This window comes from Theropithecus gelada, chromosome 17 (genome assembly GCF_003255815.1).
Source record: "Theropithecus gelada isolate Dixy chromosome 17, Tgel_1.0, whole genome shotgun sequence".
In the NCBI taxonomy this organism is placed as follows: domain Eukaryota; kingdom Metazoa; phylum Chordata; class Mammalia; order Primates; family Cercopithecidae; genus Theropithecus; species Theropithecus gelada.
In genome coordinates, this window is record NC_037685.1 from 56,763,795 (window position 1) to 56,834,971 (window position 71,177).

At 47.6% G+C, this 71,177-nt stretch overlaps 1 protein-coding gene across 1 annotated transcript; it reads left to right on the forward strand.

The window, feature by feature from the left end:
• The first annotated feature begins 25,709 nt into the window (after window positions 1–25,709).
• On the forward strand, window positions 25,710–57,146 carry ATP12A (ATPase H+/K+ transporting non-gastric alpha2 subunit). Its single transcript, XM_025364409.1, has 23 exons — window positions 25,710–26,030; window positions 26,767–26,925; window positions 30,538–30,597; window positions 33,187–33,390; window positions 34,124–34,237; window positions 35,219–35,353; window positions 35,485–35,602; window positions 35,863–36,131; window positions 37,352–37,550; window positions 37,704–37,813; window positions 39,667–39,801; window positions 43,882–44,074; window positions 46,259–46,434; window positions 47,449–47,585; window positions 51,837–51,987; window positions 52,557–52,725; window positions 52,811–52,965; window positions 54,721–54,844; window positions 55,051–55,196; window positions 55,821–55,954; window positions 56,144–56,245; window positions 56,679–56,770; window positions 56,855–57,146. The coding sequence occupies exons 1-23, from the start codon at window positions 26,022–26,024 to the stop codon at window positions 56,881–56,883; spliced, it is 3,120 nt and encodes a 1,039-aa protein (XP_025220194.1). The 5' UTR covers window positions 25,710–26,021; the 3' UTR covers window positions 56,884–57,146.
• The last annotated feature ends 14,031 nt before the right edge of the window (window positions 57,147–71,177 follow it).

The following is a 71,177-nucleotide window of genomic DNA, read 5'->3' on the forward strand; positions in this document are numbered from 1 at the left end:
GGGTTTCAGTAAGAGAAAGCATTTCTTTCTGAAATCAATTCATAAACTGACATCACTTTCATAGATAAAGTAATTGCTACCCTCTTGACACACCCCTTTGAAGACGTACATATTTTCCTCAATGCCTCTCCTGCAGCATTTATTAAGGTATGTTCACAATAGAGGCGTCTATTCCATAAACGACATAAGAATACTACATTGCCTGAGTGTTCAGCATCTCCCAGCCCCGGTATTGAGAGCTTCCTTCCATGTGAATCTGTTGTCCCCCACCCTCCGGGTGAGGAAATTAAGGCTGTGAAAGGGCTAGGAACCCTCACTTCATGCTGCCTCTTCATGGAGCTCAGTCAATAGCGGTCCAGGTTCTGCATCTGAATCATTTGGGGCCAGAAATAATTTTTACAGGATAAAATATACAGAATCCAGAAGAGTACTGAAGACTCTTCCCCACCTCACCGCAGCTGGAGGATTTGATTGAGATGAGTGTCACATGCATTCGGTAAGTCAGGGTCTGGAGAGCTGAGCTGAAGGGGCACCCTGGAGCCTGGCAGGGCGCCTGCATGGCGGCCGAGGGAAGAGGATGCTGAATGGGAGGTCGATGTTGCTCCAGCAAAGCTCAAGACAAATGAGGAGGAAGTCGCTGAGGCATCGTGGGAAAGCCCACCCTGGGGTCTTTTCACCCACGGAAACTCATTACCCAGTCGCCAGCCCACTTGAAGGCCCAGGCCAGGGTTTCCACACCCTCCCCTCCCCTCCCCTGCAGGGACACTGCATGACAATCGGGGCCAACTCCGATATCCTCAGGCCGAACCACACATTAGGCTTCTATGCACTGACCTTTCATAGGGTCGAAGTTATTTTTGTAAAAAACTGAGAGTACAGCCATGCACAGGAGTATTTAATTCTATGAATTTAGCGGGTGAGAACTGGGGAGGAAAACCGGTGTCGGTAAATAGTCCTTCTTGACCACTATGCAAATATTTCATCTCCCAAGCCCAGAAGTGGGGTAGAGCTGAAAGCACCGTGTGTCCTCTGAGGTGAGGGCTGAGAGACGAGGGGGAACCCACAAAGGCCCCCTGCAGCTTAGGTTCGCGTGCGCGAGCCTGGGGCGGGCAGGTGTGCCAGACACTGGCTCTGGAGGCGCAGCTTCACGGTGTCTGTGGAGAGGACTCTCTCCAAACCAGTGAGTTCCTGCAAAAGTGGCTTTTATTAACTTCACAGGAAGATCCAGCAGGCTCCAGTCCTCTTTGCAATCATGCGCCTCTGGCCCCCAGCGGGAGGGAAGAGGAGGGTGAAAGGCGAAGCCCCCGGGCTGTCCCAGGGGAGTGCTCCCTGGCAGAGTGCGCTGGCCCCTGCGCTCCAGACGAGGAAGCGCCCCTACACTAGTGCATACTTTCCACATAGACCTTGGATAGAACCCACCGTCCAGAGAGGGGAGGGTGGCCCCCAGCGCTACCCCCAACTGACAGGAGACCCCGGCTCAGTGAGCGCTGCCCCAGCCCACCAGGCTCGCCTTTCTGTCCGCACAGTGCAGCCCTGACCACCTGGCGTGCGTCTCCTTCCCAAGTGCCATCTGCCTGCGCCCTGGAAAGCCATTGGGCCTGCGACAGCCAGGGAGCCCCTCAGCTCGCTAGTATCCCTCGGGGGACGCCGAGGCACCCAGAACGGACTTCCCTCAGCCACGCGCCCAGGGCTGCACGTACCCAGGACAGGTGCAGACACCCCGCCACCGCCGCCCTCCCCAGACCATCAGCAAGCACAAGGCGCCTGCTTTTCAAAAACTCCCAAGTGTCCTTCGGTGTTCCCCCAACTCTGCGGAGGGGACAGGGGGGGATTCGGACGCAACTTTTCGAAACAATTGTCAATGAAAAGAGACAAACCGTAAAATATTTGAAGAGATGTACTCTGAGCCAAATGTGAGTGACTATGGCCGGTGACACAGCCCTCAGGAGATCCTGAGACATGTGCCTAAGGTGGTCCGGGTGCAGCTTGGTTTTATACATTTTAGGGAGGCATGAGCCATCAATCAAATACTGTTGAGAAATACATTGGGTTGGTCCAGAAATGAGGAGAGATAAAGAACACTTATAGTTTGACAATAATAAGAGTAATTTGTGGTCGGATGCAGTGGCTCATGCCTGTAATCCCAACACTTTGGGAGGCTGAGGCGGGTGGATCACCTGAAGTCAGGAGTTCAAGACCAGCCTGGCCAACATGGTGAAACTCCATCTCTACAAAAATACAAAAATTAGGTGACTGCGATGGTGAGTGCCTGTAGTGCCAGTTACTCAGGGGGCTGAGGTAGGAGACTCCCTTGAACCCAGGAGGCAAATGTTGCAGTGAGCTGAGATCATGCCTTTGCACTTCAGCCTGGGTGACAGAGCAAGACTCTGTCTTAAAAAAAAAAAAAAAAAAAGTATTTGTATGTAAACAGAAAAAGAAACCTATTCTGTTAGGGTACCAACTAAAAATATGAAGAAAAATTATAATCTGGTACTCTCTAGAGGATTATTGTAGCCAAGAAATAATGATTTAATCTACATTCAAAAAAAGTTAGTGCTGAAATCTAGTATTAAGTGTTATGCTTTTCCCTTGAAACAACTTCTCTAGCTGCTTTTTTTTTTTTTTTAATTAAAGAGAAATTACAGCAAGACCAATTTGTATGGCAGGTAAGTTTTAGGTTTATTATACTTACCTGGTTATTTCCATAAAATGCAGCAAGAATTCATTTGCCATATAGACTCCTTTTAAGTTGGCTTTGCTGGAACTATACCTAGCAATAGGCTATTTTAGTTTAAGTCTTAGAAAAACAACTGGTGTCTCCAATTTGGTGTTTTTTTGTTTTGTTTTGTTTTTTGTTTTTTAAACTCTTATTGAACTTATGCAGACAACTATATTGTCACAAAATTACGTTCTGAATTTTGGCAAACTCAAAAAGTAAATTTGCTTACAAAAACACACTTTACTCTTCCCCCAAAAAAGACAAAAATAAAAAATAAACATACTTTACCCAAATAGCTTAAAAGAAAAAGATTTTCTTAACCCTTCTTTAACCAGAGCAGCAGCTTTAAAACCAGATGCTTGCTTACCTTGGAAATGCCAATTATAAACCAAACAGCTCATGAGAGCTGTCTGTCAGGCGCTGTAGCATTTAGCAGCTCCTCACAATGAGTCCTAGGAAAGAGGCTCTCTTCTTACTAGGTAGCAAGATTTTCTGTAGACCGTTTTTATTTTATCACAGAACTCTTTTGGGAAACATTATTTCTATTAGCATAGGGGTCGCTTCAGTTAATATTTCATAGCAAGGCAATAAATGCTCCACCAAGTGGAAATTCTCCAATTCAGTCATTGTCATTGAAAAGTACTCACAATTTTTGTCATCAGTCCTCATAAATGTTTTACACAAAGGGCTACGCAGTGGAGGGTTTGTCCCGGTTACCACTCCAGCTCCTACCCTGTACTCTGTGGGCTTAGGCGATTTTACTAGTTCCTATTTAGTGTGTTCAAATGACATTTCCTAAAAGAGGAGATTTACATGCTCTCAGTTTTATAGTACTAGAAAAAGGAAAACGTCCCCCAGTTAGACGTAGTACCAATTTTCATAAGGCATTTAGGTAAAAGGGGTTACAACTACTTTACATAAAGCTTGTTTAAACATCATAAATTGTATAATTCTGTTAAACTCTATGTTTTTATGTTCGGGTCCCAGGAACCCTTTTTCACCCCAGTCTATTTTACCTTTTCTGGTGAAAAGGGTTTGGGTTCCCAGCAGGGAGTTGCATCTGTAAGACCTATTAGGGACAGCAAATTTGATAAGGCTTCTTAAACACTCCTCTGATTCTGTGCAAGGGGCACTCATGTAAAAGGCGGTCCCTTAACCCCCAAATTTACCATGACTTTGAGTAGTAGGCATATTTGGTGGGAAGATACCTCAGTTATCATAAAGCCAGTCTAACATGGCTTGCATATGAAGCATGCCACCTTATGGTGGCATTTATCCAGTCTGCTAGGCTGATTCTTTTCTCAGGAATACCTTCTGTTCATTTGGATCACATATACTCATCAGTGATTGTTCAGTAGTGAGCTGTGGGTCTTGCATTAATCCAAACAAGCTCTTAAATTCTGTAGCATTTAAAATGAAGAATTTTGTCCTTAAAGTCGTGGTTTTTACAATCCACTGAAGATCTTTTAAAGAAGCCGAATGATACCAATCTACAAAATGGAACAATTTACGTTATACCCTCTGGTTTTTAATGATTATTTGGTTTTACCACAGGGTTCAGAGTTCACTTTTGTTGCTCTGGCTTGCTTTCTTTTTTAATCCTCTTAATTTTATCTGTAAAATTTTCTTTCATTATAAAGCCACTCTTAGTTTCTTAACCAAAAAACTTACATTTTTTGAAAATTGACATCCTTGTGTTTTATAAAATTTTGCCAAAAGCATATTTTATGCTCCAACTATTTTAAATTTTAGTAACCCAAATTTCCAGTGGGGGGAAAAAAACAGGTTTTTAACATGACTTTAAATTTTTAAATTACTGAGAAGGGTTTTAAGATTAAATTTACCCGGCCGGGCGCGGTGGCTCAAGCCTGTAATCCCAGCACTTTGGGAGGCCGAGACGGGCGGATCACAAGGTCAGGAGATCGAGACCATCCTGGCTAACACGGTGAAACCCTGTCTCTACTAAAAAATACACAAAATTAGCCAGGCGTGGTGGTGGCACCTGTAGTCCCAGCTACTGGGGAGGCTGAGGCAGGAGAATGGCAGGAACCCGGGAGGCGGAGCTTGCAGTGAGCCCAGATCGCGCCACTCACTCCAGCCTGGGCGACAGAGCGAGACTCCGCCTCAAAAAAAAAAAAAAAGATTAAATTTACCAGGTTTATTTTACCGAAGATTACCAAGGTTGCATGAATTAAAAGGCATCTGAGCTAGCTTCTACCAACCTAATAAACACTTAACATTTTGTAAGTTACTTGATTAGAACTCTTTCATGTAGTTTGGTAGCAAAACATCACTTCCACGTGACAAAATAAACATAGAGATATAAAAAGCATGCAGAATAAAAAGTCAGTTTCAAAAGATATTTTATTTGTCTGTTTTCCAAAAAATTGTCTCACTTACTTTAGACAATTAATAAAAGTAACAGGAGCCAACAAAAGCTAAAGAAGAAAGCTACCATTCAAGGCGTTGCCTTTTCACAAGAGAAAGAGTTGAACTTCTGAGCTATCAATCTGAAGAATGTTAAAGAGACAGATGATAGAATTTTAAAGTTTAAAAACTTGGCCAGGCGTGGTGGCTCATGCCTGTAATCCCAGCATTTTGGGAGGCCGAGACGGGCGGATCACGAGGTCGGGAGATCGAGACCATCCTGGCTAACACGGTGAAACCCCGTCTCTACCAAAAATACAAAAAAAAAAAAAAAAAAAAAATTAGCCGGGCGTGGTGGCGGGCACCTGTAGTCCCAGCTACTCAGGAGGCTGAGGCAGGAGAATGCCGTGAGCTGGGGAGGCAGAGCTTGCAGTGAGCTGAGATCCGGCCACTGCACTCCAGCCTGGGTGAGCGAGAGAGACTCTGTCTCAAAAAATAAATAAATAAATAAATAAAAATAAAGTTTTAAAACTTCATGCATTAAAAGTAAGTCAAATATTTGTAATAAAATATTGATTTAACTATTTATTTTGTATTACTGTACTCTTAAGTATCAAAGACCCATCTCTAGAAAGACTAGTATAATTTCATCTTCATTACAACCAGCTGAATTACACAACTGTCAGAGGCATGTGAAGCAGAGCAACTCCATCTTGAATAAGGGCTGGGCAAAATGAGGCCAAGACCTACTTGGCTGGCTTCCCAGACAGTTAAGGCATTCTAAGTCACAGAATGAAATAGGAGATCGGTACGAGATACAGGTCATAAACACCCTGCTGATAAAACAGGTTGCAGTAAAGCAGCCAGGTAAAACCCACCAAAACCAAGATGGCCATGAGAGCGACCTCTGGTTGTCCTCACCGCTGCACTCCCATTAGTGCCATGACAGTTTACAGATGCCATGGCAACGTCAGGAAGTGAACCCATATGGTCTAAAAGGGGGAAGCATGAATAATCCACCCCTTGTTTAGCATATAACCAAGAAATAACCATAAAAATGGGCAACCAGCAGCCCTCAGGGCTGCTGTGCCTTATGGAGTAGCCATTCTTTATTCCTTTACTTTTCCAATAAATTTACTTTCACTTTACTCTATGGGCTCGCTCTGAATTCTTTCTTGCATGAGATTCAAGAACCCTTTCTGGAGTACAGTGCCACAAACACAGCTCACTGTAGCCTCAACCTCCCAGGCTTAAGCAATTCTCCTGCCTCAGCCTCCCGAGTGGCTAGGACTACAAGTGCATGCCACCACGCCCAGCTAATTTTTCTTATTTTTTGTAGAGACAAGGTGTCACTATGTTGCCCAGGCTGGTCTCAAACTCCTGGGCTCAAACAGTCCTCCTGCCTTGGACTCCCAAATTGTTGGAATTTCATACATGAGCCACCACACTGAGCCAGGTGAGTTCTGACAAGCATATACACCCATATGGCCAGCACCTCAGTCACAATACAGAATGTCTCCATCACCGCACATGGTTCCCAACTCCACCTCAAACCCAAGTGCCACGGAGTCACTGATTCTGATTTTAATATGCTGTATTATTTGCTATAATCAAGCATATACATTTCAAGTACATTTTTGTGACAAATGATATGTTTTTATTTTCATTTTTATTGGTACAAAATATTTTCTAATTTCCCTTGTGATGTCTTCTTTTATCCATGGTTATATAAGAAATGTGTTACTTAATTTCAAAATATTTGGGGATTTTCCAAATATCTTTTATTGTTGAATTTATAAAGGATCTATCCAACAAACTGTTGAGCTCACTTAATAGTAGTTACAGTTCATAATGAGATTCTCTTGGATTTTCCTTATAGATATTTCATCTGACAGTATAGATTTTACATCGGCCAGAATGTCCAGTGTAATATTAAACTGTAGAGGTGATAACAGGGATGTTTGTGTCTGATTTTAATGAGCCTCTTTTAAGATTTCACTCTTCAGAGTGAAGTTTGCTACAAGTTTTGAGGCAATACCTTTTAATAAATTAAAGAGTATTTATCATAAGCAGAGTTGGGATATTTGAGTGCATTTTCTAAATCTACTGATATAACAATATGACTTTTTTCTTTTAATTTGCCAGTGTGATGGCTTACATTGAAGATTTTATGACATTGAGACATCCTTGCACTCCTCAGATAAACTCTATTGCTCTTTTTATTTTGAATAAGATTCTGGATTTCTTTTGCTTCCTATGTTGTATTTTGATAGTGATTTTAACATATCTGAAATATGTTTGGCAGAAATGAGGTAGGAATCAAAATATAGTTTATTCTACAGCTATTTTTTCTTGTACCATTTATTGAATAATTCATGTTTCTTATTAGAGTATGTTCTAAATAATTTTTTATCTTCCTTTTATTATTGTTATTTAATTTTTATTTTTTGAGACAAAGTCTCATTCTGTCACCCAGACTGTAGTACAGTGGCATGATCTCGGCTCACTGCAACCTCTGCCCCCTGTGCTCAAGTGATCCTCCCACCTCAGGCTCCTGAGTAGCTGGGACTCAGGTTCAGCTCAGTAATTGGGACAGGTATGCACCACCATGCCCAGCTAATTTTTTTTTTTTTTTTTTTGTAGGGACGGGCTTTTGCCATGTTGCTCAGGCTAGTCTCAAACTCCTGGGCTCAAGCCACCCTCCCATCTCAGCATTCCAAAGTGCTGGGATTACAGGCATGAGCCACCGCACCCAGCATGATCTGTCTTTCTTGCTTTCTTTTTTTTTCCCCCCCCAATATTTTCATTGTCCTGTTGTAGGGAGACCCCCTGAAATTATTGCTATGGAATAAAAGATGCAATGCTCCTGATTATTGTAAATGGAAAATTGCATGCAGGATTGTGTAAAGACAATGCCAGGTTGGGCTGCCAGAATGAGCCAACAGCGCGTGATGTGCTTCCCCCTGCAGAGAGCCTGTGAATGGACGTGCAGTCAGGGAGGTATCACATCACCAAGATTCCTATCCCAGAAAAGCAGGTGTTCATAGCTCTGGGAATGGAATGCAACCCTTGTGGAGAACCTATATATGGATGTGTGGGGGGCACCTGTCCATATGGATAAGATAGGGCTATAAACGCCCTCATCTTGCCATGGCTCTTCTAGGCCTCTTTAGGGTTAAGGCACACTGCCTTCTGAGAATTTCTGGTCTAACCGGTTGTCTAGCTTCACGTCACGTCCTGTTTCTATGGATTGCTTGTAACCAGCTTTTGCTGCAACTGTTACTGCTGATTAATATCTTGCTAATCATAGGTTATGGAAAGACTGTGTTTCTGTTTTAAGGCTCTGTTGGAAATTACTGATGCACACACTATATTGTAAATTCTTATCTCTGTATACTGTACTTCTGCATAACGATGTTATGTTAAAGATTACTTCATCCCCATGTGACTATCTCACCTCATAATCAAATGACCCTAAATCCCTCACTAACCTAGCCCCACCCTCGCTAAACTTAATAAATGCTGGTATATCCAGTGCATTGGCAGCACTGCGGGACCAGAAGGCGGTGACCCCCCTGGGCCCAGCTTTCACTATCTTGTGTGTATCTATTATTTTTCGACCTGCCATTCTGCCTGAGAACAAAGAAAGAGCCCCGTTGCATTGCAGGCTGCTGGCCAGATCCCACAATCTCCAGTAGTTTTAATAAATGTGTTTTAATGTTACTGGCCACTTCAGATTTTTCTTGAAAGTAACTAGGGTATAAGTGATTTGATTATTTAATCCAATGAAGCTTTTAAAGATTTTCTCATACAGGGAAATGTTAAAATATCACTCTCAAAAGGATGTCTATGTCTTGGCTGGAAATATTACTCAGTGAGAAATAATTTTGGGCAATAGGGAGATCTCTTTATCTTTGCAAGGGCATTTACTGCCTTAAATGCATTTTAACTGATAGGGAAGAGAGAAAGTCCAATGTAGGTCCATGTGCATGATAACTAAGGCTGAAATCCAGTTCAAGCTGGACCTAGGGACAGCAGCAGGCTCAGGTGACCAGGGAGGAACCTGGTTCAGCTTCATTCCCTTCAGAATTCTCCACGGACAAGGCTCAGCCTTCTGAGCAGGCAGAATTGTGGTAAAGCCTATGCCTTTGCCCACACATTAACAACTGTCATGAGTTTATGTGTTTTATTTTAGAAGGAGGATGTATTCAGAAACATCTGTGCGTGTTTCTACAGACATACATTCAGGAATATGGAGCATCGCAGCTGGGAGTGTGTGCCTGCTCCTCACAGCGATGTGACCCATCCTGATGTGTTTTCCCCTGACAACGTCTTGGAGAGTTTTCCATGTGAGTGCATGTAAGTCCAACTTGGTCTTCATAACTGCTGCGTGGTGTGTCATGGTATGCAAGCACCACGACATATTTAGCCAGTCCCTGACTGATGGGCGTCTAGGCTGTTGCCAATTACCCACTATTCCATTGACATAGGAATCTTGCAAGATAAAGTTGAAAGATAATTCAGTTGCACTTGAGGCTCTCTGCAGTGTTCTGAAGTCTTACCTTCAGGTAACATGCCTTTCTCCAAACAGTACACTCCAGTCAAACTAGTCTAACACGGTTTTCTAGCTCAAAATCTGCACAGGTCAATCCTTCCGCCCAGAAGGCCCACTTCTCTTCTTTTCCTCTTTCTAAATTTGGCCTATCTTAGGAGGCTGTCTCCTATTCCCACTCTTCTGTGAAGACCTTCCTCTTCCCTGGGCTCCCAGCCTATGGTCATCTCTCTTTCACCAAATATCTATTGTATTCTGTACAGCTCACTCAATATTTGTACGTGTTTTTGTATTATAATGTTTCATTATATCAACAATCCTCATGTCTTCAACTAGAAGCTAATTTATTGAAGTAAGATAAATGTTCTTGCCTTTTAGCTAAAGCCTCAGCTCTATTTTCTTTCCTCTCTCTAGGCATCCCTTGCCCCAGAGTCAAATAAGTCTGTCCACATTATTTCTCTGCTCACAAACCAATATGATGATGATGATGATGATGTCATCCTCAACAGCTCCCTCATGAGTGGCATCACCAGCCTTCCTCAGATCAAATATCACAACAAGGAGAGCATCTTCAAAGGTGACTCCTGCCTTAGGGCTACAAAAGCCCTCCCTTTTCCATTCTTCCACTCCAGGGAGGGCCCCTCCCCATTCCAAGAGCCTGTTAGTTGAGAGAAACAAGACTACATGGTCACAGGCAAATCCCAAAGTCTTAAAAGTGCAACCCAGGCCAGGCACAGTGGCTCACACCTGTCATCCCAGCACTTTGGGAGGCCGAGGCAGGTGGAACATTTGAGGTCACGAGTTTGAGACCAGCCTGGCCAACATGGTGAAACTCCATCTCTACTAAAAAAAAAAATACAAAAATTAGCTGGGCGTGGTGGTACATGCCTGTAATCTCAGCTACTCGGGAGGCCGAGGCAGGAGAATTGCTTGAACCCATGAGGCAGAGGTCGCAGTGAGCCGAGATCGTGCCATTGCACTGCAACCCGGGTGACAGAGCGAGACTACATCTCAAAAAAAAAAAAAAAGTGCAACCCAATGTGGGTCTTCCTCACTCACCTCACACCCAGCCGTGGGTCAGAACGGCCTCCTTGGCAGCTCCTGCTCCTCCAGCAGCCCTGCTGTCCCCAGTCTTCACTTGCAGCCGCACAGCAAAAGGAAGCTTGTGCCCAGGACTCACACTTCCTCCTGACAGCCTTCAGCCAGGTGAGCACTGTACTTCGCTCACCGCCTACAGCCTCTACTTGTCCCACCGGCCCACATAACTGGAAGAGAGACTGGGAAGCGCACAAGGAACACCTGAAGAGCACTCCTGTCTGTGCCCCGGAGCTGCTGGGATCAACTGGGGGCTCTGAGAAATGGAGGAAGCAGGAAGCTAGGAAAGTCAGGGAGTGCCTGGAGATATTGATCCAGGGATGGGGCCTCAACCAAAACCATCTGCCCCAGTACCCTCTGAGAATGCCGACTCGGTAACCCTGCCTCCAGTTCTACCAATGACACAGGCGTTTGGCTTAATGAGTTTTCTTTTTGAAAATCACAGGTCTTCTGAGAAGTCCATGTGCCCTCCTCTCTCTTTCTCTCCGAATAATTCAAAGAGGGTTTTCCCCACAACCCCTAGGTAAGGTCAATGAAAGAAGAGGCACTTTGTTTGGAGAAATTAAAGAGGAGTCTTGGAGGATGGATAACTGTGGAAAGTGGGCATGCCTGGGCAAGGTACAGCCACCCTGAGGGCACCTCAGGTGACATAAAGTGGACAGCAGCAACTTGGGAGGAGCAGGAAGCCCCTCTGCACAGGGCACCCTTGGCCAGCCCTGGAGAGGAGTAAACCCTCCTCCCCGCCTCCCCCCTCCACCTCCTCCTCTCTTCCCCCTCCTCCCCTCCACCCTTCCTCCCCCTCCCCTCCTCCCTTCTCCCTCACCTCCTCGCCCCTGCCTCATCGCCCTGCTACTGGAGCACAGGTTTTAGGTTGGCTTCATATTTACCTGTAAATCTCATGAGAAACATGGCAGAGTTAAAAATTAATTCGATTGACGCATTTCAACTACTTTGTGGATTATATAGGCTTTTCGAACCCTGCCTGGGAATTCAAATGGCAACTTCAACTCTTTCTATGGAACAAAATAATAATATTCTAAGTTCCAAAGTCGAGGATTATGGTTTTTAAAATAAAGCCTATTTTCTTGTTCTGATTATAAAAATAATACATGTAATAATGGACTTTGAAAAATACGGGGAAATACACAGAAACCATTATAAATCATCCATAGTTTCACTTTAGAAGCACAACTCATTCCTTCACTGGGACAGGGCACACTGCCAGCTACCAGGCAAAATCCATGTTTTCAGCTCCCTGGGTTCACAGCTGGAACTGATTTCCAGCATCTATTGCCATCAGATCCAGCTAAGGACCGCCTCTTAGCCAGTGAACTTGAATAGTGGTTGCACAGGCCCCTTCTAGGCCTGGCCTGAGGACAGCCTCTATACCTGCCCTTCACAGGCCCTTCTCCTCCGGCCAGCTGGGTGGAAGGTGCTCTCTGAGGCAACCTTGGAAGCCACATATTGAAGATGGAAGTGCCCTTCAGCCCGGGTCCTGTCACAGGTCTGTGGAGGATGCCCCGTGCTGAGCAGCCCATCCACCCTTAGTGCGGAGTAAGAAAATGCTCTTCTGGCTGGGCGTGGTGGTCCCAGCACTTTGGGAGGCTGAGGCAGGTGGATCACTTGACGCCAGGAGTTCAAGACCAGCCTGACCAACATGGTGAAACCCCGCCTCTACTAAAAAAATAAATAAATTAAATAACTGGCCGTGGTGGCGTGCGTCTGTAGTCCCAGCTACTCAGGAGGGTGAAGCAGGGGAATCACTTGAACCCAGGAGGCGGAGCTTGCAGTGACTGGAGAGCATGCTCCCACACTCCAGCCTCCAGCGAGGCTCCATCTCAAAACAAGAAAAGAAAAAGTGCTCTTTTCCTGCGTGACAGTTGTCCTGCATTTGGGCTCTGCTCCTTTCTACATCATCCTATCCTGCCAACATGGCTAAGAACTGCCTCGATTTCTCTCCTAAACTGCACGCTGTTTACTGCAGGCCTAGCATGCACAGCAAGCCCTCAGCAAACTCCGTTTTTCACAGTGAAATGATTCCTGTAGGACCCTTTCCCTTCGACAGCTGCAGAAGCTTCAGTGCTAGAGCAGAGGCCTTGCTGTCCAAGAGCCTTACCGCCAGCCTCACTGGGAAGCCTTTGGTGGCCCCTGGAGTTTTCCCTTTCTCCTTTCCTCCGCTGAAGAACAAGGCCATCAACTTTCCAAACACACACTGAGGTCTAACAGAAAAGGAGTTTAATACTTATTTCACAATTCCAGAGCCTCTGGGAAAATATCCCATCAGTATATCTAAATCCTAACCAGTATCTTCTAGCAGAAGTTTTGGTGCCACAAGCAGACATTGAGGGTTGATGAGACACAGCATCCCTGTCTGCAGCACACACTAGCTCCAAGCACGCGGACGGGGGGCTTGAAACACGCGCAAAAGCAAATGCTCCACGAGAAAAAGAACAACAGGAAAGTGAACCTAGAAGATTGAGAATGAAGACAATACAAGAAAGAAAATGTTTCCACCATTTGGGGAAAAAAAACCCAGAAACATTGTCTTTGATCTCCATTGTTCAAAAGAAAAAGAAAAAAATCAGAAAACAAATATATATTAAGGAAACAGTAAAAAGATGAGTGCAGGGTGCAGTGGTGTGATCTCAGCTCACTGCAGCCTCGACCTCCTGGGCTCAAGTGATCCTCCGGCTTCAGCCTACACAGCAGCTGCGACTACAGGCACGCACCATCATACCCGGACAATTTTTGTATGTTTTTGTAGAAGTGGGGTTTCACTCTGTTGCCCAGGCTGGTCTGGAACTCCTGGGCTCAAGCAATCCTTCTGCCTTGGCCTTCCAAAGTGCTGGGATTACAGGACTAAGCTACAGGCATTTCATGAGAAAATGTGTGTGATCTTGGAGATCTGAGCAGCTGCGATTGTCTAGACTGGGACCAGCGCTGGCCCTGCAGCTGAGCAGAGCAGCCCTCCCACACTTCGAGGACAACATCATACCAAACAACCTGCCACAGAGGGTAGAGAGCAATGGACAAAGCCCAGGATTCAGTGAACTGAACTGGGAAATCTTTCCTAGAGATGACAGGTGCCCAGACCCGAGATGAGGCTCTCTGGAATTGGAAACTGACGAAGTGAATGCTGGCCTTATTCTCCTGCTGATCTCATTCTCCTCTGCTAATTCGGAATCCTGATGCCTACAAGGCCACCAGCAGCCTCCAGACACCAGGAGAGGTGGCGTCTCTCTCCTTCCTCTCCTGGGATCCAGCCCTGGCCACACCCCACAGCTCACTCCACATCACCAGACACCAGGGTTTGCGGCCATTCCCTGCGGGTTCCTGCTGAACGGCTCCGTCTTCCAGGCACCACCCAGAGCCTGCAGGTGCCAAAACCTCAGCACTGACAGAGGTCTGTGACAGGCATTGGAGCTTTCCTGTCAGCATCCCCGGGCCAGAGACATGTTCGCGAGCTGGGCTGTGAGACCACACGCATCACAACACACTCTCCTGTCCTCTCAGGGACTAAGGATTTGGCCTGGACCAACCTTTGTGTGCCTGGCACCTTCTCCGCTGTGAGGGGGGCGCCTCCACCGGCTGCCTTCCTTTTGGTTCACTCTGGTAGTTAACCAGACATGCCTGGACAGCGCTTAATCCTGGTGCTGGACACAGTTAGGCTCGAGCTGGAAACCCTGCAATGCTGATAACGTGTTCCTCTGCCCTCGTGTAAAATACACACATACTAGTCACATTTAAGATAAATGGCCAGGCATCGTGGCTCACACCTGTAATCCCAGCACTCTGGGAGGCTGAGTTGGGCAGATCATGAGATCAGGAGTTTGAGACCAGCCTGGCCAATATGGTGAAATCCTGTCTCTACTAAAAATACAAAAATTAGCCGGGTGTGGTGGCACAAGCCTGCAGGTCCAGCTACTAGGGAGGCTGAGGCAGAAGAATCGCTTGAATCCGGGAGGTGAAGGTTGCAGTGAGGCAAGATCGTGTCACTGGATTCCAGCCTGGGCGACAGAGCCAGACTCTGTCTCAAAAAAAAAAAAAAAAAAAAAAAAAAAAAAGAATGTAGAAATAATTAGAACTGTGATGACTGTGGGGTCATCCTAATTCGATATATTGCTTATAGAATGAAATCCACATGTTATTTATGAAAAGTTTTCTATGGATGCCAACAATACACATGAACCAGAAGCCCATACTCACTGGGACACTTGAACTTGCCCTTGGTGAGCTGTGCACCTCATCTCGGGCTGCCGCTGCTGGTGTAACTGGCTGTGCAGGCTCACCCACACTCCCACACCCTCCTTTTTCTTTAACAAGTGAGATCCTTTCTCAGGGGGTGGGTATGAGATGTTTGCCCCTTAGTCCACAGGTAGGAACTATAAGAGCGCAGCACCACATTTTAATTAAATGCAATAAAAGTACCACATAAGTACATAAAGGCAAGGCAAAGTGACAGCGTCTAGACCAGCAAGTGCTAGAGTCAACAGAGATCTTAAAGGGCCCTCGACCTTAGAACACATCCCCAGGGAGTGGCCTCAACTCCCTCTAACCACTGCAGTTAGATTCTCCGGTCCACCTCGGCATCCGTACGGGCAGGCTGAGGACCAGTGACGTGATGTGGTCCGGGGGTTCTCAAGCCCACTGGTTCATAAGAAGCACCTGGGGAACTTTATAAAGATAAACCTCAAGGGCTTGTGTCAGAATTACTTGGACATGCGGTCTGAAAATCTGTATTTTTAAAGCTCCCCAGGAGATTCTTTCGGGTTTGGGACCCATGGATCTCCTCAGCTCCAACACTGTCTGAGGCCCCAGAAAGGTGAAATGTTCATTCCGTCCCCAGCAAACTCAGTGAGCAAACAAGAAAGCAGGACTAGAATTCAGGTCTACAGACTCGCAGTTCAGCATCATTTATGAAAAATTATTATGTCTCTCTCTCAAGCTAGGAAGAAATATGTGTTAGTGGTCACAAAAAAACTAAAACATGTTGTTTCGACTTCATCAAGGAACACCCCCTCATCTAGAAATAAACTCCAGCCCCAAAATGAGTGTTTTCAGTTGCTTATAAGGAAGACCTTCCTAATTGCAAAAGTCGATTACTGGAATCGAGGGTGACAAGGGAGGTCTTCTTGTAAAATGATATTTGTAAAACATTCTTTTACTTCTCCAAGAGAATCGAGATGTAGAGGCCACCCTGACACTCCTGTCACTGTGGCAGTGTCTTTGAAAGACCTGAGGGAAGTACAAGACGTGGCCTCCAGGAGCACACGTCCTCTCCAGGAAGACAAACAAATGAAATGGAGCCATCAGAGGGTGGCAGGGCAAACACAATGATGCCTCAGCTCTTGGGAGAGTGGGGTGAGCATTGCTCAGACAATGCTCCTTTAGCAAAACAAGCCCGAAAGGTAGAATACGGGTCCAAGCCCCATCCAACCCTAGAAGAAGGGAAACAGTCACCGTTCGATTTTTCTTTTAGATTTTCTAGTTCCTCGTTCCTTTTTGCTGTCATTGTTGGAGTGTTTTGTTGTTTCTTTTGATTTTTGTTAGTTTGCTTGGGCTTGTCTTTCACCCAAGCAATTCTGTGCTCAGTCAGAAATGAAGTATTTGGCACATGGTTGCGAAGCCTGGGGCTGTTCCATAAATTCCTGGTGCTTGAGTGAGTCCAGGTGTCCTCCATGAATGATGAGCTCATCCCTGTGTGCGGGGCCCGAGAGTTGCAGAATGTGCTCCCTCTGCTGGTTCCCTCTAAAAAAGAAAACTTGGTTTTGAGACGGACTTGAATTCCCACAGTGCTCTCCTCAGATCCAAGAATCTGACCTCTGCAGAGTGATTAGAATTTTCTGGCTAAACTTAGTTTTGAGACGGACTTGAATTCCCACAGTGCTCTCCTCAGATCCAAGAATCTGACCTCTGCAGAGTGATTAGAATTTTCTGGCTAAAGTGGTTTTTTGTTTAAAACAAACAACCTGACTCCTACACTCATTCAGGTTGACCACCTTACACAAATCCGGCTCACATGGGCTCTTGGAAGAGAATGATATGGTGAAAAGAGAAAATCAGAATGTGTTTATTTTCACAGTTGGCCTAGCAACAAGCACAGCAGTGCAGCTTGGGCAATGTCCCCAGATGTGCCCACGGACAAGCTGCAAAGGACTCACACCTAAGGTATCTAGGAGGAGGAGGGCCACCGGAGTCAGCAAATAAAAACACCAGAGGGCCAGCTAAATGTGCATTTCAATGTAGTCCTGGCTACTCACGAGGCTGAGGTGGGAGGATCGCTTAAGCCCAGGAATTTGATGATTGCACCACCGCACTCCAGCCTGGGCTGCAGAACAAGACCGTCTCAAAAAAAAAAAAAAAGTGCGTTTCACTTAAACAACAAACTGTGTGTAAAGTATAAGTATGTCCCATTTAATACTTGAGACATAGTAATAAATCTCACAGGGCTCCCTGTGTTTTATCAGGCAACCCTAAAGGTGAGGAAAGAGGAACTAGGAGGAGGAGAAAGCGCAGTCTAGAGGCTTAGAAGGCCCTTGGATGCAAACTGCTCAAACACACTGGTGCCTGGAAGCTGGTGACAGCTGAGCCACTAGACCAGAGACGATAGACTGCCCCACCGAGACCCCGGCATAAGTCTTCTGTGTGGGGTGCTATTGCAAGAGCTCAGACTGGGAAGAATCTATTCTCTGCCATCTTTGCAGGGCTGATTTAAATCTCATCATCTTGTCTTTTTTACACAAACTACTTATTATGAAACACTTTAAAGAACCTTAGTAAAATACTTTGGTCTTATCATCTTCAAAGCCTTGGTTTCAATTCCCGTAACAGGGAAGGGTTATGGAGCTCTTCCCTGCAGTTTTACCTCCTCCTGCGGCTGCAGGCAGCCAGGCCCTGCTCCATTTATCAACTCATTAATCAAATGCCACTGGTCCTGCTTGTCTGACTCTGCCTGTTACCCAGGCTATACTCATGCTGGTTGCATATTAACACATACTGTGCTTCAGCAGCCAGTCGCTTTATTTCCTAAGGGGACATTTCACAGGCACAAAAAGATCACCCATAAATTTACCTTTTTTCCCTCACATGAACCAGGAGAGGGTGTCCTGAGGTTAAGCTGGGCCTTTCCCACTTCCATCTCCCTGCACCCAAGTCCGCTTTAGGAGCTGGCCTGGCACCACCCAACCTGTGTGAGTGGTGGATGAGACCGCAGGGCCTCAGCCACCGCCACCTCTCTGGCGGACTTTCCAGGAGAACCTGCAGCCAAGCAGCTAGTAGTTTTCTCCCGGTTATCCCATGACAGCACAGTTGTGTTTTCATTCTCTTTACTTATTTTTTTCATGCCTGAAGTCTCTAGGTGTGGTTTTTTATTTTTATTTTTATTTTTATTTTTTTTTTGAGACAGAGTTTCATTGCCCAGGCTGGAGTGCAATGGTGCGATCTTGGCTCACTGCAACCTCCACCTCCCGGGTTCAAGCAATTCTCCTGCCTCAGCCTCCCAAGTAGCTGGAATTACAGGCATGCACCACCATGTCCGGCTAATTTTTTGTATTTTTAGTAGAGATGACGTTTCTCCATGTTGGTCAGGCTGATCTTGAACTCCTGACCTCAGGTGATCCGCCTACCTCAGCCTCCCAAAGTGCTGGGATTACAGGCGTGAGCCACCGCGCCCGGCCTCTAGGTATGTTTTTAAACCCTTCATTGGCGGCAGCCTGCCCACTTGGTGTGCCTTTCTGGGTTAGCAAGGACTAAGTCAGGGCTGGCGTGTGTGAGACTGGGATGTGGGCTGTGCTCCTTCTCTTTTTTTCCCACTTGTTCCAAGAGTGAATGTCTTGTCTTTGTGACGTGCTGATCCCAAGATAAATGTGTTCACAGAACGAGACCAGCTTGTTTCATGCTGACTTAAATGTTGAATTACCATAGACAATTATTTAAAGCACCTGAGAGAGAAAGAAAGGTGGCCAAGATAACGAAGTAATCATTATCTGTGCCTGCCCTGGAGGGACACTGGCCACAAAAGGACAAGGTTGTTCTAATGCACCCCAAAACCCAGCCTGGCATCTCACAAGGGACAGATCTGGCATGAAAATTTAGGGGGATGAATACAGCTCTATTAACTAGAAAAAAAACCATGCCGGGCGTGGCGGCTCACACCTGTAATCCCAGCACTTTGGGAGGCCAAGGCGGGTGGATCACCTGAAGTCACAAGTTCGAGACCAGCCTGACCAACATGGGATGAAACCCATCTCTACTAAATACAAAAAATTAGCCGGGCGTGGTGGCAGGTGCCTGTAATCCCAGCTACTTGGGTGGCTGAGGCAGGAGAATCGCTTGAACCTGGGAGGTGGAGGTTGCAGTGAGCCGAGATCATGCCACTGCACTCCAGCCTGGGCAATAAGAGTGAAAAAACTCTGTCTGAAAACAAACAAACAAACAAAAAGCCATGATCTCAAATCCTACTTTTTAAAAAATTAATTTAGATCATCGTTTAAGAACGACAGCCCCCTCATTATTAGATTGAAGCTAATCTTTGTGATCGAGGCAGCCAGGTCGTTTGTGACATTCTCTGATTCCCTAGCTCCCGCCTCCCCACACAACTCTTAGAGCAGTTCGGTCTACCCTGGAAACATGGATAAATATCCACGTATCAGGGGCATGGAGCGGGAGGAGACATAGACGTTTCTCTTGGATTGGGTGACAGTCATTTGCGCTTTTCCTGGTTTCATCGCAAAGACTCTTGATAGGGTAAATAAATAGTGTCTGAAATAGTCTTAGGGAAATTAGCAGTGTAGGGGGCTCCACTGCATCTGGCAGAGGCAGGAGTCTCCTGGTACAGATCTGCTCTTGGCAGGAGCTAGCACAGGGGAACCCAGGCCGGAGTCTCAGGCTGGAACTGTTGCAGGCCAAGCAACTTCACGAAGTCAAGAGGGCTCTTGTTTTTTTGCGACAGATCCTCTCATCTTCTCCTAAAAGTTGTTTCCGGCTGGGCGTGGTGGCTCACGCCTGTAATCCCAGCACTTTGGGAGGCCGAGGCGGGCGGATCACGAGGTCAGGAGATCGAGACCATCCTGGCTAACACGGTGAAACCCCGTCTCTACTAAAAATACAAAAAATTAGCCGGGCGTGGTGGCGGCGCCTGTGGTCCCAGCTACTCGGGAGGCTGAGGCAGGAGAATGGTGTGAACCCGGGAGGCAGAGCTTACAGTGAGCTGAGATCCGGCCACTGCACTCCAGCCTGGGCGACAGAGCAAGACTCCGTCTCAAAAAAAATAAATAAATAAAAAGTTGTTTCCATCATGCTGCTGTCATTCTCAAGGGCCTCAAAGCACAAGAATAAAGCCCAGTGTCTGCTGTGCTCTGATGGGACTGTCTGCTGGGCCGCCGTGTTCCTTCCTACACCCACCCTGGACTCTGCAGGAGCCAGTCTCCTCCCGCCTCGTTTTCTCCCGCATCACACACCACCCTCCTCCTCAGCTTGCCCAGCCTTCAGAATCCACTTGAACTTGAGCCCCTTCCAGAATTGCTCCTCTTTCCTTGCCCAGAGCTCATCCCTTCCTCACTGCTCTGAACAGCAGGTCTGACCTGTTGAGCCAGCACTGGCCTTCGGGCTGGCTTCGGACTCCTCTTATGTTAATATTCTCATCTAAGGGTAATGTCTTATCTCCCCAGACAGGCTGAAAGCTCTTTCAGGGGATGGGTCTGGTACGATGCTGCTCACATATCACAAGCCTCCAATCAATAGTTCAGGAATAAATAAATGTTAGTGTGTCTGTGTTTGTCCCCCCAGCTCTGGAGAGCGTGGGAGCCAGTGACCAAGGCAGCCTCCCACTTATCAAAGAGTCTCACATTCCTCCTGAGTTAACGAGCGTATTTGTGTGAATAACATCTTTTATGTTATACACAGTTTATATACATATATGTGTTGTGTATATGTTATATGTGTTATAACTTTCTTTTATTTATTTATTTTTTGAGATGGAGTTTCACTGTGTTGCCAGGCTGGAGTGCAGTGGCACGATCTTGGCTCACTGCAACCTCCACCTCCTGGGTTCAAGTGATTCTCCTGCCTCAGCCTCCTGAGTAGCTGGGACTACAGTTGTCCGCCACCACGCCTGGCTAATTTTTGTATTTTTAGTAGAGACGGGGTTTCACAATGTTGGCCAGGATGGTCCCCATCTCTTGCCCTTGTGATCCACCTGCCTCTGCCTCCCAAAGTGCTGGGATTACAGGCTTGAGCCAGCGCGCCTGGCCTTATAGGTGTTACAACTTTCTAAGATAAAAGTGGGGATGATTCACATGGGGGGAAACCTATTTTCATTCTAAGATTGAAAACCAAAAATCAAAAAACTCCGAATGAAGTTTGTTTTTCAATCACCTATTAAATGGAAAATGGTAATTTTCTGAAAAAGCATCTCACTATGGGGGACTTGGGGAAATAGAGAGAGGCAGGGCAAAGGACCCAAAGCCGCAGATATGTGGGGTGAGAAAGTCTAGAGGTCCGAGGCCCAGCGTGAGCCCTGTAGTGGCAACATTGTATTAGATCCAGGAAATGTGCTCATAGAGTAGATTTCCGATGCTCCCATCACACGGACACACACACACACACACACACACACACACATACAGAGGATAACTGTAGGAGGGGATGGATATGTGAATTTGCTTGATAATCATAACTATCTCACTGGCATAAGTATATCAGAACATCATGTTGTATACTTTAAATACAATAAAAAGCATCTTATTCGCCAACGTAAGTCACAGAGAATGAACACTGTGGTAACCTCAAGTACCCCAGCCATCGTGACATTTCGGAGCAGCTGTACCCAGGGGCAGAGAAGGTGTGCCTGTCTGAGCCCCTCACAGGCCCGCACCTGCCTCTGGAAATGCCACTGCTGACTCCCATCAGTCATGGTGTTTACAGCTCCAGGCAGGATCATCGCCGGAGCTGACTTGCTAATTTCTGAAAAGTCTTTCTTTTCTGAAGGATGTTCACATGCCAATCTCCGGATTTCCTGTGCATGAAGAAATGAGGACACAGTGTGGAAACGTGCTTGCCTGAAGCTTCGTTTTGTTTTTTCATCCTGGCTCCAACCCCAGGCGGCCCTCATCTCGTCAGGAGAGGAACACTGGCCGAGTCACAGCCAGGCGTGCTGAGTGGAGACAGGTGCGTAGGGAGGGCTCCAGGTGGGGACTGTCCCATGTGTAGGAGAGGAATCCAGGGACAGGGAGAGGCCGGGTGGGCAGCAGAGGCACAGGCCAGTCGGATGCAAAGCAGGAAGTGGAACTTCCTCTTCCCATTGTCATCTGGATCCTCCTCCTCTGTGTGGGGATCCTCACAGTCACACCTTGCTGAGCCAGCTGGTGGCCGGCCCTGCGCACAGGAGGGACCTCCTGGGGCCCCCAGGGGAAGCCACACACACAAGGCCCCAACTCAGTTGCTCTCCCAGACTCTCTCCCCACTTTCTTGGAGGGTGCAAAGGGATAGAAGAAAATCTGAATAACTAATCCTAAGTAGTACACGTTATGCCATTTCTCCCAGAGAAACCTCTTTCCTTTAAATTCTGAAGGCACTTAGAGCCCATACCAGTTAGTGCTAAATTATTTTCCCTCTTGGCCCCTTTACTATTGGTTCTTCACTAATTTGGTCTCTCCAACTCAAGTCCAACTTCCTAGAGGGCAGAGGATGGCATGATTTTAGTACCATATCTCCCCACCATCCCCTATATCTAGTATGGCTTAAATACATGGAGTATATAATTTAATTAAAACGAGCTGAAAAGACATATATCATGACATCCTATCCCAAATATATAATGTTTATCAATATGAGCAGGTATAATAGAGAACGTTGGCGTGGACAGGCTTGTTTTGAAAAGCAGGAAAATCTCAAGCAGAAGCTGCTACTAGCACACGTGGGCTGAGGAAGTCTCCCGGCAGCAGCCTGGCCTCTATGGCCAACCCTCGAGGAGCCATTTGCACTGGCTGGGATCAGGGTACATTGCCCAGAACATTGTGGGTCATGGCCCTGGGACCAAACATGTCTCAGGAGAAATCCCATTCCTGGTTCTACAGGCGAGTGCCTCCAGGTGCCTGCATCGCAGTTACCCAGGGCCCACTCACCTCAAGGCAGAGTTGGGTATCCAGATGACTAGAGGCAGCAAAGGACACGATTCTGGAGTTAGGGTTGGGAATGGCCCCATTTTCCCTCTTTGATAGAAGTCAACACTCCAGGACATTTGAACGGTACCAGAGGCTGCCACAAAGGCCACAGCAGCGACAGCTGAGACTGGCCCCTGGCAGGAGCCAATAACTCTGCAGGATCAGAGAGGTGCCAGAGAACCTGACCATGGAAATGTTTTTGTCCAGGCTGGTAGTAACACACACTCTTCCACCCTTGATACCAACAGAAATAAGCAGCAATCTTGGGCTCAGTGGCTCACACCTGTAATCCCAGCATTTTGGAGGCAGAGGTGAGCAGATCGCTTGAGCCCAGGAGTTGGAGGCCAGCGTGGGAAACATGGTGAAACCCCTTCTCTACCAAAAAAAATAACACAAAAATTAGCCATGCCTGTAGTCCCAGCTACTCAGGAGGCTGAGGTGGGAGAATCACTTGAGCCCAGGAGGCGGAAGTTGCAGTGAGCTATAATCACACTGCACCCCATCCTGGGCAACAGAGCAAGACCGTCTTAAGAAAAAAAATAAAGCAGCAATCTTTTCCAAGGATCAAGGGAGGGTGCCATCAGTTAGTACTTTCTAAAGCTGTGTCATTGTCTCTTTTTAGCCCACTTCCCCTCCCTCCCCATCCCTCAGTCAAGTCCCTAGGATCTGAGTTTGCTTTTGAAGCTTGAAGTGGCCTTCAGCTCAGAGACATCTCTCTGGGGACCCTGCTTCTCTTTTCTACATCTGTCCCAATAGTTGGAGCAGGAGCTGAAACAGCTTAAGGTGAGCAGCAGCCGCCTGTTCCCAAAAAGCCTTTAGCTTGGATTCTCAGCAGACAGTGGAACATCAGTTTCATACACATTTTGTATTTCTCACCCCGTCTGCAAACCTTTCATTTGAAGAGTATTCCAAGAATGGAGCACAGAGCTTCCCAGAAGCACACTGTTGCTGGGTTTGGACTAGAATTTAATGTTCCCTCCATCTCAAGAGAATCCATGATGTGTATCTCGACACCAGATGCCACTAGGAGTCTTCCTGTCCCTTATCATTTTAGTTAAGAAGTGACTCGCTGGTGTCATCCTTGCTTCACAGAGGGAGGAGCCCAGGCTTCAGATTCTGCCCTTTCGGAAAGGAAGAAGGAGGGAGAACGGGGAAAGACCTGTGTGTGCAGCACTGTGGAGACAGTTCACTATGTCGAGTACAACACATTCCCTTAGTCTCATTCGAAAGCCATGATGGACAGAGAGGTGTGGAAAATCTAAGATCACAAATATGCCATGAGAAAGTATCTTTGTTTCGACTGCTACTTTACAAAACCACATCTCTAACTACTAACACTTCAAATTCCCTCAAAATAAGCTTCTTTTCCCAATTGTCCCTCATTACCAACTATAGTCAAGATCTGGAATTACTACGGAAATTTAGCATCTGAAAGAAACAGGAGGTTATGATTAACCCCTAATTACAATTGGGCACAAACTTACTGCTTTTCTTCTACCTTTTCTAAATGTACCCAATGCTCTTCTTGTTTTCTGCCAGGTGTTCTAGTCGCTGCATGATGGGATTGTTACTTTTGCCACTTCTCTGGATTCCTCACTCTTAATCATTTTAAACGTGGTTAAAATGACAATCTTTACCATATTTGATATATAACTTTTGAAAAGAATAAAACTTAGCACCCTCCTGTTAGTCCTTATCTAAATGGAAACTTATTAGCCGAGCATCAAGGGCCCAATGAAGTGCCCCCTCTTTGGAAATTTATTTCTACTTTCTTTTATATATTTCAATCATGTCAAGTTCTTATTGTTCTTCTAAATAGGTGCTGATTACTAAACTCTATTCGTGGGTTTTATTTTTTATGTTCCTCTCCATTAATTAATATTCTTCACTGACTTTAAGACTTCACGATTCATTCTTTTAAAAGAAGGTGTTTGATTTCCTCCACTGTTAACTGTTAAATAACTCTCTGATAATACGGTTTTCAGGCTATCTTTCTCATCTGGAGTACTTACGTTTCAAGTGTCAGGGGGAAATACATTTTCTATCCTGTGCAAAAACTCATGCTGGGCACTAAGAGCATGGAGCATGTCCCAGTTATCTATTGCTGCATAACAAACCAACCCAAACTTAGCAGTATAAAACAATCACTACTTTAGCATGCACATCAGTTTTCAGGGTCAGAAATTCTTTTCTGCTTTATGTATGGAGTCTCAGCTGGGAGTGACATAAATGGCTGGAGACAGACACTCCAGCCCAGTCCAGCCAACAGCCTCCGCTCCTGCGCACCCGCAGCCTGGGGCCCCAGGTTCCTGTGGTCTCAGCGACCCTAATCCTCCCATTTCTCCTTCCCACTCCCTCTCCAAATTATTTCAGAATTCCAAATTCTTATCTGGATCCTGCAAAGTAATTCAGCTAGTCTTCAGAGTCTCTCAGTTATTACCGTATTCGCTCGGAAGCTTGAATTTACCTATCTCAATCCACTCTCAGAAACACACTGGCCTTTTCAAGCCCCGACATCTCCAACAGTAGCCGCTGTTAGAAACTGCAATTTCCCCTTCTCTGGGTATACATTTTAATAAATTGACTTATTGGTAGGCAAATTACATTAAAAAAAAAAAAAAAGGCGTGTGTGGGTCTTCGGGGAAGCTTGGACAGGACGTGGGCGCGCCGGGAGCTCCCCGGAGCAGCGGGTCTGGCTCTGGGCGCGCAGCCGGCACCGGGGCCGCACTCACCGGGACGCCGGACCCGTCCCCGGAGACCCCGCGCCCCGGCGTCCGGCTCCTAAAGAGAAGGGGATTCCCAGCGAGTCCTCGACCTCGGACTCTCCGGACCCCTCGCTACGGGTCTGGCTCCCTGCGCGCGCCGGCGGGTGTCCTGCCCTCCGAGGCGTCCGCCGGTTTGCGCCCCGGCGGGGACGTGGGCGGGGCGGGCGGCATTTAAGGCAGGTGCAGCCTCCGGAGCGCAGCGGCTGGAGATCGGCCGCGGAGGTGCGCGCAGGGCCCGCGCCGCCTCCGGTATCTCCGCCGCCAGCGCCTCAGCCACCGCCGCTGCCGGTGCCGCACGAGGCCCCACACCCTGCGCTCCGCCGCTGCGGTCCGGGATCCGCGCTCCGCGCCCGCAGCCCAGCATGTCCCAGGTGCGTGCAGCCCCCGCGCCCGCCGAGGACGCGAGACGCCAAGGCCCCCGGGGACCGGAGCAGGCTGGCGGGAAGCGAGGAAAAGGCGAAAAGAAGAAGCGCCCCGTCCGGGGGAAAGGGGAGGCCGCCTTTCCTTTGCGCGCCCCCCGGCCTGGGCACCGCTTCTCCCTGCGGCCGCTGGGGCTGGCCGGGGACAGAAGCCGGTCCAGAGGTGCGAGAGGGGCCGAGGGGTCCTGGGCCAGCTCCGTAGCACCTGCGGGCTCCGACTCGGGAAGATGGGGTGACAGGGATGCCCTCCGGTTAGGGCCCCCCGATCAGGACTGAGGGTCGTAAGCTTAGTGGGTGCCCCCTCCCCAGGAAACAGGACGCGCAGCTGGTGTGTCCTCTGGGAAGGACACCTCAGAGGAAACCTCGCCGCTCCTTGGAGGTATCAGTCAGGGGTTGGGGGGTAACTTCCCACCTGTTCCACCCAGAGAAGGGTCACCCCGAGGAGCTGCTGGCTGGCCTGTGCCCACCCCGCCTCCCCTCTACACGGGCGGAGGGGAAGCCAAGGTCAGCGGGAGGTGGGGGAGAGACTCCACTGTCCGACTCCCTCCGGCCTCCCCAGAGGAGGGAAGGAAAGGGAGAAGGGGCTCCTGACTCCTGCAGGTCCCGACCCCGCAGAGGGGCGCTCAGCGCCTCTTCGGAAACCCCATTTGGGGCCAATATTGATATTGCACCTGCGCTTCTCTTTCAGCAAACCCCAGAAATTTACTCCGTGGAGCTCAGCGGAACTAAGGACATCGTGAAGACAGACAAGGGGGATGGCAAGGAGAAGTACAGGGGTCTGAAGAACAACTGCCTGGAACGCAAAAAGAAAAATCACAAAGAGGAGTTTCAGAAAGAACTCCACCTGGTCAGTAGCCTTCAGCCACAGGGGTCCTGCCGGCTATGGCCTTTCCCCGCAAGAGCTTGGCCCTAGAACCCACCTCTTACCACATTCAGTCTGAGGGATTTGAAATCCCCTTGAGATTGGTTTCCTTGTGTATGATGTGTGTATGGGGGGTGTGTGTGTGGTGTGTGCTGTGTGTATGTGTGTGCTGTGTGTGGGGTGTGTGTGTTTGGTGTGTGTATGTGTGTGGTATATGTGGTGTGTGTGTGGTGTGTGTATGTGTGTGGTATGTATGTGTGTGGTATGTGTGGTGTATGTGCGTATGTGTGGTGTGTGTGTAGTGTGTGGTGTGTATGTGTGGTGTGTGTGTGGTGTGTGTATGTGTGTGGTGTGTCTGTGTGTGTGTTTGGTGTCTCTGTGTGTGGTATATGTGGTGTGTGTGTGGTGTGTGTATGTGTATGTGTGTGGTATGTGGTGTATGTGCGTGGTATGTGTGGTGTGTGTCTAGTGTGTGGTGTGTACGTGTGGTGTGTGTGGTGTGTGTATGTGTGTGGTGTGTGTGTGATGTGTGTATGTGTGTGGTGTATGTGTGTGGTGTGTGTGTGGTGTGTGTGTGTGGTGTGTGTGTGGTGTGTGTATGTGTGTGGTGTGTGTGTGGTGTGTGTATGTGTGTGGTGTGCGTGTGGTGTATGTGGTGTATGTGTGTTGTGTGTGTGTGTTTTGAATGGTGTGATAGTATCTGCCCAGAGGTCAGGACCTCTGCAGGATTCCTGCGTTCTGGTTGGAGGCAGTCCCTGTAGAACTCAGAAGGAGGAGCCTCTGATTCCAGGCCCCACAGGCAAGGCCAGACCTCTCTCCCCACAGCTGCTTCAGTGAGAAGTAAGTAACCACTTACCAGTTTTCAACTGATTAGTAAAACTATTTGAGCTGGAACTTCTGAGGAGGAAAACCGAAGCCCCTAGGCCATGCAGACTGCAGGTGTGAAACCGCAGGGAAAAGCAGTTGCAGTGGTAAAAATGTGGAGCTTGGATTGGGAGGACCTCAGGCCCCATCAGAGTCCCATGTCTCCACTGAGCTGAAACTGGCAACAAATGACTGACCCTCACTGAAGGTCCATTTTCTCTGTGTAAAATGGGAAATAAATAATTTGCTGGGTCTATGAGGGGAATCAATGAGATGAGGACATTGCAATTCAGGTGCTTTAGGGGTGTGCAATATTCTTATTATTAAGGAAGTGCTCTGGAGTTATTAAAACTGGCTTTTTTTTTGGGGGGGGGGGACAGAGTTTTGCTCTTGTTGCCCAGGCTGGAGTGCGATGGCGCTATCTCAGCTGCACACTCCGCCTCCTGGGTTCAAGCGATTCTCCTGCCTCAGCCTCCCGAGTCACTGGGATTACAGGCGCTATCACACCCAGCTAATTTTTGTTATTTTTAGTAGAGACAGAGTTTCGCCATGTTGGCCAGGCTGGTCTCGAACTCCTGACCTCAGATGATCCACCTGCCTGGGCCTCCCAAAGTGCTGGGATTACAGGCGTGAGTCACTGTGTCTGGCCCAAACTGGCCACTTTAGTAATAAAACTGCCTTGGGTCTGAAATGTGACAGATTTTATCGGTATCACAGAAGGGGAAACTTCTACACTGAGCTTGAGATGTGCTGGATTGTCCCCACCGTCCTTGGCAGATCTTAAAGCTCTGTGACTGCTCTTTTGTGCTAGAGAGCCATTTGTGAAGTATTCAGAAATTCAGCAGGCTGACTGACATCCTGTTAGCAGCTTGAAATTTGGTTCTAGTGAGAAATCAGCAAACTCTACAAATCCGAGCTTTGTATTTATCTTTCCTGGAGAGTTTGTTAAACATTTTACAGCACACGACTGGGCATTTGTCGGTATCTATCATGATAGACATTTAAGAACAGATCCCTGAAATTGGACTGACCTCAATTCAAATCCCAGTGTAACTGATGTTCAGTTTTCTATTTTGAAAAATACAAGAATTTTTTTTTCTACCTCTTAGGGTTACTAGGAGGATTAAATGAGATAAAACGGGGAAAAGACAGCACAGCACCAGACGATAGATAGTTCTTATTATTTCCCATTATCTCTAGCGTTTAAGATTGAAGACATACCTATTTTTCCCTTGACATTACAAGGGTCCTGTAATTTCAGCAACATATTGAATGCTTTTGCCTCCCAACCTTTCTTGGCAAATTAGTGCCTAATGACACCTGAAGTATCCTGGCCTTTGAATAAAGGGCCAGGTAATGACCCTAGAGGTGGGTGGGGTGCTGCCCTGTGCTAGTCCAGTGCTGGCCAGTAGAGGGCACCCCAGACACACACCAGCACCTTACCCCATCCCTCCCCCATGCTCTCATCCCCATGCCCAGGGTGAAGGGACAAGAAAGATCCTCTGCTATCTGCAGGGACCTTAAAGTCTGAGGTCCATGCATGGGGACAATAGCTTGGATCATCCACTACTTGTATCTGCCCAAAACTTAGCGTGTTATGCTGTGCTCTGTGCAGAACACAGCCTTAATCTTCTGAATCCCCCGCAATATCACACTCAGTCGATATTAGTGGAAGGGATGAAGGAACAAAGCAGAATCTGGCTGAGAAGAGGGCTAGAACCAAGATAATAGTGATAATAATGAATTCTGTTTTATTGGAAGGCCTAGTCTCTTACTGCAACATGGAACTATTTTTTGCATACGCGTAAGAAAAGAGATGATGTGAGTACCAGTCAACAGTATCAATCTTTGTTTCACACAATGGGGGTTTAAAGAGTCCTGAGTGCTGGGCTTTGTAGGGGGAGCCAGGAAGACTCACCCTAGGTTTTCTGCTACAGGAAGAGGCTTCTTGTCCTTTAGCCCAGTGGTTCTCAAAGGGAGAGGAGAAGAGGATTCCCCCACCCCTCTCCCAGGGGAAAAATGGAAACATTTTTGGTTATCACAACTGAGGGGAGGATGTTAGTGGGTGGAGCCCACAACAAAGAATTATTCGCCCAGAATGGCAGCAGGGTCGCGGGTGAGAAACCCCGCTGTAGTCTAATGATTCTGTAGCAGAATTCACAAGTGGCAGCCACAATGGTGTGGGTTTATTCAGCAGAACCTTTACTTGCAGGGTTGCTCTGCCCAGTGAGCTCCCTGAGCGTCACAGCTTGAGTGAGGGAAGCTGCTTTTCCCTGCCAGAGCCCACACAGCGAAGGGGGAGGAGTTGTGCCAGCCCATGAAGTGGGGTCTAGCGTGGTTTTGCCAGCAGCCCCAGCCAATCCCAGGGTTCAGGTCTGAGGGAAGCCTCCAGCTCATTGGCACCTGGAAGATGAGGGTGCCAGGACATGTATGCGCCAGAGTTCAGACTGAAGCGAGGTGCATGGCTTTGTTCAGAAAAGCTGCAGGCAGCTTCTGGATAGTAACAGCAAGTGCAGGATTGTGCCGACTCAGGGACAATCACTCCTGAGGCAGTGCCATCCTTCGCTGGACAGCTGCCTAGCACAGGAGTTCTTTTTCTCCTGTCCCCCACACTCCTTGGTCCCCTCCCATCCTCAGAGCTGCTATTCCCAGCTTCCATGGCTGGTCAAAGCTTGGGACTTGGGTCTTTTGGAATTATCTTATTCACTCTGTTCTTCCTTTCATGGACTTTAGGATGACCACAAACTCAGCAATAGGGAATTGGAAAAGAAATATGGCACAGACATCATTACGGTGAGTCGTGGGAACCAGGGATTCAGAATAGAAGCCTCCCGACTCTCCAGAGGGAAGGCTGTGTGTGGTGGGGGGTGTGTGGAAGAGTAGCGGCAACTTTAGGAGGAGGCGCCCCTGCAGCACCTTTGAGACTGCAGTTATTTGCATCTGGACACTGTTGAAGTCAACAGAAATACCTACTGTGGGGCTCACACTGGCCTGGCAGTGAGAGGGACCAAGAGGGACAGATGACTCCTGGCCTCGGGGGAGGCAAATGTGTACGGAAGTATCCTGAGATTCACTCTGTCCTGCTGGGATGGCCACAAGAAGTAGAAACGCTATGCTGGGAGAAAGGTGGATTCTGACTGAAGGGGCCAGAGCTGGCTCTTGGGCTGCTGCCGTGTTTGCGCTGGAACTCAAGACAATTTGGATTTAAGCTGGTGGAGGACTCCAGGGCCAGTAAGCACAGAGCCGGAGACAGTCTGGGCTTGCTGGTAGCTAGTATGTGTGGAGAGGGGACAGGTGCAGCAGGAATGAAGCCAGGAAGGTCATCTGGGTGAAGCTGTCAAAGTATTCACATTAAACTAACAAGCAGGGGCTGTCGTAGAGGCAGAAGGGACATGGTTTCTACACAAGGAGGTGATTTCATTGGTTTTCAAAAGGCAGCTCTCGTAGAAGATCATTTTTTTAAAGTGAGAAATGGAAAGGTCTAGAAGAATGGAACAACAGCCCAGGACTGTGAAACAAGGTTCTGAAACAATGTTGAAAGACATTGCAGGGGCTGGGCGCGGTGGCTCATGCCTGTAATCCCAGCACTTTGGGAGACTGAGGTGGGCAGATCACCTGAGGTCAGGAGTTTTGAGACCAGCCTGACCAACATAGTGAAATCCCATTTCTACTAAAAATACAAAAAATTAGCAGGGCATGGTGGCACATGCCTGTAATCTCAGCTACTCGGGAGGGTGAGGCAGGAGAATCACTTGAACCCAGGAGACGGAGGTTGTGAGGTTGTGGTGAGCGGAGATCACGCCACTGCACTCCAGCCTGGGCAACAAGAGTGAAACTCCATCTCAAAAAAAAAAAAAAAAAAAAAAGAAAAAGATATTGCAGACAAACACAAGCAGCAGGACTTGCGGGGATTTTTATTGAGCCCCTCATCTCGCTAGCCACGTCACAGCAGCAGGAGGAGGAGAGCTGGTCAGATGATGGGCTGGGGTGGGGGCCAGGAGGTGAGAGCAGGGAAGATTCAGGAGGGAGGAGCCGATGATGAGCGTATTGTGAGTTATACCCTAAGAAGTTTTTCCGGAACACCCCTGAGGAATGTTCTGCAGTTATTCAGAAAGATGAGTCTGGGGTTCCGGAAAAGGAATTGCTAGTGAAGGGAGACGGGAATCAAGCCATTCAACAGATATTTGAATCACTACCACAGAAAAAGCAAGAGACGCAAGAGAGACACAGAAATGACCAAGACCGGCCGGTCATGGTGGCTCAGGACTGTAATCATAGCACTTTGGGAGGCCAAGGTGGGTAGATCACTTGAGGTCAGGAGTTTGAAACCAGCCTGGCCAACATGGTGAAACACTGTCTCTACTAAAAATATTTTTAAAGTTATCCAAGTGTGGTGGCGGGCACCTACAATCCCAGCTATGTGGGAGGCTGAGGCAGGAGAATCGCTTGAACCCAGGAGGAAGAGGTTGCAGTGAGCCGAGATCGCACCATTGATCTCCAGCCTGGGCAACAGAGTGAGACTCCATCTCAAAAAAAAAGGAAGACAGAGTCCTGGCCTTTAAGTAGCTTACAACATAATTAGGGAGAAGAGGTATCTACAGACTTGTCCACAAAGATCGTTTGTGGGGGAAATTCCTGTGAACATGCAGGGTTTCAAAGGTGAGGGTGCCTCATGGATGGCAGGCCCCCCAGGGCAGGGGCTGCTCACATGGGCTCAGGGCTTGGGTGGGATTTATGCCTGTCAAGATGAATGAGAATTTAGGCTGGATGTGTAGAAAGGTAGAAAAGGAGGAGGCGTAAGGATGGAAACTAAAGCCACATGCTATCTATGCAGGGTTCCAGAAGTTTCCCTATTTCCTGGGGAGTTACTGCATTGCTCTTAGCCCTGGTGACCAGCTTCTTCATTCCAAGTGTCCTCCTTCATCAAATTACTCCTCTCACTGGATAAACCTCTAAGAAACTAAAACCCCTTAGCAGAGCAGAGTGCGGTAGCTCTGGACCCAGTCACCACGTTGAAACCGGTCGCTACCATTGATTGACAGGCCAGGTTCCTCGGGCAGGTTACATAATTTTTCTGTGCCTCCAATTCTACCTCTGCGAATGAGGAGACCGAGGAATAATGGCTCCTGCCTCAAGGGTCATTTTAAAGACTAAATGAGTGAATTTACAGAGCACAGTACCTGGCTATGAAGCATTACAGTCTTTCAGAAAAAGCTGGGCAGCTGGAGAGGTGAGGCACGGTCCGCTTTTCTCAAGACCTTCTTTGGGCACGTTAATGCCTCACCCCGAGCCGCACAACTACGCAGCCCAACCCCTGAGGGAGGAGGACGGTCTAATTTGTGTTTGTTTTGGTTGTGCATATGCTTTGTTTGGCTTTCCCAGGGTCTCTCCAGCACCAGAGCCGCCGAGCTCCTGGCCCGGGATGGGCCCAACTCCCTCACCCCTCCCAAGCAGACGCCTGAGATCGTCAAGTTCCTCAAGCAGATGGTGGGGGGGTTCTCTGTCCTCCTGTGGGTGGGCGCCTTTCTCTGTTGGATTGCATTTGGGATTGAGTACTCCAGCAACAAGTCTGCATCCCTGAACAACGTAAGGCTCTGGGGTGGCCCCTCCTGGTTTTGCTGGCAGAGCCATCCAGTGCAGCCTCGGAGGCACAGCTGAGGGCTGGATGCCACTGCTTAGGTGTGGGAAAGTCAGGCATTTTCCCAGCTGGAAAACAGGAATTTGATCTGGCTTTCTGATGCTTCAGAGGCAGTGTGAGAATGAAAAGGGATATACAAAACACCTTGAATTTTTAAGGGGGAGAAAATCTGCATCCATGTGAAGTAGTTTGGGGCTCTGTCTCCCCCAGGCTAACCTCTCCCTTTAACACGGAGAGAGACTGTGCCTGCCGAGACGTGGGTACCAAATCCACAAAACTGAATTGGCCAACATGATGCCAAGAGACAGAAGTCAGAGGCAACGGGCCACGTGTCATGGGGTTGGATTGACACCAAATGTACAGAACAGGCACATCCTTGCAAGCAGGAACCAGATCGGTGATGCCAGGGCGTGGGACAGGAGCAGGGAGTGACAGCAGAGGGGCCGGGGGGATCTCCAGGCAGGGTGGAGATGTCTGAGGCTGCGGTGAAGGGTGGCTGCATGGCTCTGTAAACTTAAAAAATCAGTAAGTTGTGCACTTAACATGGGCAAATTTTGTGGCCTGTAAACTACACCAGGGCATAACCGCCAGCGCTGCACCCGCCCATGGAGAGCTCTAGCCCCAGGGCCTGTCTCCTTCCCACTGCCGGTTTCTTTGACTGACGCCCTCCTCCTCACCCAGGTGTACTTGGGCTCTGTGCTTGTCCTGGTGGTCATTTTCACGGGGATCTTTGCTTATTACCAAGAGGCAAAAAGCACCAACATCATGTCCAGCTTCAAAAAGATGATCCCTCAGGTGAGTGGCAGTCACCCGTCCTCTGGCCTCTGGTGACTCCCGGGTGAGGAAGCCTCAGCTGAGAGGGGCACAGGGCGCTGAGGGCCAAGTGTGCCCACTTCCGCCCCTGTCGGAGCCATCGTGGGTGAATTAACCCATCTGTTGGAACCCCAGTTCCTCACAGGGTTCTGGTGGTCAAATGAGGTACCACCCAGGGCAGTGCTGGTCAGCGCATGGCATCTTCTGTTCCTGCTCCTCGGTGTTTGTGGACAGTGGTTCTGGGTTCCGGAAGGGACCTGCGGAAGGTCCGGGAGTGTTCCTTCACGGGCAGCCAAGGAGACCTCCAGCCTGCAGTTGTTTATCTGTGACCATGTTTGGGTCACATGTTTGCTACTGAGCCCCAGAATGCAATCGGTGGGGAAGCCCAGCGCTCCCCTCTTCCCCAAAGACCCCTGTCAGGTGTCCGCACCGTCTCTGGCCCAGAGAACTGCAGGCCGGAGGAGAGATTCTGGGTGGAAAAGATGCCTCTTGCCAAGCTTGAAGCAGGAGATCACCTCGTTCAAGTTTCCCTGACCCTGGCAAGATTATCAGCCTCCCCAGCCCCACCCTCAGTGTTCTGCCCCAATGCCCAGCCAGGATTGCTCACCCTTAACGGTCTCCTTTTCTAGGAGGCCCAGGACTCTGGCTTGGCCAGATCTGGCCAACAGTGACTCTTCTGTTCCAAGAAAATCTCCGTGAGCTCAAGGAAAAGTAGTTCTTAGAGTCTCCAGGCCTCGGGTGAAGCAGTCTTCTGTTTCATTCTGGCTATTCTGACAGCCTCAGGCTCCAGCCGAATGCTGTGTCCACAGGGCCAGGTGCAGGCTGCCTAACAGCATGGACCCAACAGTGACAGTGACCAGGAAGTTCCAAGGCCTCTGTCCTGGGGTTTGGTGCGGCACAGATGGGGAGGAGGGCCGGTGTCCCTCCAGGGTCTGAGGCGTCTGTCATGGTTTTCTTCTGTAGCAAGCTCTGGTCATCCGCGATTCCGAGAAGAAGACCATCCCTTCAGAGCAGCTGGTGGTGGGGGACATTGTGGAGGTCAAAGGAGGAGACCAGATCCCCGCAGACATCAGGGTGCTGTCTTCTCAGGGGTGCCGGGTAAGCAGCAGGGGGCACCCACCCCAAGGACCATGTTCCAAACCCGCTGGCTCTGTGGTCTTTCCCAGCATCAGTATAAGAGGCGGGGAATGAGGTACCCAGCTGTGAACCATTCTCAACATTTCTTCTAGGTGGATAACTCCTCTCTCACGGGGGAATCTGAGCCCCAGCCCCGCTCCTCTGAGTTTACCCATGAAAACCCCCTGGAAACGAAGAACATCTGCTTCTATTCCACAACGTGTCTGGAAGGTAAAAGGCCTCTGGCTCTCAGCCCACATGTCCACCTGTGTCCCTTCTCCCTCCTGGGCTCTCAGGTCTGTCCTTTGCCACACCCTGTTACAAAGCTCATCCCAGAGGAAGCATGGAACTGAAGGGCCTAGAGGATGATGCGTGGCCTGTGGAATGTGGTGTGCCTATTGACTGTGCCAGCCGCCAGAGAGGGCTGCAAGCTGGCTGCACACCCCTTCTAGCTGAGGACCCCTGGAATAAAACGTCTACTTGCCCCGTAGGCACCATCACCGGCATGGTCATCAACACGGGTGACCGCACCATCATTGGCCATATCGCCTCTTTGGCCTCAGGAGTTGGAAATGAGAAGACGCCCATTGCCATTGAGATCGAGCACTTCGTTCACATTGTGGCAGGAGTGGCTGTCTCCATCGGCATCCTTTTCTTCATCATCGCAGTGTCCATGAATTATCGAGTCCTGGATTCCATCATCTTCCTCATTGGCATCATTGTGGCCAATGTGCCCGAGGGCCTCCTGGCCACGGTCACTGTGAGTCCATGCTGTTAGACGGCCTGCACCCGGCCCTGTGGACATAGCGTTGGTACTGGGGAGGTGCCCACACAAACTGCAATCTCCCCCAAGTCCAGAGCACCATGCCCTCTCCGCCAGGGACAACCATGGAACATTCTGAATAGACTGTTTCTTACGGAGAAAGAAACAGTTTTGTAAAAAAAATGGCTGTATTTTTAATATTTGACTGTGTTTTCCATGAAAACGTTATGCTTTCAATCTGCAGTTCACGTAGCTTACACTGCCCCTTAAGATCTGGATAAGACAGGCTGCACCATTCACAGATTTTCTGGAAGCCTGATGCCTTCCCCACGTTTCTTTGGCAGTTTCTACAACTTAGGCATTTAGGCACGTTGCCATACTCCACTGACCTCTCTTAGGAAAAAAAAAATTCCTCTCATTTTTCCTGCCGAGGACTCCAGCCCTTTCCTGGCCAACCCTAGACCCAGCTCTGGCTCTGCGTGTATGGCCTATGTCATTCAGTCCCGAGACAAGAGCCCCTCCTCCTCAGTCTCTGCCATGGGGGTCCCACGGGGTAGGAGAGGAGAGGATTCATGTTTCCGGTTTTGTGACTACATGATCATTGGCCTGCTGTTGTCCTGACCAAAGAAAAGAGAAGTTTTTGAAGTCCAGGTCTCTTCTGACTCCAGGAGATAGTAATTTGGGGAAATGGGAGCCAAAAGAACCCTTTGAGATCTGGGGGTTTAAAAGGATCTTTAAAATATGGAGCTTTTAAAAATGAAAAGCTCATTTTTTGTGTTGTTTCAACACAAAAGCTGATGAATTCCCCAAAGCCATAAGTGTGTCCTTTGGGACAACTGGCAACATGCACCAGCCAGTCTCTGGAGCACACTCCTGCTTAGGGACCACAGGCGGTGTCGTGGCTGTACGTGGGCACCAGCCACAGCAGCGTTGTCTGTGTTGCTGCCCGTGGGTCCCTTGTTTTCTTCAAGTCATGAAGGAACAAGAAAAGTGTCTCGTATTTAATCTTTAAAAAAGGATTGTGGCATAGAGGGCTGGCTCTTGGTGGCGTGTAAGCCACCAGGTCAGTTTAGCTGTGCCGGCAACCACACCTCTCCCCTAAAACTAGTCCAGCTGTCTCCTAAAATTCAATCACAGCTGACATTGGCTATTTCTGTATTATTGGACCTGAGTTCACATGAGGATTTTTCCCAAAGCGTCCTTCCTTCTCCTGCTAGGTGACCCTGTCGCTGACAGCAAAACGGATGGCCAAGAAGAACTGCCTGGTGAAGAACCTGGAGGCTGTGGAGACCCTCGGCTCCACCTCCATCATCTGCTCAGACAAGACCGGGACACTGACCCAGAACAGGATGACAGTGGCCCATCTGTGGTTCGACAATCAGATCTTTGTGGCTGACACCAGTGAAAACCATTCAAGTAAGTCCTATGGAGAGCTTGGTCTGGTCAGAGCTGCGGACTCCGTCCTGGGGCTGAGCTGAGCACGCAGCAGGGTCTGTAGCCGGAGGATTGCTGGACTCATGGACGGCCAGCGCAACCCACAGCAGCCACTGTTCTTTCTCTGTCTTCCAGACCAGGTCTTTGACCAAAGCTCTAGGACTTGGGCCTCCTTATCCAAGATAATAACATTGTGTAACCGAGCCGAGTTCAAGCCAGGACAGGAAAATGTTCCCATCATGAAGGTAATGCTTCTGCAGCACTCGGTCTTAAATCACAGCCAGTTTGGGTCACTTGCTGGGGTCTGATTGTGTGCTTGATTTCATCTCTCCAGTTGCATAAAGTTTGTCCAGTGCTTGCAAGAGCAAGCTGGACTTACAAGACATACAGAAAGTTTTCTTCATGCACACTAGCTTTGAGAATACAAAGATGCTTAAAAGGTTTCAGAATATTGCTTTAGGGTCTTTAGAAAATTCTGGAAATGAATGCACCTCTAAGTTACTTTCTTGACTTTTCTGCCAGCTAAGTGGATGTAATCAAAGTTCCTTTTAATATACATGCCATTCATGGAAATTTAAAATGTGATTGGATAAAAATAGGACTCCTGTTAACTAGAATATGGCTGCAGACAAAGCTCTAGGGGTCCTGGAATATTGGAACATACAAAAAACTCTCCCCCTCCTGCCCTCTCCTCCTTCCCTTTCTCCCTTTTCCTCTCCATCTCGATGAGTCACTGAATCTCTGTTCTCCTGGCTTTTCTATTTGCCATCTGTTTCCTTCCCTGACTCTTTTTCTTTCTTATTTTTTTGTTTGTTTGTTTGCTTTTCTCTCCGTCAGGCAGTTCATTAATGCTCTTTTTGGCCAATTGCTTCTTTGTCAATATCTTCCAAATCTTTTTTTTTTTTTTTTTTTTGAGATGGAGTCTCGCTCTGTGGCCCAGGCTGGAGTGCAGTGGCCGGATCTCAGCTCACTGCAAGCTCCGCCTCCCAGGTTTACGCCATTCTCCTGCCTCAGCCTCCCAAGTAGCTGGGACGACAGGCACCTGCCACCTCACCCGGCTAGTTTTTTGTATTTTTTAGTAGAGACGGGGTTTCACCGTGTTAGCCAGGATGGTCTCGATCTCCTGACCTTGTGATCCGCCCATCTTGGCCTCCCAAAGTGCTGGGATTACAGGCTTGAGCCACTGCGCCCTGCCATTCCAAATCTTTATGTCCAGTTCTAATTTCTTACCTCAGCTCCAACCTGGATCTCTGGCTGGCTGTGTGCTTCCACTAGGAAGCTGCACAAATCATGCTCGTTTACTTCCACCCGTACCCAGCCTAGCTGTACATCAGTGCCTTGCCCCAATTTTCTAATTTTCTATGCTACATCCATTCTATTTGTCATTGGGCCAGAACATTTGGAAGTCATCTTTGACTTTATCCTTTCCTTATATCCAGTGAGTCACCAAGTTCTATCATTCTTGCTTCAAAATACATGTAACTTTACTTTTTATCAGCAGTACCTTGCATCTAAATAGCTGTATCAACCTCTTAATTGATTGAAATTAAGCCTCCTTGATTCCAGTTTATCCCTGCTGGAGTCTTTCTCAAATGCCCCTAATTTTCCTTAAATGGTGCTTTTTATATTCACTTAACTTTGTTCAAAATCTTTCTGTACTTCCCTGTGCTCTGCTTCTCAAGTCTAGACCTCAGGCTACCCTTCAGGGCCCACCAGGTCTTTCCCCGCCCTCCACATCCAATGAACGCTCACAGAGGAGCCTGCACCTCACGTCCCTGCACCTGCGTCCTGGTTTCTAGAAGGCTTTCTTCTCTGTGTATTGGTAACCCACCTGTCTATCAAGATCTAGTTCGTAGCTGCTTGTTTCCACGAAATCTTCAGTCCTCACAGAGATCCAGCTTCTCCAAACATCCCTAATGCCAGTAGGTGGCACCATTGTTTACACCCGTACCACTGTCTTGTGGCCCTCCCTGATCACGTGATACTGTCTCTCCAACTAGATGGTAATGGGATCAGGAGGTGTGTTTTGGGTCCTGTGCTGAGGGCATGTTGGTTCATTAAATATGTGCTGCAAATATTTTTCTTCTTTGATTCCCAGAAAGCTGTGATTGGAGATGCCTCAGAAACTGCTCTTTTAAAATTCTCAGAGGTCATTTTGGGTGATGTGATGGAAATTAGAAAAAGAAACCGCAAAGTAGCTGAAATCCCTTTTAACTCTACTAATAAATTTCAGGTGAGTTTTTCCTCACACCTGGTAATCTCTGTTACTGGCAGCATGACCTTTCTACTTGCATGTATCCTTTGCTTACCTCATATTTTGAAGGATACCTGACTTCAAAGACAGCCGTCAGGGATACAGCACCCGGGCATCTGGTCCCCTAGGTCAAGCTACTTGCTGGCCTCCTTCCTAGCCCTGAAACAGGGCAGAAAAAGAAAGAAAGGCAAGGACGTCATCAGGACTTGGCTGCTTCTATGAATGAGCCATCTCTGTCACAGGCACACACACTCACACACACACTCTCTCTCACACACACACGCACACACTCACACCACCACTAGCAGATACCTTCTGCCGCGAGGAGCAGCAGCCACACTCCAAAGCATGAATGCCAGGTGGGCAGCGGGGAGGCGGAACACCCGCTCCTCACACCTCTAGTGCATCAGGCCCTTGACCTACATGGCCTCGTTCCATGTTCGCATCCGGCCTGTGAGGTAGGACTGACGAATCCTGACTCAAAGAGGAGGAAGTAGGCCCTTAAAAAGTGTTGAGAGGCCAGAATTGCACAGCACCCGGTGTTGCCAAGGCTGACACCAAGTCCACGATTCTCCCACCGTTACACAGAGGGAGTGTGGCACAGTTCAGGCCATGGGAGCAAGCCCTGCCCTTTGGGGAGACCACTGAGCGGCCCCTCAGCTGCCAGCCCCATCGCTCTCCGGGGCCATCCCCTGTGCTGTGGGTGGGGGTCTCCTTTGCGTCCCCTGCTCAGGTAGAAGATGACCATCCTTGCTTGGTTATCTCAGCATGCGGGGCTGACCAACAGTCAGCCGTCACAGCCTCCCCATGTTAACACAAATGACAGTTGGGAGCCCCAGGTCCCCATGCAGATGGGATTTTCCACAGAGCCCATGCTGAAAGCAGGATCTGGACTTGAGCTTTGCACAATAGTCAAGTATAGAAATAGAATAACCACAACTGTATGTGTGGAGATTTCTGGTGATTATCCACCCATCTTAGTTCGGATGGAATTTAGGGTTAGAGAAGAACTCTTTTTTTTTTTTTTTTTTTTTTTTTTCTGAGAAGGAGTTTCTCTTCTCAAAAAGAGACTCTTGTCACCCAGGCTGGAGTGCAGTGGTGTGATATCGGCTCACTGAAACCTCCACCTCCCAGGTATAAGCAATTCTCCTGCCTCGGCCTCCTGAGTAGATGGGATTACAGGCATGCACCCCCTTGCCCAGCTAATTTTTTGTATTTTTAGTAGAGACAGAGTTTCACCATGCTGGCCGGGCTGGTCTCTGACACCCTGACCTCAGGTGATGCGTCCACCTTGGCCTCCCAGAGTGCTGGGATTACAGGTGTGAGCCACCAAGCCCAGCCTAGAGAAGAACTCTTGTGTTGTGAACGTCTTCTTTGTGGATAGTGAGCCAACAAAGAATCACAGTTAGCTAAATAGACAACTAACCAGAAACATATAATGTAAAATACTCGAGCCAAGAAATCACATCTCTTATGTAAAACGTAATTAAAAATAGAGGGGGTAACGGTCCTAAAAGACTGTTTTAGGACGACTATTATTATACTAGCAATGCTAGTAATAATAGGAGCTGTTCTGTGCTAATTTCCACACGTATTAAATCATTCATTCTCACGACGATGCTGTGGGGTGGGTAGAGGATGAGGAGGTTGAGGTGCTGCGCATCCGTGCATAGTGTGAAGATGGGGTTCGATGATGCCTCCATCAGCAGCAGGACTCGGAACCCTGCTGAAGCTCCGTCAGGGAGATAAAGCAGGTTCCATGAGGCCTCGTGTACAAGTTGGAGGAGAAAGTGGCTACATAGAGTGGGACTAGAAAGGGGAGAGGGGCCTGTGTGAGTCCCTGCTGAAGAGGTTGAAGGTGCTGTCTGGATGCTGTTAGGGTCATTTTATGTCTACACATGAGCAGTGCTCAGCCTCACCTGGACTTCACATGTCATGGCCTTGGAAGGAGACCTCTCTGCTGGAAGGAAAGAAAATGGAAAGCCTATATCTTATTGATTAGAATAGTGATCAATAGTGTGCTGCTCCAAACACACTGGTCCGTTAAGACATTTAAAACGTTTATGGCAAATTGGAAAATGTTTTTAAAAGTTTTATATAATGATGAATGTATTTAATTTAAAAGATTATCCTTTGTAGCCTCCATGATTAAGGGCAGGGACTCTGAAGCCTGCTAGCCTGGGCTCAAATCCCAGCTCAGCCACCAGATAGCTACCTATTGCTCAGTGACCTTGAGTGAAGCACTGAACCTCTGTGCCTCAGTTTCCTCCTTTGTAAAAGGGAATAATAATAGTACCCATGCCCTTAAAGTTGTTTTGAAGACAAATGAGTCGATGTGGACAGCACTTAGAAGAGTGCCTGGCACGTGGTACACACCTGAAAAGTGTTTTATATGATCCCTATGTTTTAAATGTAAAAAGCCTTATCTTGGCCGGGTACAGTGCCTCACACCTGTAATCACAGCACTTTGGGAGACCGAGGAAGGCAGATTGCTTGAGCCCAGGAGTTCAGGAGCAGCCTGGGCAAGATACCAAGACCTTATCTCTACAAAAAAAAACAAAAAACGAAATTAACTGGGCATGGTGGCACATGCCTGTAGTCCGAGCTACTTGGGAGGCTGAGGTGGGAGGATTGCTTGAACCTGGGAGGTCGAGGCTGCAGTGAATTGTGATCTCGTCACTGCACTCCAGCCTGGGTGACAGAGCCCCGTCTCAAAAAACAAAAAACAAACAAACAAAAAAATGAAGAGAGAGAAAAGGCCGATGTTTTAGAAAGCGATAGTGATAATAGACGGGAGGATTTTTGTTTAGTTTGGGTTTTGTTGGTTGGTTGGTTTTCTCAATGTCTTTACTTGATCATTAAGAAAAGAAGTTGGCCGGGCGAGTGGCTCAAGCCTGTAATCCCAGCACTTTGGGAGGCCGAGACGGGCGGATCACGAGGTCAGGAGATCGAGACCATCCTGGCTAACACGGTGAAACCCCCGTCTCTACTAAAAATAATACAAAAAAATTAGCCGGGCGTGGTGGCGGCGCCTGTGGTCCCAGCTACTCGGGAGGCTGAGGCAGGAGAATGGCGGGAACCCGGGGGGCGGAGCTTGCAGTGAACCAAGATGGCGCCGCTCACTCCAGCCTGGGCCACAGAGCGAGACTCCGTCTCAAAAAAAAAAAAAAAAAAGAAAAGAAAAGAAAAGAAGGAGCAGCAGCTGGTAATCCTATTTGCCCTATGCTTCTTCTTTTTGTACGCATCTTTGCACTTACCTTTGAACCCAAAAGTCTATGAAATACTGATTTGTAAAGAACTGTTAGACCCAAAATTGGAAGACTTTTTCTTTGCGATGTATTTTCTCCCAAACACTCCAGCTTCCTGAGATTCCTCTTGAGTGCTTAGAAGAGTAAGGGCTAGATAAGAGTTAGTCCTTTTATTCTTGTATATCGATTTTTTTGCATATCTTATTAGGATGGATCTAGAAGTAGAACTGCTGGGTCAAGAGCATTCCTATTAAAATGGAGACTTCTGTGACTCGGCTGTCTTCCTCAAACACTATACGTGGAAGTGGCCACTTCCTCACACCGCCATTTTCTATGACATCCAAGCAGGAAAACTGGGCGGACAATGAGGTGAAGAGGTGCAGGAATCCTGCCGCCTCCTGCCCTCCTGAGCTCAGAGTAGTTTGGGTCTGAAAGATGGCTGCTCCCCACGGGGAGGTAGAGGAGGTGAGATGCAGAGACTCGCAGCCCCCTAACTCTCACGGGCACCCTGGGAGATCTTGTTCAAGGCACAAGATTTCACATGCTGACGGCCACATCTAGCCTGCCTAAAGCAGCCAGTTTTGCTTGAAAGATGAGCTTCACTTACTGCAGATTCCAACCCAGGGTGCCCCATTCTGGGCTGAGGCCAAGTCTAGAGCTCTTCGTCTTACTTGGCCACAGAAAGAAAAAGGGTGGAACATGCAGAGGATGCCATTGTTCCTCCTCCTCCTTTACATTTAATGGACCAGTAGAGAAGAAGGAATGCGTTTCACCTGTCTGTAAGTAACACGCTCTGTTCATTCCTTCCCAGCTCTCCATCCACGAGACGGATGACCCCCACGACAAGCGCTTCCTCATGGTGATGAAGGGGGCCCCTGAGCGCATCCTAGAGAAATGCAGCACCATCATGATCAATGGCGAGGAGCACCCACTGGATGAGAGCACCGCCAAGGCCTTCCACACGGCCTACATGGAGCTGGGCGGGCTGGGCGAGCGTGTGCTGGGTGAGTGCGGCGGCAGGGTCCTGCCCATCACCTGGTGGGCACAGAGATGAGGCAGGCACCTTGGGGACCTGTGACCTCGCCGAGTGGCCATGGCATCCACGTGAAGCATGTAAAGGAGAACGTGATAAGCAGGATGGGAAAAAGGAGAGGATGCTGTGTGACAGCACCAAGCAGGGTGAGGTGGCCTGCAGGATGGGAAAAAGGAGAGGATGCTGTGTGACAGCACCAAGCAGGGTGAGGTGGCCTCCAGAGAGGCAAGCTCAGGGAAGACTTTATGGAAGGAGTTAAATTTCAAACTGGGCCTTAAGTGGCTGCAGTTGAGGGGAGATGGGGAAAGTTTCCAGGGCCCAGGGAACAGCATAGGCCAAGCACAGAGGCAGAATGGCGTGGGGCACAGGGGGTGCTGCCAGCAGGTGAGATGGCACCGTCACGGAAACAGGGCTCAAGGACTAGATTGGAGATGATGAGGTGGAGGTCTTGAACATGTGGGTGAGGAGCCAGGTTTCGTCCTGCAGTCAGTGGAGAGCACCGAGGGCTGTGCCACCAGAGTGAGCTGGGCAGTAACGGGCTGGGGAAGACTTTGTGGAAGGAGTTAAATTTCTTTTAGGAGGCAGTTGCCCTTGTTCAGGCAAAAGGGATGGGAATTTGATCAGGGTGATGGGAATGGGAAGGAGAGATCAGGGACAAGAGAGTTCGTAGAGGTAGAATTGGTAAGACTTAGAACCAATTAGAGGAGGATAGTCAGTTTAAAAATGATTAAGCTTCCCATTTAGCAACTAGGAAGAGAGGGATGTCAGTGATGCAGACAAAGTGTCAGGAGGGAAGAAACCTTAGAAATGCAACCACGGGGGGAGGACCCAATGGGGGTGCCTGTAGTGTTGTCAAAGGGGACAGCACCAGGGCTGGCGGAATGGTGCCCCATCAGGACCACAGAATGACAATTCAAGGAAACAGAAGTGTATGGTTGATGATCCAGCTCATTAAACACCATGGAAGTCCTCAGCAATATAGATGCAATCAGTGGAATGTGTGTTTCTAGAGGCTACTGGAGTTGGCAAAGCAGATAAAGTAACCCACAGCACCGGGTACTCTACACGGGACTGATGCCCACTTGTGTTTGACGTCTCAAAGCCTGCTTCACTGACGTTTGCAAAGCAGTGGGCCAGGCTGAAAATAAACTGGATGTGAAAGCTGATCACACGATCTTGGAGGTCCCACCAGACACAAGAGTCCCTTCCACCTCAGCCCATGAGAGGCTGATGCCTTCTGAGAAAAGGGTGGCTCAGCCCCATTCCTGCTGGCCTTTCTTTTGGGCTTATCTTGATCTAACACTGAACTTTGTGCCCCTCCCCTGAAGCCCCTTGTTTCTTCACATGCTGTTTTCTCTGCTGAAAATGGCCTTCCTACCTCCACCCTCCCTTTTTACCCTAGAAATCATCTGTGCCCCTCTCAAGGTTCAGCTTGCATGTGACCTCCTCGGGGAAGTCTATCCTGACCCTCCAGGGGTCAGGATGCAGCTAAAGTGTGTCTCTGCCCTGAGACGGGCCCTGTGCTCGATCCCTTTAACTCTGTGCCCTACTAAGCTTCAGAAGTGGAGACTGTGTACGCCCGAGAACTTGGCAATATAGCAAGATATATTTCTTTTTTTTTTTTTTTTTTTTTTTTGAGACGGAGTCTCGCTCTGTCACCCAGGCTGGAGTGCAGTGGCCGGATCTCAGCTCACTGCAAGCTCCGCCTCCCGGGTTCCCGCCATTCTCCTGCCTCAGCCTCCCGAGTAGCTAGGACTACAGGCGCCGCCACCTCGCCCGGCTAGTTTTTTGTATTTTTTAGTAGAGACGGGGTTTCACCGTGTTAGCCAGGATGGTCTCGATCTCCTGACCTCGTGATCCACCCGTCTCGGCCTCCCAAAGTGCTGGGATTACAGGCTTGAGCCACCGCGCCCGGCCAGCAAGATATATTTCTAGAACACAGAGTCTAATGAGCACACAGTGAATTATATTTGGATAAAATATGTCTTTCCTAAAGAAATGCATTATGGAGTTGAAGAAATTAAACAATTCTGGCTTATTCTAATGTATTCGTAAAACAGTAGAGGACCGAGGTGTATCGGCATGTTCCTCTCTTATTGTTTTTTTTGATTTCCTATTCCAGTTTCACTGACTCCCTAATTCATCCGTATTACAGGTTTCTGTCATCTCTACCTGCCAGCACACGAGTTTCCAGAAACCTACAAATTTGACACAGACGCTATGAACTTTCCGACCTCCAACCTCTGTTTCGTGGGACTCTTATCAATGATCGATCCACCTCGGTCCACTGTGCCAGATGCAGTAACCAAATGCCGGAGTGCAGGGATCAAGGTGGGAGTTATTTTCCTGACTCTAGAAGCTCTCTCTTTATGTCGTGTTCCTTTCTAATAATGTTTTTCATAGGAGACGGTCAGTATTTAGGTGTCTTCCAGTAAATATCAAATTCCTATTTTTATTTCTAGTTTCACTGTGCTAAAGTTACTGAAACTGTCCCACAAAAACAACATGATTGTGTCTATGTGGAATGAACCACATACACAGTAAGTGCAATGAGAAGAATCTCCTAGTGCTTTGAAGTGACCATATCTCGCCCTAGTCCATGGTAGATACTGAAAGGCTTTATTGGCTGGGCGCAGTGGCTCACACCTGTAATCCCAGCACTTTAGGAGACCGAGGCAGGCAGATCACCTGAGGGCAGGAGTTCAAGACCAGCCATGGCTAACATGGTAAAACCCCGTTTCTACTAAAAATACAAAAAATTAGCCAGGCGTGGTGGCGCACACCTGTAATCCCAGCTACTGGGGAGACGGAGGCAGGAGAATCGCTTGAACCCAGGAGGCGGAGGTTGCAGTGAGCCGAGATCATGCCATTGCACTCCAGCTTGGGCAACAAGAGTGAAACTCTTGTCTCAAAAAAAAAAAAAAAAGAAAGAAAGAAAGAAAGAAAGAAAGAAAGAAAGAAAGAAAAAAGGCTTTATTACCCAATCTTGAGGCTCAGTCCCCATAATCCATGTTCAACATTACTATGTTAATATTAAGACTGTTGAAGCAACATGGGGCTGCCCCCAAGTAGACACTCACCAGCCCTTTCACAAATAAAGTGGCATCAAAGGGGAAGGGTTTCCTTTCGTGTCAGAGGAGGAAGTGTGTGAAGCTTAGGGGCAAGGGTAGACCCAATGGGATTAGTGTTTCCTCCAAAGACAGTTGTCTCGTAGATCCAGAGCTGCCGCTGTAATCACCAGCCACATTCTCCCAGGGCGCTATGGAGTAGGCAATACTGAGCCATCCCCTCTTTGACCGGCCGAGTTCTTCATTATCCATGGGCCTTCTCGTTGGTGTGCTCTAGGTTATTATGGTTACTGGCGATCATCCCATCACAGCCAAAGCGATCGCCAAGAGTGTGGGGATCATTTCAGCCAACAGTGAAACAGTGGAAGACATTGCACGTCGCCTCGGCATTGCTGTGGAGCAAGTTAACAAATGGTAAGCACAGGAGCCGCATAGCAAAAATTCCAGCTCGTACCCATGGGGCCCCACTGGCTCTAAAGAGCTGCACTACTTGGAACAAATCAGCTTTTTGCTCTGAGAGGTAGGCTGGTTTGAGCTATAATTTGCATATCCATGTATTCACTCTAATTTCACTGAGCAGCTAATATGTGCCAGGCACAGTGTTGATACTATGAAATGACCCTTTATGTGTTCCTTGTTTGAAATTTCAAAATCCAGTGTGCTCTGGGCACAAAACCTACTGTGCCCAACTTAGAATGAGAAAAACTGAAACAAAGGGTTTATGTGAAATTACTTGCCATAGATGCAGTTGTGTAATTCGGAGTCGTAAGAACCCTGTGGGTTGTTTCACGCACCCCACCTTGGTAAGCATCTTGGGTATTTATCCACCCAGTTTCATAACGTGTAAACACACCCTTCTTTTTTATTTGGTAATAAATAGAATGGAAGCTTCTTAAGGCAAGTTTTATTTCCTTGTTTCCCCTAATTCTTTTAATCATGTTTATCCTTAGGTCTTTTAATCATGTTCATCCAACTGTTCATTCACTCGTGTATTTATTCTTTCAATAATTATTTATTGTGTGCCAACTACATACCAGACAAGACCTGGAACTACCATAGCAAACTGAACAATACTACCCACACCCTTGGGGATCTTTCCGTCGAGCCAAGGAGACAGAAACAAAGCTAATAATGATGTGGTCAGTGTAATGAAGGAGGCACACAGGGCTAGGGAGCTGGGCATGCGGGAGAGTGGCCTGGGCTGTGCCTGGTCTCCATGAGTCAAAGACTCCAAATTCTCAGGTTGAGAAGAAATGTTCATTAGCTGGTTTATACTTTAACGCATGCGGGAGACGAAGGAAAGACCAATGCACCTCTTCAGTTTCCCCAAGCACTAAGGTCTTTTAGGGACACACGGCTGTCAGGTCATAACAAATTACCAAGCCAAACAACTAACCAGGGCTCCCGCCTCTGGGCACAGCAACAGCACCTGAAGTCTAAGAGTCTTGCAATGCCCTTTAGTCTACATAACGTCCCTCTATGAAAACAAATTTGGGGCTTGTTTATTTGTTTGGCTTTGTAAGATACTTGGATATTTTTTTCACTTTAGAATTTTAAACAAATTTTTTTTTTTTTTAGACAGAGTCTCTGTCCGTCACCCAGGCTGGAGTACAGTGGTGTGATCTCAGCTCACTGCAGTCTCCACCTCCTGGGTTCAAGCGATTCTCCTGCCTCAGCCTCCTGAGCAGCTGGGATTACAGGCGCCCACCACCATGCCTAGCTAATTTTGTATTTTTAGTAGAGACAGGGCTTTGCCATGTTGGCCAGGCTGTTCTTGAACTCCTGACCTTAAGTGATCCACCCACCTTAGCCTCCCAAAGTGCTGGGATTACAGGCGTGAGCCACCACGCCCGGCCTAAAAGAATTTTTTTTTTTTTTTTTTTTTTTTTGAGATGGAGTCTCCCTGTGTCGCCCAGGCTGGAGTGCAGTGGCCGGATCTCAGCTCACTGCAAGCTCCATCTCCCGGGTTTACGCCATTCTCCTGCCTCAGCCTCTCGAGTAGCTGGGACTACAGGCACTCACCACCTCGCCCGGCTGGTTTTTTGTATTTTTTAGTAGAGACGGGGTTTCACCGTATTAGCCAGGATGGTCTCGATCTCCTGACCTCATGATCCGCCCGTCTCGGCCTCCCAAGAATTTTTTTAAGAGTGGTCAAGCGCAGTAGTGAGAAGAGGGGAAAGAGTAGAAGAGTTTGATCTGTAACTGACTGTGAACGATCAGTTGAGATAATTCACTACTACCTTCAGACCAGCTGAGTCTTTTTTTAGATACAAGGTCTCCTGTCAGATCACCCAGGCTGGAGTGCAATGGTGTGATCATAGCTCACTGCAGCTTCGACCTCCTGGGTTCAAGGGATCCTCCCCTCTCAGCCTCCCAAGTGGCTGGGACTACAGGCTTGTGCTACTGCACCCAGCTTCATTTTAGCAGATTTTTTTTTTTTTGAGATGGAGTCTTGCTCTGTCACCCAGGCTGGAGTGTGGAGGGCAGTGGTGAAATCTCTGCTCACTGCAACCTCCGCCTCCTGGGTTCAAGCAATTCTCCTGCCTCAGCCTCCTGAGTAGCTGGGATTACAGGCGTGTGCCACCACACCCGCCTAATTTTTGTACTTTTAGTAGAGACAGGGTTTCACCATGTTGGCCAGGCTGGTCTTTAACTCCTGACTGTAAGTGATCTGCCCACCTTGGCCTCCCAGAGTGCAGGGATTACAGGCGTGAGCCACTGCGCCTGGCCCATTGTAGCAATTTTTAATGAAAGTTTTATATAAGATACCTTATTCCTGCATCTTCTCAATTGCTTCCTTTTCATATTTGCTGTCCAGTTTTAGCCTGGTGATGGCCACATGCTGGGTGATGTGCACACAACGGTCATGCCCTTAGCCTCCTCCTATGCTCCTGTTGTGTATAAATGGCACATTTCTTCTTATAAACCTGGACTGCTTTACCAATTTGCTGACCTGTATAGTGTCCTTGTGCAACCTCAACTTCCTCATCCTTTCGGATGTGCATGGATGGAACTGTGCTTGGAGCAGACCCCAGAGTGTGCTTCTGTCTCAGCTCTTTGGAACGAGAGAAAGATATAATCTTCCTACAAATGTGGGAAGGTGCATTGAAATGCCTTTTATGATTCTGGCCTCAGTCAAAAGTCACAAAGGGACTGAACTTCCTCTTGGCCACTGCCACTCTGCTCATGGCCACAAAAGGGAAAGTGGACTACACATTTGTGTACGAATCACCACACTGAGTGAAGCGGATGCTTTTGTGAATGTTTTCAGTTATTCACTTCATCAGCTCTAGTTTCATGACCGTATAAAAATTGCATCTTCGCAGGTGTAAGGGGAAAGGAAACATCCCTTCTTTCTTTTACTTTGATTATTTTTTACCAGCAATTAAGAAGACCTGTAGTTTGAGTCAAGGGCTAGAATTCCAATACTTAGCACCAAGAGGAAAAACAGACCTAAAATGCCCAAAACTTGCCAATTGCAAAGAAAAGGACCTGCAGTGGTTTGTACCTACAGTGTTTAAGCTGAGATTTGAAGGCTGAAATGTAGTGTTAGCCACGAGAAGCTGAGGTGAGAGATGCCCATTCCTGGCCAGGGAGCGAGACCCGTGAAGGCCTTAGGGTACGGGGGATGGAGGATATCAGAACTGAGAGCGTCCAGGGGGCAGGAGGGAGAGCCCAAAGCGAGGTGAAGCTTGACAGCACAGGCCCCGCCTAGGCTCGCTGGCTAAAGTTAGGGATTCAGGGGTCTGCTCCAAGCACAGTGGAAAGCCGCTGAAGAGTTTTAGCAGGGGAGTGGCGCAGGCAGCTCTGCATCATTAATAGGCCCTAGAGTCTTACTTTTGTAGTCAGCAGGGAATAGTGCTGCTCAAAGACTTCAGTAAACTGCTGCCTACATAGCACATCGCACAAAGATGACACTCTGTAAATCTGAAATAAACAACAGCAAATAATTATTACCCCTTGTTTGGGCATAAAAGAATTCTAGGACCCAAAACGTACGAACAGGCAGTTTGGGGGTTTTATTTTTATTTTTGTTTTTAAGACAGGGCCTCCCTGTGTCACCCAGGTTTGAGTGTAGTGTCATGATCATGGCTTACTGCAGCCTCAACCCCCCAGGCTCAAGCAATCCTTCTGTCTTAGCCTCATGAGTAGCTGGGACCACAGGCACATGCCACTATACCTGGATAATTTTTAAAAATTATTTGTAGAGACAAGGGCTCTCACTATGTTGCCCAGGCTGGTCTTGAACTCTTGGCCTCAAGTGAGCCTCCTACTCAGCCTCCCAAAGTGCTGGGATTACAGGCATGAACCACTGCGTTTGGCCACGAATGGGCAGTTTTTTAACTTCCTTTTACTTCTGAAGTAAAGCGTTGCTCTAGGAAGTACCACTCTCACCTGTTCTAGTAGGGATAAGGCTACCTGGTTTTTTTATTCCTATGGTTATATGATACCAAGAAATGGTGTTACATTTTAGCCTCAGTTTGCCCTCTTGAAATGGAGACTAACGTGTTCCCAGGACTCCTGTTACCTCACTAGAGCATTAGGTATAAAGGACACTGGGTTCCAGGTCAAGTCAGAGAGGCTTCAGCCAGCATCCTGCCTGGACCAGTGTTTTAACCTAAGATCTGCCCTTGGGCCTCACCCAGTTTCTTCTGGCCCTTCTAGGGATGCCAAGGCTGCTGTGGTGACTGGCATGGAGCTGAAGGACATGAGCTCGGAACAGGTGGATGAGATCTTAGCCAACTACCAGGAGATTGTCTTTGCCCGGACATCCCCCCAGCAGAAGCTGATCATTGTGGAGGGCTGTCAGAGGCAGGTGGGTGGACAGCAGCATCCAGAGGACTGACAGGCCCATTACTGTCCATGGGCAAGTGCAGAGGTCCGGATCTCACCTTAGGCTGTGGTGCCTTTGAAACCTCAAGAGAGAGTTCTTGGCTCATCCTCATCACCTGACCTTTCCACCCTCTCAGGTGGGCTGGCCCCTGTCCTCCTTTGAGACCCACACCACATGTTCCCCGAAAGGCTCACCCCAGCTCTCTGCATTTTATCATGAGAGCCCGGGGCTTCTGAGGTGAAGCATTTGCCACTGTGGTAAGTGTGAGTGAAGAAAGATTTAAAATGCAAAGATATGAAACAAAAAATGTGAAGACAGAAGATATAAAACACCTGCGCTTTCGGTTGTCCTCATTTACACACATCTTGTTCAGCGATCCTTGTTCCTGCTTCTAAGATTTCTCATCTTTATCTTTTCCCCTAAATGGGCCCGTCAGTTCAGCCATAATCGTCCTCGCAACCTCAAGAGAAAGGGTGGCCGCGTTGCTGTTCCAGGCCTGCAACCCATTGGGCCTGCCCACTCCCACTTTCTCCCTGGGTCCCCCGCTGCAGGATGCCGTTGTTGCTGTGACAGGGGATGGAGTTAATGACTCTCCAGCTCTAAAGAAGGCAGACATTGGGGTTGCCATGGGGATAGCAGGTTCTGACGCAGCCAAAAACACAGCCGACATGGTCTTGCTGGACGACAACTTTGCGTCCATCGTCACTGGGGTGGAGGAAGGTGAGTGAGTCTCGGCGTCTTCCCAAGGGCCAGGGTGGTCTGGGGGACTAGAAGCAAGTTCTGAAGGAGAAACCTCTCTGCCTAGGTCGCCTGATCTTTGACAACCTCAAGAAGACGATTGCTTACACCCTGACCAAGAACATTGCTGAGCTGTGCCCCTTTCTGATCTACATCATCGTCGGGCTCCCCCTGCCCATTGGAACCATCACCATTCTGTTCATTGACTTGGGGACAGACATTGTAAGTGACACTGAAGGGAACAGGGTGTGATGCCTGCCCCCGGGGAGGTCGAGTTCAGGGTCGCTACCTTCAAGAGCAGGGGACGGACTAACTCAATGCTTCTCGGCTTCCATGCGATGGGGCCTGTAGCTCTGCATTTCTCACAGGTTCTCAGATGGTGCCCATTCTACCGGTCCACATGCCACACCTCAAAGCAAGGGTCCAGAGGCATCTGCCAAATGTTTGGAAATTAAAACCACTCTACAGTGACTTTTTTTTTTTTTTCTCTTGAGACAGAGTTTCACTGTCATCGCCCAGGCTAGAGTACAGTGGTGCTATCTCGGCTCACTGCAACCTCTGCCTTCTGGGGTCAAGCGATTCTCCCACCTCAGCCTCCCAGGTAGTTGGGACTACAGGCTTGTGCCACCACACCTGGCTAATTTTTGTATTTTTAGTAGAGATGGGGTTTCCTGGCCTCAAGTGATCCACCTGTCTCGACCTCCCAAAGTGCTGGGATTACAGGCGTGAGTCACTGCACCTGGCCTATAGCAAGCTTTTCAAGACATCAGTCTTCATCCTCAAAAAAAGAAAGAAAGAAAGAAAGAAAGAAATGCCATTGGTCAGTTTCAGCCTGTGTGCCTCCCTTTTCTTTTGGGAAGATGAAGCTGCCACTCAATCATCCAAATAACCACTGGGGGCCCGGTGACTAAAGTGATCATGTCACAGCCACCCCCTGTTAAGTAAGAGACTCTGACATGGGAGCCCTTTACCTAACCACGGTAAGAAGTAGTGGTTATGAAGACTTTACAAAGCCTTGCCCTACAGTAATGTCACCTAAACGTTCCCCTTTTCCAGAATCCATGTAAAGAAAGCCCCGTGAAAGCTGCCCAGGTCTGTGGTTTACATGGGCAAGCAGGGAAAGCAGCAGACAGCAAGCTGAATTCTTAGCAGGACACTGGCCCTTCACATTGCCCCCTTCCCGTCTCTTGTTTTCTATAACACCCAGGTAATCCCTGATTCCTAGAGAGACTGGAGACGTCTCTCCCTCTGAGGGATATTGAGGTCCCCAAAGTTGATGGGTCATTTTCCAAGCCCTTCACATTTGCCTGCCTGGCTCTGCTGCAGCGCTTCTCCAAGCCCGGTGCGGGTATCTCCTGGGAGCTTGCTAGACATGCACACCCTGGGTACTGGTGGACACCTGCAGCCCCAGCTACTCAGGAGGCCAGTGCGGGAGGATTGCTTCAGCTCAGGAGTTAGAGTCCAGCCTGGTCAACACAAGAGAGACCTAGTCTCTTAAAAACTAAAAATTAAGAACAAATAAAATAAAAATGTTATTGTAGATAACTGGGCTAGGAATGGAAATAGGTGGTACACCCATTGTCTAAAAGGAAAGAAAGAAATGCAAATTCTCTGGCCCCAGTCCAGTCCTCCTGAATCGGGAAGTCTGGAGGTGGGGTGCAATGATCTGTCTTTCAGCAGGTCCTCCCACGCGGAGGGAGAGGACAGCATAGAAATCCTCCCTGCAGGGGAACAGTGCTTTATAACCAGCAGTCTTCAGAACTGCCAGCACAGGGTGATAAAAAGCAGCTGATTTCTAAAGGCACTATTCTTAAATTCCCATACAGACAACACGCCCTCTACTGCCTATAGCCTGATGGGCCAGCTCCATGCCCCCACCTCATCCAGCCAGTGCCCCACCCAACCCAGCCCCGCTCCCCTACTGTGGGTAGAGCAGAGCATCCTGGGGTTAGACCTCACCAGCCTCTTCCCCTCTAGATCCCCTCCATCGCCTTGGCCTATGAGAAAGCTGAAAGTGACATCATGAACAGGAAACCTCGCCACAAGAAGAAGGACAGACTGGTGAACCAGCCGCTTGCCGTGTACTCGTACCTGCACATTGGTACGATGAGGGCACGTCTTCCCCATCACACCAGGGCCTGCCCCGAGAATTGAATTCACTGGAGTCAGGGACACAGCCAGAAAGTGTGGTTTTCCTACAAGGCCTGGGTTGGGGAGGGAGGGGAAACCAAGAGCCGACAGGGACAGGACGAGGCAGTTCCCTGAGGCCATCATAGAACCTGTGTCCTATCTCTCTTGTTCTTTCAGGCCTCATGCAAGCCCTGGGAGCTTTCCTTGTGTATTTCACTGTCTATGCACAGGAGGGCTTTCTGCCCCGCCGTCTCATTAACCTGCGGGTAGAATGGGAGAAGGACTACGTGAATGACTTGGAAGACAGCTATGGGCAGGAATGGGTAAGTGGCGGGAGCCCTGCCGCAGAGTCCACCTGATTCTCTCCATGCTGATTGCCCTGCCCAGACTTACACAGAACCTCCATGTCCCTGACAGCCTGGGAAAGCTTTAATTAATAGGGCTCAGGGCCCCCTTGCTGACACGTGTTTGGCCTTTGCCGGGTCTCAAGACGCAGCCTCCTCTCTCGGACTAGACACCAAGAGGTCCCTTTTTTAACTTCAGCTTTGCCATTGGTAGAGAAGAGTGACCAGCCCAGCCACACCTACAGTGGGTCCAAATAAATTTAGATCGTTCAGGCCGGGTGCGGTGGCTCACACCTGTAATCTCAGTGCTTTGGGAAGCTGAGGAGGGAGAATCACTTGAGCCCAGGAGTTTGAGACCAACCTGGCCAATGAGACCCTGCCTGTATTAAAAATAATAGTAATGATAATTTTGAAAAGATTAACATTTTCCCCTACTCAGCTGGTTCAAGAAGGAAAAATGTTTCTTTCCAAACACTAGGAGGTGGTCCACTCTCAGTCTGGGTGAGGTGTGGAGACAGCATGAAGCTGTAGAGAACTGCACTGCAATTTCCTAGAAGTTTTCCTTTGGGCCTCATGGTCTCTTCCTTCTCTGCCCATTCACAGACAAGGTACCAGAGGGCATACCTAGAATGGACGGGCTACACGGCTTTCTTTGTTGGCATCCTAGTCCAGCAAATAGCAGATCTGATCATCAGGAAAACGCGGAGGAATTCCATCTTCCAACAGGGTCCCTTCAGGTACTACTTGTGCCCGGCCTCCTGGGGCAGCCCGGGGCCTGCCGTGCAAGGATGACGATGATTTGTTTTTCACCAGACCGAGTTCTGGCCACACCTGTAACCCCAGAGGCACTGACTCTTCTGGCGGCTGGGTGTACGATCATGAAGCCACAGGAATCCCAAGTCTGTCTGCTTTTGCGTGTCTTGCAGAAATAAAGTCATCTGGGTGGGGATCGCCTCACAGATCGTCATTGGGCTGGTCCTCTCCTATGGCCTTGGAAGTGTCACAGCCTTGAGTTTCACCATGCTTAGGTGAGTTTACCCTCAGCAGCATGGAGGAAAGAGCCAGCCTCTGCTTTGAGCTGTCACAACCTAAATAAACCTGAGGATTCCCAGGTTTCCAGATTCTTCCCCCAAGTCTTTTCAAAAGACGTCAAACTGATCCCATGCTCTATGAGGCCAAAGCTTTGATCTGCATTTTCCAGAAGTGGAAATGGGTTTTCTAGACCTCACCAACCCGCCTTCATCCTCATCCAACAGGTTGCTTCAAAGGCAGACATTGCTTCTGGCAGTCACAGTGCGGGTTAAACCAGGAGCTTTCCAGCTTTGTGTTGTGGGACCTCGTGGATTTGTTGTTCTTTGCAGTAAAGCAGGACAAATGAACGAGAAGCCCCATTCCCATTGGGCAGGGTTGGGCTATTCCTGTGGATGAGTCAGGGCTCACCCTCCACCCCTCTGCTTCCAGGGCTCAGTACTGGTTTGTGGCTGTGCCGCACGCCATCCTGATCTGGGTGTATGACGAGGTGCGGAAGCTCTTCATCAGGCTCTACCCTGGAAGTGAGTAGCCTATGATTTTAGAGGCTCTGTTTACCCGCTTCAACAGAGTCTCCATTTCTGATGTGCTTTTTTCTACCTCTACAGGCTGGTGGGATAAGAACATGTATTATTAAGACCACCTCACTTCCTATGTCTCACAGTGGCACGTTGGGGCGCACTTGTTCATCTTCTGACCATTTGCTGGGAGATTCCTCTGAAGGGCAGACATTGTCAAAATTCAACAAGAGGAAATTTTCATGCAGAAAGCTGTATGCAGGATACTCACTGATGTTTTGCATTTTAAAACTGAAATTGAACTCTTTATATAGGATCTTCTCTTCTATCTCCATCTCCTTGTTAAAAAAATATGTACATTTTGAGGTAATGGTACAGGGAAGAATGTGTTTATATGTATATGAAGCTCCTTGATGTTAATAGTCTTGTGTAACCCAGGCATCTACTGGGGCCTGCCTTGAGCTCTAGCTAGGATTGCTCAGAACTCCTTTCCACACCCTATTAAAGGCCCCATGACCTCCCTAAGATTTCTGCGAATCCCCCCGAGAAGGTGTGTTTTCATGGTCTCCTTGCTCAAAAAAGGCCAACTCACCCAAGGGTCTGCAGGAGATGGAAGTGGCGGCAGGTTTACATCACAGCCGCAAGCATGACCTCAGCTTTGACTCGTTTGACTCTGAGACGTCCTTCTTGAAGGCCCTTGCCACCTGTCTGTGACAGTTTCCCTGGCCATGTCACCCCGTCCCACCTCTGGTCACCTCTCCTGCCCTTTAGACCCATGTCGCCCTCCACCCCTACGTCAGCTCCTCCAAAACAGCTCCCAGTTCATTTTGCATATCCTAACTCAAAATGCTCAGCTAATCCGAGGGGGCTTTCTTCACCAGGATTCAACCCTAGCAGAGAGCTGTTGTGGTTTCGATAGTAATATTTCTTGTAAGTCAGTTGCCAGGTGCTCTCCAGCAATGACGTTTTGTCAGTCATGTTTCATGTTTTAACTTAGGTATATTCATGTGTGACACACCCGTGTTGACAGGCCCGGAAAGGTTTCATTTTTAAGTAAAAGATGTTTTATAAACCCAGGTTTAATTGTGGTGTTCTAATTGATTCACATTTTTCTAGAATGAAGAGTATAGGACAAAAAATAATAAGATATGATTTCTTATTTTCTTTTCCTTGCTCCTTCTGGTCATTTTACTTCTCTGGAAATGTAGGATTTTTCTTTTGAACTCTTCCTCATGGACCCAGGGCTCCCGCCGGGGCCTCTGATGTGCCCACGATTCTTGGTCGGACGCCTGTGGGAGGGCCCGTCTTTCCGCAGCAGCACTCGAGAGAAGGGTTCCACAGCCTTTCCATCAACTGCACACCTCGCACTAACTGATTTGACAGAACCTGAGAATTATGTTTGGTTAAACTTTCCTCATCCAGTGGCCTGCCCCGTCACCTCTCTCCATTATAGTCTTTCACTCGGGGGCATCTGGAGCTGATGGCTCTCGGGTGGCATCTCTGGGACAGGAAAAGGCAGCCCTAGAGTCACCATGCTCTTGGGGTCACATGTAGGAGCAGGAAAGAGGGAAGGAGACTATCCTTGTAACTTTATGTATGTAGATTCCAGTGTGTATTGTGTGCAGCCATGTAAGCTAAAATAATGTTGCTGTCCTCTGGAGATCTGTCATCTATGTTCAGCCACAATTATCATGGGACTAATCTATCAGTAGTTCCAATGAACTGGAAATGCTTCCCAGAATGGTTTGGGCAGTGTGGTCATGGCTTTCTCATTCCAGTCTCAACAAGGCAGCCTATGCTTTCTAGACTTCAGCTAAGAATAGCTTGACCTTACTTACTCTTTCCTGACAGGCCACCCGAGTGCTCGTGGCTGCAACGCTTGGCAGCTCTTGGTCCTGCCAATGCCAGCAGGACAAGGCCATCAATTTAGCACAAAGCTGCAAGGTTTAACTTGGGGTTGGATTGGGGTTGAACGGAGTTGACTTGGAATTAGAAGCCTCTTCATAGCAGGGACTGTGTATGAAATAACGTTCATATTTGTGCTTATTTACTCTCGCAAAAGGTGACACTCAAATAAACAAATAACTAACTTAAGAAATCCTGGAAGAGACACTACTATATCGAGTAACTTTCTTAAGTTGGAGACAGAAAAAGGCAATAAAATCCCATTTCAGAGGGTGTTTTTGGAGGGACTATTTAATTGACCAACTGAAGCCTAGATAGCTTTTATTATAGGAAAAAAGTGATGTCAATTTATATCTAATTGATGTGGTAGAGTATCTCAGAGACATAAACATGAGGCTGAATTCCTAGAGTCTTTGTTTTTTAAAACAATCTTATTTTATTCTGATTATAAAATTGCAGCTCTAAATGAGCTATTTTCTTAAATAAAACATTTAGAATAAATGAGATTAAAAAGTAAATTAAAATCACCCTGAATCTCACTATGTAGTCATATACCTAAATGAAAGAGTAATTATTTCTTTGGAGTTTTTCCATGCATATATTTATTTTTAGGTAAAATTAAATGAAGTTTTCAATGCTGCCTTTTTTATTTAACATCAAAAACCTGGGGTTAATGACTGCACAGTATTCTAGATTGAGAGTGCTTTCGCTGACTCCACCTGCACTGTGAGATACCTCATTAATTTCCTGCTAGGCATCCTTCTCAAAAAGGCTGCATCTTATTCTCAATATTGTACCACACCTCTCCGTTTTATACAAGATTCCTCAAATTGGAATTAAGGCATTTAGAACATTGTTAAGGCTCTTGGTACGCACTGCCTAATTTATCTTTAGATAAGCTGTATCAGTTTACAACCCCCCCCAGCAGTAGAAATAGAATATTTATCTGGCCTATCATTAAGCTATGAACTCTCAGTCAACCATAGAGCTTTTCATCATTCAACAAAGATGTAGGAAGTGCTCCTGTATGGCTCCAGAACGCAGCCCAGAACAAGACAGATCGTGGAGCCAGGACACCAGTAGAGGGGCAAAAAGAAAATACAAATTGTGAGAAGGTCTTGAAAAGGCATAATGGGGCTTAGAAAACCAGGTGATAGGATTGAGGGTGGTCAGCTAAGTCTTTTTAAATAGGGTAGTCAGCAAAGTCCTTTTTGTTGTTGTTAAGACAGAGTCTCGCACTGTCGCCCAGGCTGGAGTGCAGTGGCACAATCTTGGCTCACTGCAACCTCTGCCTCTTGGATTCAAGTGATTCTCCAGCCTTGGCCTCCCCAGTAGCTGGGACTACAGGCACCCACCACCGCACCTGGCTAATTTTTGTATTTTTAGTAGAGACAGGGTTTCACCATGTTAGCCAGGCTGGTCTTGAACTCCTGACCTCAGGTGACCCGTACACCTCGGCCTTCCAAAGTGCTGAGATTACAGGCGTGAGCCACCATGCCCAGCCCAGCAAAGTCCTTTTTGAGGAGATGAATGCAAAGAAGCAGACAGAATGACAGGAAAAGGGAACGGCGTGAGCAAAAGCTCTGAGAGGTCAGAGGGACCTAGAAGGAACACATAGCCAGGGAAGACTGGGGAATGGGGACCTGGAGGGACAGGCAAGAATCTCACCCTAGAAGGGCTCAGAGACCAAATGAAGGAGGTTGGATTTAATTTCAAAACAAGCTATTAGGCCTGGTGCAGTGGCTCACACCTTTAATCTCAGCACTTTGGGAGGCTGAGGCAGGAGGATCACTTGAGACCAGGAGTCTGAGGCCAGCCTGGGCAACATAGGGAGACCCCATCTCTACAAAAACAAACAAATAAGCTATTGAAGACAATAAAAGTGGTGTCCTGATCCAGTTGACATGTTCCAAAGTGATCCAGATCATTTTGGCTTCTGTGTAGAGGATGGGAGGCAGACCAGGCTGTGGTAACTGGTGTGTGTACCTTCAACCAGATACACACACTCAATGGAGGAGTTTCTTAAGGGGGGTTGCCTCTAGGTGACTCGAGACATGTATGTTCAACTCAGGCTCCTAGAAAGGCTCACAACCACCCTGACTGCCCACGTCACAATCGAGACAGAGACAGTGGAGATGCTCAGGCAGGTGTCATCTCACCAGGAGCCTAGAACAAGACATAGGTCTCAATGCATACGAGCTGCACTCCTTAAGAGCCTGGACAGGTGCTTCTGACTCTACGAAGATCATGAGTTCTCCACATTTGTTCATTCTGCTATCATCATTCCACTAGTGGCATCTAATGTCTCTTAAAAAGACAGTGGCAATCACTGATATTTATTAAGTATCTACTATGTTCTGGGTTCCTAACAGCATGATCTTATTAATGCTCATAACGGCCCCGTCAGCTGTGGCATCAGCCATGCTTTACACTCAGGAAGCTAAGCCTAGAGGCCCACTGACTTCCTGGCACTGTGACCTCTCCTGTCCACTAAGAGGCTCCACTCTAGAATCTGGAAGGTGGTTTAGGGAGAGTTTGCCCTTCAGTGGAAAATAGATGCCTCTAGAGCATAGCCTGCAGGTGTTGAGTTCTATCTTCCAGCGCTGCAGGTTATGGATAACTGAGAGCAAGGCAAAGTATTTCTACAGATACGCAAATGAATCCTATCTGGAGGAGTGAAGACCTTTCCTCCCCAGAAAAGCCAGTTTTGCTTCCTTCGCACCATCAACCAACGTTCCTGATTCCAGATAAACGCGTGCCTCTTTGCTCCTTTCAGTAGATGTTAACAACTGCCTAGTTTCCTATTTAAGTGGCGAGCTTTTTAAAAAATCTTTAATATGTGTTCACTTTTATATCTGTATGAAAAAATTATCCTCACACAATGAACAGAGGAAGAAAAGCACAATTCCCTCCTCATTTAGGGTCGTTCTCAGCCCCTCCGTGAAGTCAGGCACCCAGCCAGCCCGAGCTCCTGAACCCCCGCCTGCTCCAGGGCCATTCTGCTATCGTGCAGGGATGCTGTTTTTTCCTGCTTCAGACCAGTTCTCTCAGCAAGTTCTTTCTTCCCCGGCTCCATTCCTACTTTTCCACCCTCCCCTCTGACATACCAGAACCCAGCTTGCGGGATTTTATCTTCTTGGTCCAGAGGTTCTAAGATAAAGTTAACTGGAAATTTAAGGTAAAAGCCTGAAAGGAATAGAAGCTGCCCTCCTCAGACTTGCTGTACAGGTAAATTGAGATTCAGTGGAGTGAAGCATTTCAATGCAAGAGTTTATTTGCAGTTTGGGGGATTTATTTTTTTCTAATTTTTTTTTTTACATTTTCTATTTACATAAGGGGATTTCTTCCACTCCACCTGCCCCCGCCGCCTCTGCTTTCAATCTTTTTTTCTTTTCTTTTTTCTTTCTTTCTTTCTTTCTTTCTTTTTTTTTTTTTTTGAGACAGAGTCTCGCTCAGTTACCCAGGCTGGAGTGCCAGAGTGAGTGCAATGGTGCAATCTCAGCTGCAACTTCTGCCTCCCAGGTTCAAGCAGTTCTCCTGCCTCAGCCTTCTGAGTAGCTGGGACTACAAGTGCACTCCATCACGCCCAGCTAATTTTTGTAGAAATGGAGTTTGGCCATATTGCCCAGGCTGGTCTTGAACTCCTGGGCTCAAGTGATCCACCCATCTTGGCCTCCCAAAGTGCTGGGACTACAGGTGTGAGCCACCGCCCCCAACCACTTTCACTGTTTCAAGTGAAGCGCCTGCTGCGAACACAGCACAGTGTAGATCAATGCTGTGCTGGTCTGAGAGGACGAAATGACGCAATAGGGAAGACCAGGCATGTCTGCAAATAAACTGTCAACCAGGGGCAGGATTTGGCCCAGGTCTTGAGAGGTATACAGTGCTGTGGGTGTCCAGGGAGACCATCTTTGGTTGGCAACAGTGGAGGATGCCAGGAGGCAAGGCACCCAACTCAGCCTTGAGAAGTAGGGTTCCAATTGCAGAGGTGAAGCAGAGGAAGGGGCAGGGGCCAAAGATGTGCCCAGGTGAGTCACAGCCATGTCCCTGTGAGCTGGCTCCCTCCAGGACAAAGTCAACGTGGGGCAGAGACCCCATGGCCTGGGTCTAGCATTCCATCTGGTATTCCTAGGGGGGCTGCAGTATCCATTGACCAAACCCCTACAGACAGAAATAAGATTGCCTGTGGGAGGAGAACTCTAATCAGCCCATCAAGGGCTACAGTAGAGATCTGCAGAAAGCCACCTTACACAGCAGCCAGGATGCTAAGGGCTGTCCATAAGGAGGGGCTTACATAGCCGTAGAAAAGGATGTCCTTCCCAGCAGCATGGATGCAGCTGAAACCATTACCTTAAGCAAATTAATGCAAAAACAGAAAATCAAATACTGCATGCTCTCACTTCCAAGTAGCAGCTAAACGCTGGGTACCCTTGAACACAGAGATGACAGCAACAGACACTGGAGACTCCAAACGCGGGTGGAGGGAGGGAGGAAGGGAAGCAGGTATAGAACAGCTACCTACTGAGCACTGTTTACCCCTTGGGGAACCGGATCATTAGAAACCCAAACTTCAGCACTGTGAAATAGATCCATGTAACAAACCTGCACATCTGAACCTAACATAAAAATAAAAAATAAATTTAAAAAAAGAAGAAAAGGGCCCATCTGTAGCAGAGACCAAGAAAAGCGCCAGGCCCTGAGTCCCTGGTGTGCCCCCGAACCCTTGGCACGGGAGGGGCCTGGTCCTGCTGAGGCGTGAGGATGGCATCCCAGGCAGACCTGGGCTTAATTTGGGAACCGGGTGTCAGGACACAAAGCCACATCTGCTGACTCTAAGTCCGCACTGACCTGCCAACCTTCTGACTTGTGACGCAACCGGGCAGGGGCGGGGAGGAGGCCGGCTGGGGATGTGAGGACCTGGGCAATGTCACTGAGACTGTATGACTGCACCTAGTCACAGTGGAATCAGCCTCTGTGAGCCATGAACGCCCCGGAGGCCACGGCCCGGCAGACCCCGGTATGGAGAGGCAGGGCTGGTGCTGGCCTGCCGCGCGGCCGTGGGGGTACGGGGACGCAGGGGGTGAGAGTACACCAAGAAAGCCATGGGGTTCTGGGTAAACTGGAGTTGTGAGGGGCGTATGATAGGATTCGGCTTGTGCTGGGAGATCCTGAGGAGGGTCTTAGGAAGCAAGAGCCAGGGATGGATTGGGTGCCATCGGGAAGTGAGGGCAAACTGGGGGTCAGGTGAAGGAGGACAGAGCTGTCACGTTTTCTCAGGGGAAACTTGCCTCCTCTAACCACCACCCATTGAACCTGCTTCTACAAGGGCAAGTCTAGCAAATTGCTTTAATCTTCAGACACTAAAACCCCAGTGCTCAGACTATCTCAAGGACGGCTGCATCCCTGTTTGTCTCTAAAAGGCTGTATTTTACCACCAAAAATGGAAGACTTAGGGCAACAGGACAAATTTGTGTCATCTTTCCCTTGCGATTAGACTGGAGTCTCCAGAAGCTAGCAGCCATTCCATTTGTATTATACATTAATTCATCTGGCTCCTTCATAAGCAGTAATAAGCCTTTTCACATATTGCATTATCAGAGAGAAGCCATTGTAGCCACTCTGTGAAAATAGAATAGACTCCACCCAAAATTTGGTTCAGATGTCAAGACTATTGATGCCGCACACACACACACCAAGAAGATATTAAAAGGTTTATTACTCACATAATGACATTTCTCCCAAGGTGGTTCCCAAGCAGCTCCAAACATGGCTTGAGAGAGCAGGGAGAGAACAGTGGCATGGGGTTTTTAAAGAGGGGTCCGAAAGAGAGAACATCCAGGCATTCTTATCACCTTGCCCAGATGTGGGGCAATTCACAGGTGAGGAGAATGAATCTCAGAAAGGGAAAGGAAGGGTTGATGCTTAAAAGCTGTTAGCAGCAGACATCAAAAAAATGGAGTGAAGCTGGCCATGGTGGCTCACGCCTATAATCCTAGCACTTCGGGAGGCTGAGGCAGGCAGATCACTGGAGGCCAGGAGTTTGAGACCAGCCTGGACAACATAGCGAAACTCCATCTCTAATAAAAATACCAAAAAATTAGCCAGACGTGGTGGCACGTGTGTGTAATCCCAGCTACTCGGGAGGCTAAGGCACGAGCATTGCTTGAACTTGAGAGGCGGAAGTTGCAGTGAACTGAGATCACGCCACTGTACTCCAGCCTAGGCAATGAAGTCAGACTCTATCTAGAAAAAGAAAAAAAAAAATAGTCAGACTCTATTACACAGGGCATGTCTGAGTTCAGTATGCTCAGTGAGAGAAGAGGACAAGTGTAAAGAAACTACAGTACAGGTTACAGAGCCCCTGTGACGTGCCCAGAATCATGCTAGGCACTCACTGTAGGGCCTTCCATGGTGCTTATTATTTGCCAGACACTCTTCAAAGCACTTTGATACATATTAACTCATTTAATTCTCACAACAACCTTAAGAGGTGGGTACTATACAGTCGGCCCTCCGAATCCATGGATTACACCAACTGGGGATTGAACGTATTTGGAAAAAAATATGGATGGCAAGGCGCAGTGGCTCACGCCTGTAATCCCAGCACTTTGAGAGGCCCAGATGGGCGGATCACTTGAGGTCAGGAGTTTGAGACCAGCCTGGCCAACATGGCGAAACCCTGTCTCTACTAAAACACAAAAATTAGCTGGGCGTGCTGGTAGGCGCCTATAATCCCAGCTATTTGGGAGGCTGAGGCAAGAGAATCACTTGGAACCAGGAGGCAGAGGCTGCAATGAGCCAAGATTGTGCCACTGCACTCCAGTCTGGGCAACTGAGTGAGACTCCATCTCAGGGAAAAAAAAAAAAAAAAGAAAAGAAAAAAAAGGATGGTTTGCATCTGTACTGAATATATAGACTATTTTTCCTTGTCATTACTCCTTAAACAATACAGTACAACAACTATTTACATAGCTTTTATATTGCATGAGTTATTATGAGTAATCTAGAGGTTATTTAATGTATATGAGAGGATGTGTGTAGGTTATATGCAAATACACCATTTTACATCAGGGACTTAAGCATCAGTGGATTTTGGTATCCAGGGGGAGTCCTAGAACCAATTCCCCACGAATACTGAGGGACAACTATATGATCAACGCATCTTGCAGATTAGAACACTGGGGTGTAGAGAGGCTAAGTTGCCCAGGCACGCAAAATTAGCTTCAAGCAGCAAAGTCAGGAATCAAGCCTGATCAGCCTGACTCCGAAGTCTGTGATCTTAGTTATTGTGTGATACCATCTCTGATAAACAGGAGCTTAGTTAATGCCTAGGAAATCCAAAAATATTTAGCCTTTTTAACGCGGCGAAACCCCATCTCTACTAAAAAAAAAAAAAATACAAAAAAATTAGCTGGGGGTGGTGGTGGGAGCCTGTAGTCCCGGCTACTCAGGAGGCTGAGGCAGGAGAATAGCGGGAACCTGGGAGGCAGAGCTTGCAGTGAGCCGAGATCCATCTCCATTGGAATCATACCCAGGGTTGGCGAACTACATGGAATGCACGTCCAACTAGAGAATGAGAGGGCAGGAGGGCGTACAGGACAGACAGTGGCAGCCAAAAACTGCCGTGATGAGACCATGAGAGCTGAGATGGGACTTTGCTTCAGGATCTGTATAACTTCTTGTTCTATTTTGACGCTGGAAGGAGGGATGGAGAGTCTTCCCACTACAGAGGAGGCCAGATCAGAGTTTGGCCATGCAGGAGGAGCAGCTGCAGGTGTGCGGACACCGCACCTCGCCACCCCACCCCCCGTCCCCGCTCCCCCACCCCTGCAGACTCCACCCCAGCCAGGTGCTTGTGGTAGCTCCCAGGAAATACCCTGGGGCCATCATTCAGCAGCCAGCGGCAGGCCCCATCAGTGACTAACATGGGTCCGTTCTGTGGCCATCTAAAACAACAGGCTGCATTTAGCTCTCAAAAGTCAGTCCCTGGCCGGGCGCAGTGGCTCACTGCGCCTGTAATCCCAGCACTTTGGGAGGCCGAGGTGGGCGGATCACGAGGTCAGGAGATGGAGACCATCCTGGCTAACACGGTGAAACCCCGTCTCTACTATAAAAACACAAAAAATTAGCCGGGCGTGGTGGTGGCACCTGTGGCCCCAGCTACTCGGGAGGCTGAGGCAGGAGAATGTTGTGAACCCGGGAGGTGGAGCTTGCAGTGAGCCGAGATTGCGCCACTGCACTCCAGCCTGGGAGACAGAGACAGACCGCTTCTAAAAAAAAAAAAAAAAAAAAAAAAAGTCAGCCCCTCCCAGCTACTGGAGAGGCTGAAGCAGGAGTATTACTTGAAACCAAGAGCTGGAGACCGGCCTGGGCGAAATAGGGAGATTCAGACTCCAAAAAAAAAAAAAAAGAAAAGAAAAAAGAAAAAAGAAAAAAGAAAAACATTCGTTTAGTGTGGGTCTGGCGCCCTCTGGTGTTTTTGTTTGTTTGTTTGTTTTTTATTATACTTTATGTTCTAGGGTACATGTGCACAACGTGCAGGTTTGTTACATAGGTATACATGTGCCATAGTGGTGTGCTGCACCCATTAACTCATCATTTACATTAGGTATATCTCCTAATGCTATCCCTTCCCCCTCCCCACAACAGGCCCCGGTGCGTGATGTTCCCCACCCTGTGTCCAAGTGTTCTCATTGTTCAATTCCCACTTATGAGTGAGAACTTGCGGTGTTTGGTTTTCTGTTCTTGCCATAGTTTGCTGAGAATGATGGTTTCCAGCTTCATCCATGTCCCTACAAAGTATATGAACTCATCCTTTTTTATGGCTGCATAGTATTCCATGGTATATATGTACCACATTTTCTTAATCCAGTCTATCACTGATGGACATTTGGGTTGGTTCCAAGTCTTTGCTATTGTGAATAGTGCTGCAATAAACATACGTGTGCATGTGTCTTTATAGCAGCATGATTTATAATCCTTTGGGTATATCCCCAGTAATGGGATGGCTGGGTCAAATGGTATTTCTAGTTCTAGATCCTTGAAGAATTGCCACACTGTCTTCCACAAGGTTGAATTAGTTTATAGTCCCACCAACAGTGTAAAAGTGTTCCTATTTCTCCACATCCTCTCCAGTACCTGTTGTTTCCTGATTTTTTAATGATTGCCATTCTAACTGGTGTGAGATGGTATCTCATTGTGGTTTAGATTTGCATTTCTCTGATGGTGAGTGATGATGAGCATTTTTTCATGTGTCTGTTGGCTGCATAAATGTCTTCTTTCAAGAAGTGTCTGTTCATATCCTTTGCTCACTTTTTGATGGGGTTGTTTGATTTTTTCTTGTAAATTTGTTTGAGTTCTTTGTAGGATCTGGATATTAGCCCTTTGTCAGATGAGTAGACTGCAAAAATTTTCTCCCATTCTGTAGGTTGCCTGTTCACTCTGATGGTAGTTTCTTTTGCTGTGCAGAAGCTCTTTAGTTTAATTAGATCCCATTTGTCAATTTTGGCTTTTGTTGCCACTGCTTTTGGTGTTTAGACATGAAGTCCTTGCCCATGCCTATGTCCTGAATGGTATTGCCTAGGTTTTCTTCTAGGGTTTCTATGTTTTAGGTCTAACATTTAAGTCTCTAATCCATCTTGAATTAATTTTTGTATAAGGTGTGAGGAAGGGATCCAGTTTCAGCTTTCTACATATGGCTAGCCAATTTCCCCAGCAACTTTTATTAAATAGGGAATCCTTTCCCCATTTCATGTTTTTGTCGGGTTTGTCAAAGATCAGATGGTTGTAGATCTGTAGTATTATTCCTGAGGGCTCTATTCTGTTCCATTGGTCTATATCTCTGTTTTGGTACCAGTACCATGCTGTTTTGGTTACTGTAGCCTTGTAGTAGAGTTTGAAGTCAAGCAGCATGATGCCTCCAGCTTTGTTCTTTTGGCTTAGGATTGTCTTGGCAATGCGGGCTCTTTTTTGGTTCCATACGAACTTTAAAGTAGTTTTTTCCAATTCTGTGAAGAAAGTCATTGGTAGCTTAATGGGAATGGCATTGAATCTATAAATTACTTTGGGCAGTATGGACATTTTCACAATATTGATTCTTCCTATCCATGAGCATGGTATGTTCTTCCATTTGTTTGTGTCCTCTTTTATTTCATTGAGCAGTAGTTTGTAGTTCTCCTTGAAGAGGTCCTTCACATCCCTTGTAAGTTGGATTCCTAGGTATTTTATTCTCTTCGAAGCAATCGTGAATGGGAGTTCATTCATGATTTGGCTCTCTGTTTGTCTATTATTGGTATATAAGAATGCTTGTGATTTTTACACGTTGATTTTGTATCCTGAGACTTTGCTGAAGTTTCTTATCAGCCTAAGGAGATTTTGGGCTGAGACGATGGGGTTTTCTAAATATACAATCATGTCATCTGCAAACAGGGACAATTTGACTTCTTCTTTTACTAATTGAATACCCTTGATTTCTTTCTCTTGCCTGATTGCCCTGGCCAGAACTTCCAATACTATGTTGAATAGGAGTGGTGAGAGAGGGCATCCCTGTTTTGTGCCAGTTTTCAAACGGAATGCTTCCACTTTTTGCCCATTCAGTATGATATAGGTTGTGGGTTTGTCATAAATAGCTCTTATTATTTTGCGATACGTCCCATCAATACCTAGTTTATTGAGAGTTTTTAGCACGAAGGTCTGTTGAATTTTGTCAAAGGCCTTTTCTGCATCTATTGAGACAATCATGTGGTTTTTGTCTTTGGTTCTGTTTATATGCTGGATTACGTTTATTGATTTGCATATGTTGAACCAGCCTTGCATATGTTGAACCAGCCTTGCATCCCACGAATGAAGCCCACTTGATCATGGTGGATAAGCTTTTTGATGTGCTGCTGCATTCAGTTTGCCAGTATTTTATTGAGGATTTTTGCACTGACGTTCATCAGGGATACTGGTCTGAAATTCTCTTTTTTTGTTGTGTCTCTGCCGGCTTTGGTATCAGGATGATGTTGGCCTCATAAAATGAGTTAGGGAGGATTTCCTCTTTTTCTATTGATTGGAATAGTTGCAGAAGGAACAGTACCAGCTCCTCCTTGTACGTCTGGTAGAATTCGGCTGTGAATCCGTCTGGTCCTGGACTATTTTTGGTTGATACGCATTAATTATTGCCTCAATTTCAGAGCCTGTTATTGGTCTATTCAGGGATTCAACTTCTTCCTGGTTTAGTTTTGGGAGAGTGTATGTGTCCAGGAATTTATCAGTTTCTTCTAGATTTTCTAGTTTATTTGCGTAGAGGTGTTTATAGTATTCTCTGATGGTAGTTTGTATTTCTGTAGGGTCGGTGGTGATACAGCCTTTATCATTTTTTATTGCATCTATCTGATTCTTCTCTCTTTTCTTCTTTATTAGTCTTCTAGTGGTCTATCAATTTCGTTGATCTTTTCAAAAAACCAGCTCCTGGATTCATTGATTTTTTGGAGGGTTTTTTGTGTCTCTGTCTCCTTCAGTTCTGCTCTGATCTTAGTTATTTCTTGCCTTCTGCTAGCTTTTGAATGTGTTTGCTCTTGCTTCTCTAGTTCTTTTAATTGTGATGTTAGGGTGTCAGTTTTAGATCTTTCCTGCTTTCTCTTGTGGGCATTTGGTGCTATAAATTTCCCTCTACACACTGCTTTAAATGTGTCCCAGAGATTCTGGTATGTTGTATCTTTGTTCTCATTGGTTTCAAACAACATCTTCATTTCCGCCTTCATTTCATTATGTACCCAGTAGTCATTCTGGAGCAGCTTGTTCAGTTTCCATGTAGTTGAGTGGTTTTGATTGAGTTTCTTAGTCCTGAGTTCTAGTTTGATGGCACTGTGGTCTGAGAGACAGTTTGTTATAATTTCTGTTCTTTTACATTTGCTGAGGAGTGCTTTACTTCCAACTGTGTGGTCAGTTTTGGAATAAGTGTGATGTAGTGCTGAGAAGAATGTATATTCTGTTGATTTGGGGTGGAGAGTTCTGTAGATGTACATTAGGTCCGATTGGTGCGGAGCTGAGTTCATTTCCTGGATATCCTTGTTAAGTTTCTGTTTCGTTGATCTGTCTAATGTTGACAGTGGGGTGTTAAAGTCTCCCATTATTATTGTGTGAGATTCTAAGTCTCTTTGTAAGTCTCTAAGGACTTGCTTTATGAATCTGGGTGCTCCTGTATTGGGTGCATATATATTTAGGATAGTTAGCTCTTTTTATTGAACCGATCCTTTTACCATTACATAATGGCCTTCTTTGTCTCTTTTGATCTCTGTTGGTTTAAAGTCTGTTTTATCGGAGACTAGGATTGCAACCCCTGCCTTTTCTTGTTTTCCATTTGCTTGGTAGATCTTCCTCTATCCCTTTATTTTGAGCCTATGTGTGTCTCTGCAAATGAGATGGGTCTCCTGAATACAGTATACTGATGGGTCTTGACTGTTTATCCAATTTGCCAGTTAGTGTCTTTTAATTGGACCATTTAGCCCATTTACATTTAAGGATA

What these genes read in the sequence shown, in the direction of transcription:
- ATP12A (XM_025364409.1), top strand. An exon ending in ATGGCACAGACATCATTACG is followed by an intron (nt 30,598 to 33,186) that starts GTGAGTCGTGGG and finishes TGGCTTTCCCAG; the next exon opens with GGTCTCTCCAGCACCAGAGC. An exon ending in GCCTCCTGGCCACGGTCACT is followed by an intron (nt 36,132 to 37,351) that starts GTGAGTCCATGC and finishes TTCTCCTGCTAG; the next exon opens with GTGACCCTGTCGCTGACAGC.